Consider the following 60948-nt stretch of genomic DNA (forward strand, 5'->3'; position numbering starts at 1 on the left):
GTGCCTTCCGTCGGGGCGTCGGGGGCGTCGATTCGCTCGACGGCCGGCGAAGCGTGGCCTCCCGTCTGGCCTTGACGGCCCCGCCTCCTCCTCCGTTGGCGGGGGAGAGAACGGAGCGAGCCCGAATGTTGCTCTTCCACCACGCGGGGTAGACGTCGTCGATTCCGCCGCCGGCGGGCGGGTTGTCGGCCGCCATTGTCGTAGTCGCGCGGCGGTGGAAGAAGTGTCATGTCGTAGCTGCCGTCGAAGGACATGAACTCAAGAGTCCCGAAACGAAGCACCGTCCCGGGCCGGAGAGGTTGCTGGAGACTGCCCATCTGGAGCTTGACGGGGAGCTGTTCGTCAGCACGCAGCGTGCCCCTACCTGGCGCGCCAACTGTCGGCGTTTCGAGACAGGGGGGTCCCTAAGCCGTCGAGTGAGTGTGCTGCGTGCCCCAGCCCAGATGGGTCGAGCGCGTGGGCGAGCGCGAAGGGGGGAGAGGCGAGGCGGCCGGAGCCGAGCGTGAGAGAGGTGGAAGTCCCACGGCCTTCGTGTTCGTCCCGCGCCCAGGTCAGGTGCGCTTGCAGTAGGGGGGTTACAAGCGTCCACGCGGGTGAGGGAAGCGAGCGGCCCCAAGAGAGCGCCTGTCCCATCCTCGGTCCCGCGCGGCCAACCTTCTCTGAGAAGGCCCTGGTCCTTCCTTTTATAGTCGTAAGGAGAGGATCTAGGTGTACAATGGGATGTAGCAGAGTGCTACGTGTCTAGCGGAGGGAGAGCTAGCGTCCTAGGTACATGCCAATGTGGCAGCCGGAGAGATCTGGGCACCCTGCTGGTGTGATGTCGTGGCTGTTGGAGGTGCGGCGGAGCCTGATGGAGGGACAGCTGTTGGAGCGGTCGAGTCCCTGCTGACGTTGTCCTGCTTCCGTAAGAGAGCTAGGGGCCGCCGTCGTCATAGAGCTTGTGGAGCGCCATCATTGCCTCTCTGGCGGAGCCGGCCGGATGAGACGCCGGTCTTGTTCTCCGTGACCCGAGTCGATTCGGGGTAGGATGATGATGGCGCCTCCTGTTGACGTGGCGGTCTGTGCCCTAGGCAGGGCGACGTGGGGTTTCCTCCGAAGCCGAGGTTGAGTCTGCCTTCTGTTGCCGTGGCCGAGCCCGAGCCAAGGGGTCGGTCGAGGCGGAAGTCGTTCGGCCGAGGCCAGGGCGGAGTCCGAGCCCTGGGGTCGGGCGAGGCGGAGTTTCGTCGTCTTCCGGGTCTTAGCCCGAGTCCGAGCCCTGGGGTCGGGCGGAGCGGAGTTCGCCGTCTTCCGGGTCTTAGCCCGAGTCCGAGCCCTGGGGTCGGGCGGAGCGGAGTTCGCCGTCTTCCGGGTCTTAGCCCGAGTCCGAGCCCTGGGGTCGGGCGGGGCGGAGTTCGCCGTCTTCCGGGTCCTAGCCCGAGTCCGAGCCCTGGGGTCGGGCGGAGCGGAGTTCGCCGTGGCGCCTTTGTCGAGGCCTGACTGCCTGTCAGACTTACTCTGTCGAGTGGCGCTGCAGTCGGAGTGGCGCAGGCGGCGCTGTCCTTCTGTCAGACTGGCCAGTGGAGCGGTGGAGTGACGGCGGTCACCTCGGCTCTGCCGGAGGCGCGTGTCAGGATAGAGGTGTCAGGCCTCCTGTGCGTTAAATGCCCCTGCAATTTGGTCAGTCGGTGTGGTGATTTAGTCAAGGTTGCTTCTGAGCGAAGCCAAGGCCTTGGGCGAGCCGGTGATGTGTCCGCCATAAAAAGGGGGCCTCGGGCGAGACGGAAGTCTCTCGAGGTCGGCTGCCTTCGGCCGAGGCTAGGCTCGGGTGAAGCGTGATCGAGTCACTCGTGTGGACTGATCCCTGACTTAATCATGCCCATCAGGCCTTTGCAGCTTTATGCTGATGGGGGTTACCAGCTGAGAATTAGGCGTCTTGAGGGTACCCCTAATTATGGTCCCCGACACATATCTAAGCCGAAGGTTGGTGGATGCTGAAACAAGGAAGCAGTGTTACCTGTGGAAATAAGTTTGAATGCTGTCAGGTTTGCCAGACAAAATGATCTAACTGCTACTGATTATTATAATTCAATGATGGATAATATTGATGAGGTGACCGACAAGAGGATGATAGCTTTAGGAGCAATAGAAAAGGACAAGATCATGGTAGCCAGGGCCTACAACAAGAAGGTCAAAGCAAAATCATTCCAAGTAGGAGACTTGGTGTGGAAGACCATTCTACCTCTAAGGAATAAAGACCGAAAGTTTGGGAAATGGTCGCCAAGCTGGGAGGGTCCTTATAAAGTGAAACAGGTGATGTCTGGTAACGCTTATTTACTACAAACATTACAAGGCAAGGATTTACCTAAGGCTTTGAATGGGCGTTTCCTCAAACAGTACCATCCTAGTATGTGGCAAGATGCCTAAGAAAACCGATGTGATCACATCGAGTTAGTTGCTTTTGGTTCGCCCAGCTCCACCAAAAGGCAGGGGGGCATATGTTCGAACCGGTTTTGAGCCGGCGGACAGTCCGGCCCTGAGGCCGGACGGTCCGCGGTCCGGACGGTCCGCGCCTGTGGACCGGACGGTCCGCGCGTGCGCAGAACAGATTAGGGTTCCGAGTTTTGTGCTACGGTTGTTAGCTATATTCGCGGGATTAGCTCGGAATCAGTTGTGTAAAGGGTCCAGCCCCCCTCCTCTATAAATAGAGAGGTCTACGGCCGATTTGTGATCATCATCAATCGAATCAATACAACTTCTATTTCGCATTTTATCTTAGGAGTAGTTCTAGTCTAGTTTAGGTTTAGCTATCCAATCCCCAAATTCTTCGTCTCTCTTCGGCTCTACGTCGATTAGAGGAGTCTAGGTCGGCCAGCCCGAGCCTAGACACCACCTAGGATCTCTACTCCCCGACGGGGTCCCTCCCGGGAGCGAGATCCAGGCGCCGTCGGCGATCTTCCGCCGTCCCTGCGTACGCGCGGACCGTCCGGCCCCAGGGCGCGGACCGTCCGGCCGTCAGGCAGGAGCCCCAGTCGCGTACCAGGCCGCGGACAGTCCGCCCCTGTGCAGAGGGCACCGCCACGGTTCTTGTTGAGTGTTTGGCGCTCCGAAAAGACGTCAACACAAAGTATCGTTGAATTAACAAGTCATATACGCCCTTTGTTGAAGTACTCCCTCTTTACCCAAAAAAAACAAATCAGAACGTTTCTTCTTCGATCAAATCTATAAGAATACTAAAATTTATGATATCAAATAAGTATTGTTGAATTAACTATATGGTATATATTTATAGGGGTATCTGCAAACTACCCTCGTTTTGCAAGCTAATCTTTCTGAAACTGAAGCTGCCGCCTTCGCCTAATCTCCTATTCCGTTAACCACCACTGATTTAACAAATGTAAAAAGACGCCTTCATTCCATGCCCATGGCCATGCGTGCCTGCCAATGCCAGGTTCCCAAAGTGGCATGATTCTCCCCAGCACTTGCTATTTCTGCCAAAGGTTGCCAGCGCCGCTAGCTTTCATGATACAGTCCACTCTACTCCAGTGGCAATGAGATCTGGGCAGCAGGAGGCTGCCTTTCTCCTTCTCCATGGGAAGAATAGTCAGCACCTGGGTACAGTGCAGCAGCCATGTCATGAAAGCCGGCGTTCCGGTTTCCAAACGAGAAAAGGACACGCAAGTGCTGCCTGCCATCAGTACTAGCTGCCCTATCACTGTCAGGGATGCTGGTGTTGTTCCTTGGATGCAATGCAAAGCTTCGGCTGAACAACCTTTTTTTTTGCCCAATGTTTGTTTTTCTCGTCATCAGGAGCGTGGATTGTTCACCGGGGAAAGGCCGGGCGCGAAAAACACAGGTTGTTCAGCTCATCGCCACTTCTGCGAAAAAGAGTGGTCGTCTGTGCATGCGCAGTGCACAATCTCAGTGGATGAGTACTCGTCTGTATAAATATGTCTGTAAATCGGGTGGTGAATATTCTTTTTTTTTCTTTTCGTTCTTCCGAATTTTCCGAAAAAATATTTTAAAAAAGGAGATGGTGCTGATGGGAATATGGGATCTTCATCCTTTGACCCTAAATATGAGAAGTCTGAGAAAGTTAACCACGGTATATTCAGCAGTGAACAGACAGGCGGGAAGCAAATGGATGGACGATGGGTCTTCAGAAAAGCTATAAGAGCGTCAGCGTAGCATGCTGCTGCTGCTGCTGAAAGACGCAGACGCAGGCCTACACAGAAGAGCGTCAATGGAATACAGGTACAGGTAACAAGGAGTACCAGGGAAACGATTAGCTTTGTGTCAGATTCAGAGTGGAACGCCATGTGTCAGATTCGCAGCGCGGGACACGGGCGAAGCAGGTTGCACGTAGGTAGAACCGGATCGGGGTTACTGGGAAGTGGGAACTGTTGGGCCACCGTACAAGATGATGCGACACATGGCCTGCTAGTTTCCGAAATCAGTGCACAGCGCGACCTACCCAGTATGGGCTGGGCTCGCTCTCGCTAAATATAGCAGAGGGCTAAGTGTCAACCCTAGCTGAACTGGGCCGAGCTGGGCTCTAGAACAAAGCCCTTGCCATTGTTCTCTCTGGTACACCAACGAGCTACGTAATTGAAAGACTGTGTGCCCCTTAGTCAAGTACTTCCAAGTTCCAATTGATAGCTTTGCCTCTCTACGCAAACCACTTGTAGGGAACGTATTTAGCGCAAACAACTTGCTTAGAGCCATGATATAAAAAACTACTTAAAAGGTTTTAAAACTAGGATAAAACGATCTATAAACTTTTCAAATTTTGATACGCAAACTGGATCCAGAAAAATCCAAATAAAAATAAATTTCATGAGACGGTGAACTTTTTGAATGAACTGTCGTCGATGTAAGCACGCTATAGATGTGTTAAGGGTACAAAATGAGAACGGTTGGGTATGTGCTTTTTATTAGACCGTATTCAGCGGAGTGTAAAATAGAGGACACAAATACTGTTCGGTGCTGTTTACGGAGTGAAATTTAAAATAAAAGATACGATAGTAGGAAATGAGACAGAAGAACTGCTGTGGAGGACGTTTTATTACGCCTAGCTCAACTTGCACGCACAGATGAAACGAGAACCGAGAACGCATGCAAACATTGCAATGTCTGCAGCAGCAGCAGCCATTTTCAACATTGCCATCAAGATTTACCATTTAGACCTATGCGAGCTAAAACCATGACAAAGGCAAAAGCCAAAAAGGATAGCTTGGCGCTTTGATGATCATACAAGCTACCGACACAGGTAGTTTGTTCATGATGATCGTTAGACAACTAGGATAGAAGGACAACCATCTCACTGCACGCGGGGCCGCGGCCGTGCCAGCAGCCCGGCGCCATCGTCGCCGTCGGCGACGGTTCTGGAACGCGGCAGGTCGGTGCCTCTGTCTTGGAATGCGGGCAGGCTGTCGAGCTCGAACAGGTCGGAGCTGGACTCGGTGCTCTCCTTAGCCCTCTCCCGCTCATCCGCGACGCCGAGCGCGCGCAGCAGCTCCTCCACCCTCCTCTCCGCCTCCGCCGCGGACTCCTTGGCCCGCAGCCCCGTCGTCGCCGTCCCGACCGATCCAGCGCCGTGCCCGTGCCCGTCGCCCACTACCGTCGCCACGGGCGAGAACCGCACCGCCCGCCTCGCCGGGGCCAGAACCCCTCCCGCCGCCGCGGACTCCCTCCGGCTCCGCGAGGCGCGCGACGAGAGGATCGACCTCGCCGACGCCGGCTCCGGCGCCGCGGTGGCGGGCGTTGGCGTTGGCGTTGCCGTTGCACGCGGCGTGCGGTCGACCGGCCTCGCCGGCCTCCTGTTGCAGAGCAGGGCGTTGAGGAGGCACGCGAACGGCGCCGTCCTCTTGCTCTTCCTCCCGCGGCCCCTCTTCCTCTCCGCGTCCGCGACGCGGCGGTGCCCGGTCGACGACGGCTCGTGTTCGTGTGGGTGCGGCGGAAGGGGCGGAGGCAGGAGGAGGGAGCCGCTGGAGTTGGGCTGCGGGTCCGGCCGGACGCGGCACGGCCGCGGCGCCCTCTGCAGCCGCGGTGACCGGACCGAGGAGCGGGACGGGGACGGCGACGGCGACAGCTCGGGCGTCGGGCGACGTCGGCTCGGAAGCTGCGCCGGGGACGACGCCGGCGTGCGCGTCCGGCGCGCCTCTGTGGACGTGCGCGCCTCGGCGTCGGCCTCGAGGGAGTGGTAGATGGCGTCGAGGAGCGCGGCGGAGAAGGACGGCTGGTGGCCCCGGCTGGGCCGGGGCGGCGGGGCTCGGGCGCCGTCGTGCGGAGGCATGGTGGAACTGGCGACGACGTCGGGCGTGTGGACGTAGACTTGCCGGGAGGAGAGAGCGCGGCTGCGGCTGCGGCTGCCCGAGGAAGGGTGGACAGTTCGGTAGCGCGTTCGTGCGGGGGTGAACGATCGATCAAGGCAAGGGGTCTGGGGAAATGGCGCGCACGCACACGGGCACAGGCACAGGTGGAAGCGAAATGGAGGTGGGTGGGTGATTACTTTTCTCTGATTCTCTCTCCCCCAACGTCCAGGCCGAGGCCGGGGAGCTTTCTGCGCCGCTCATGTGCAGGGAAAGCTGAGTGGGGACGTACTGCGGCGGCCTCGTAGCCTCTGATAGTGTGTGTCTACGAGACAGAGATCGGTATGTGCTATAGGTATCAGGTAGCGAGGCGACAACGCTCCCATGACAGCGAGTGCAATGCAATCCATTTACCGATGACAGCAGACAGCGCTAACATTACTATGCAGTAGAACCACAAGGTTGAGAGCAGAGGCAGTAGTGTGGACTGAGAGAGAATGGCCGGGCCATCTCTTCGGATTCGGAGTACCAGTGCAATGAACAGATCACTTTGCTTTCGAGGCATCCGAATGATGCGGTGCCTTTTGTAACACTAGGGGTTCATGATTGTGCAGCCCAATAGCATAAAGAGCGCCGGTAGTGCTAGACGAAAGAGAGCCATTTTATTATGAGCGTGATTGCTAGCAACAACAGATCAGAAAAAGGGAAGAAAAAAAAGTGCAGTGCAGAGTTTACAAGAACCAAGTGAGGCAATCAGGCAAGTGAACCTAGGAAGTCCTAATCGCGATCATCACGCCGCCATGAGCAGTATAATGTCCCGGATTTGATAGCTACAGTACAGGCTTTGGCGCTCGATCTCGGTCACGAAGAGAGGATAGTGGGTGGAGGTTACCTGAGCTCTGGTCTGTACACATCAGCATCTTCGTACTGCAAGGACCAACAACACGTCTAGTGTTCGGACGATTGGAAGAGAGAGTAGTACGGTGTGCAGTGTGCACCCGTCGTCCGATCCGAGCGCGGCGTAAAGTGCCCCACCCAAACGCGACGCGACAAGACGCTGCCGCCTGACGGAGACGGTTGGTACTGTTGAGAACTACGTTACCACGGATCACCAGATCCGCTCCCTTCCCTCCCGTCAGCAGTAGAGGCGCAAGAAGCTGTAGAAGACCCGTCTCCCTTCCCATAAACACGACAGAGGAAACACACGAGACACTGGATATAGGGTTGGGCCTCTGGCCTCTTTCTGATCTCTGTATTATGAGGGGGTGTACAGGTTCCTTATATAGAGATGTGAGACCCCTCAGGGGCAAAGCAGGTATTTGCCCACATAACCCTAATTAGGGTTACTTAACACTCCCCCTTGGGCGAATACCGCGACCAACACATGCCTCGTTAAAACTCCGAAAAACCCAGTGGGAAAAATATGGAGAAAGAGTGCATGGTGATACAAATTGCATTTGCACTTTGTTGCCTCGTTAAAAACCTCATGTGAGAAACTTCAGCAAAACTCACCAAGGAAAAAGAGTACAACAACTGTCATCAGGACATATTTCGATCCTCTCGGATCTAGATTCTATCGAATCTTCTACAAGGGCTAACTTTAGAAATGTGCTCCCCCTGATCCTTGCAAAATTGTATCAATAAGGAAAAATATTTTCTTCTGGAAGTATATGCACATAAAGATTTAGCAAACGGATTGCATATCTTTGAAAGGACTATTTCAGGAACTTTACCTCTACTCACTTCTAGGACATACGAGGTAAGTGCACGTATCAATATAAATAAGCCACTTTGACTGATGGTGTTCGATCGACTGGATCTATATATTTGATAGAAAGTTCCATAAATGTTCACATATTGATCATCAAGCTCACGCCTTCAGGGCATAGAATATGACATTTCTTGTCTCACGGTTGTGATCAATATAAGCATTCGCTCCCCCTGACGATGACATCTGTCAAAGTCGTTATCCCTCATTATTCAAGCATATTCTTCAAGATATATGTCTCATTGTTCATCTGGAATAACGAGAATAGATGAGGTTGGGGTGCTATCATTTTCTATCTTACACCACAATTTATACATAGTTGTGCAAAGCAAGTAACATGTCCTTATATAGGACTTAGGGGATAATATAGTTGCAATAGTACATATTCTAAATATGACACATCGCTCGAGGCGTTCATCCATTGCAACATCTATGATGGTGTAACAAAAGTTCATCTAAGATCGTAATCCATCAGGGATTTTTCATCGATCAGATACATCGTTATAGTCTGTCTTTCTGGCACAATGGGGATATTTTGCCAGTAACACCTAAACCTTATAGGTTTCGGCCATCAGGGCTTTAGAGGATACCGTAATTCCACATCAAGTGGAAAATACCATGAGTAAAACTCGTGGAATGCACATGTGCTTATTCGGTGAACTTCAAGTTCTTTGGTACCTCATCTTATTCCTTTTCGGGTCTGTATGGGTCTTTATCCCTTTATAGGGATTATCAAACTTTGGTGTACAACACAGACTTTGTTTCTTCTGGATAGGTTCCATCTGGGAACGATAATCTCAACTAGGAGATATTCTCCCTACATAGGAGAGTGATCATTCATCAGGAATGTATTATTCGGTATGAGATTTATATGTTGCATATTTATAATTCAAGAATATGAGTCCTCCTTGGATCTCATGACGGATCTTCTGAATCTTATTAACTGCATAGTTTAATTCATGCCAGTTGCCAGATTATATCATATAGCGGAACAGTGTTTATTCAACACATATGTGGGATGGGTCTCTCACAAGACCACTTGAACCATCGCATTCACCACACATTATTTCAATAGTGCCCATAAATGTCCGAATTTCAAGCTCGCGACTTCCATTTTGCGATTATTGGTTCAGCCTCGATTGCATTTATCATTGACCCGATAAGAGAGCTTCAAGCACTCATGCCTAGGACTTTGTTTTGGATCCCTTTGCAATCTATAGAGGCAAGATAGGTGTCGACACATTTGTCTCCCACATTTAATAATGATCTCCATCATTTCCCAAAACGAAAGATTCATTGTTCCATATTCCCAGCACAATGATATTGCGCGCATTGCTAGGAACTTCATCATCAAGATGAACCTCTTCGTGAGGCAAATCATCAGCAGGGCGAGTTCATCGGAGGAGAGTTATTACAGACCACGTGAATCTGCAATCAGAACATATGCTTTGACTAAGGCCAATAAATCATATTCGCAGGCGTCCCCGAGAATAGATCAAATGCCAATAAGTCAAATGTGGATATGATATTAATCCCGGGTATATCCACATCTACATCAGGTAGAAGCATTCAAACCAATATGGTTACTCCTCAACGATTTCTGGCAAACTCCATATACATAGGAGTACACACCGAACGACATGTTCAGTTTGGCTTTTGTGCGTTTAATAGAATATTGAGGCATTACATTATATGGGCATTCCTCCCCCTAATGCCGAGATGTTCTAAAAGCATACAGATAAAATCCCCAACCACAATCATCCAGTTGTGGCCAATGTATGCTATTGTGGTGATTTATTTGGGAAATCTTACGCACATTACAGATAGGGGTTTTGTGCAGTGAGCTTTGGACTTAGATTAATGTAGTGGCATGAGTACTACATATTTATCCTTTATCGTGAAGGATTAGTCTCAACTTCCAGCAAGACACGCAACAACAAGTTGCTTCATGGTTACAATTCTGCAAACTTATTATTTTTATTACCAAATACAAGTCAATCATTAAGATTTAGACTGATATGCGCAACACTATGTTATCCAGAAGAGTCCTTCAGGGGCTCATGCATACCATTCATCGTTTGGAGCTAGTAGTTGACTTCAGACCAACAAGTAAAATGACCATCAGGGTCTAACGCTCACAAAGACATTCACTGGTTGCATTGTGCTTTGAGGCACATAGGAAAATGTGTGTTTATATTGGTAGTAAAGTGCACGAAATCAGGCCAATGCTGCCAAGCAGAGATTTTTATATGCAGAGATGTATAGTCCAGCTCGTTTTATTATTGCCCATTGTTTACCCAATTACTCATACCGATCTGAAATTGGGTATCAATTTATGCAACATTTTTATGTATTATAATTTTGAGAGAGAATTTATAACAATAGTTAATAATTTGTGATGCTGCCAGCAGGACAAACATTTCTCCTCGTATTATATACCAATTTGTTCTATAAAGCATTATTTCGATCTCTTCGTTGTTCGGCAAAAAGAGAAGCTTTGGAATAGAACAGACAAGGCCAAGAATTCATTTTATCTGGGAAAATCACCATATAACTAGCTTTTGATGAAGCAAATGATGATAACTGCTTGGCAAGAACGAAACAATACTGGTATCCGCCTAGGATCCATCTTCAACACTAGATAGTAGTGCTCTCATAAGAAGAAATCATCAGGAATAGAGAGGATACAATAGGTCTCCACAAGATCTTCATATTTCTATCACAAATTATCATCACTAGTAGTCTAGTGGTCAAGACATATGGCTCTTCTGGCTCCAAGGACCAAGGACATATTAATGTCTAATTTAGCTTCAAGCTTTGTGGTGATGTGGGATTTCATAGTTATTTGTCTACTCTTCTCACTTCTGATAGATCGGAGGTAGATAATGGTAAGCATGCCAAAGGGTGGAATTCAGTGTAGTTCGGCTACATAAACCCCAGGTATGTGTCCATTCAGGACCGACCTTTACCATTTAGCTTAAAGCTATACCATACCAATCAAAGAACTATACCAAGTCAATTCAGTGACTATAAGTATTTACAATTCTGAGAGATGTATGCAACACAAGCATAGAGGTCCTAGATAGGACGAGTAAAGTGGTTCGACGGGAACACATAATGGTTTTTCACACAAACATTGTGAAAAAATTCTCAGAATTACCTTTCGATGTACTCGCAACTTCGTGTTGCTAAGGTACTAGCCATTTATCTCAAAGTTCGCTTCATGCCGTTCAGCGACAAATAGCAATGTGCCAACATCTGGTCGAGCAATGTATGTCTGAGATTTATAACCTTTATTCATTTGGTAAGGTCTTTTGCTTACTAATAGAATCCCAATGTGTGATATCTTTTATGCCAAAATGGCTTTCATGCATTATATTATATATCTTCGGGTTACTTCGGGTAAAACTTTATGCACGAGGAGAGAGCAGAAAATTAACTTATCTGTGTTTAATTGTATTTCAATTTAATTTCCCAGATTTCCAAGCACTATAGAGCTTGATATAGTTGTTATGGCCACTTGGCGATATATAAATATGATGCCACACAACACAGTCAAATAAAATATAAAGCCAAATAAAATTGTTTACGAAGGTTGCGCATAATGTGACTTAAGGGGCTTGAACAACCCACCACAATCCACGCGAGTATAAGCTCTAGCGTATATGGCTTCAACGCGTGTGCGGCCATCAGGGCTACAACAACACAACAATCATTCGTAATAAGCGCAACAAACACAATTATGGCTCGGTAATCAGGGTACACGATAAGTCCACGCAACGTGCGCAACAGGCGCAATTATGACTTGATGATCACGGCATACGGACAGTGCCTACAGGGCATGCGAAATATACGTGACTCGGCGATGGAGGTCCAACTCAACAGGAGTGGTCCGATTAAGCGAGAGTGCAACATAGCAATCACATGACGCAACCAAGTTCGTACGATACAAATACTATGTCGTGTTGCCAGAGCGCAGCCAATGCTTAGCCAATGTCAAAACTCATCCGATTAATAATTTAGTCTGATCGACACATCTGTGTACCCACTATACAATTTAATCGCTCGATGTGAGTCCAAAATCTCAACGTATCATAAATATTTAGAGCGATACAAAAATACACAGCATAATCCTCATATGCATTTTAATAATTTTCTGCTAATTATCTACTACGGGAAATAAAACAGAAAATTAGTACTATAACTAATGCATAAGCATAAGCAGATCAGGTGCATGGAGTTATTTTCACATATTTAAACATGCATTTTTTCTACTAATTATTTACTGCGGGAAATAATTAACCATAATATAAAACATGCTTTATTCTATTTGTTATTGTAACAGGAAATAAATAGAATAAATAATATGAAGCATGCATATAAATTAAGGTTATTTGAAAGTTCATTAATTCAACCAGTATTTATGAGAGAGAGAAAATTAAAATAAATCACTGGTGATTAGGCTGCGACCGCATGCCAGGAAACGCAAGCCATGCATGTGTGAGCGTGACAAAGGAAAGGTCTCTTTTTTTGTTATTGGATGCTATTTTAACGCTAGCTGCATGGCTTATTGAGTCTAGTCAAAGCTCTCACCCCAATGCGCTTAGATCCGTTTAACTCGGCGGCAGGTCATGCATGGGAGTGGCGCTTGGCGAGCTGCGGGCTGGCTAAACGTTGTCGCCTGAGTTCAGTCAGACAAGCGCGTCGCTTCTCGTCTTCCTCTTTGCGCAGGTTACGGGCGCGCATAGGGAGGATTCGCTCTCCCGTCGATGCGGATTTACACGAGGCGCAGCACACACACAGGAAGGTTCACAGTTTTCGCTTATTCTTACCGCATGACTCGCAGCAAGAGAAATCGAAGAACCAACGAAAATCTTATACCTTGTTTCTTGATTCAGCGAACGGAAGCGAAGTCTGTCGCGTAGGACAGTTCGGCAAGGCCGGAGACCTGCCGGCTTGATGAATAGTTGATGCAGATCTGATCCCGCAGCAACGTCGAGGTAGAGCGTGCTGATAACGTGTTGAGAACTACGTTACCACGGATCACCAGATCCGCTCCCTTCCCTCCCGTCAGCAGTAGAGGCGCAAGAAGCTGTAGAAGACCCGTCTCCCTTCCCATAAACACGACAGAGGAAACACACGAGACACTGGATATAGGGTTGGGCCTCTGGCCTCTTTCTGATCTCTGTATTATGAGGGGGTGTACAGGTTCCTTATATAGAGATGTGAGACCCCTCAGGGGCAAAGCAGGTATTTGCCCACATAACCCTAATTAGGGTTACTTAACAGGTACGTCTCCAACTCCAATCCGCCGGTGCATGGACACACACCGCCGCCACCGCGCATGGGACCGCAGCTCCACCAGGGCCGGAGCAATGATCAAATTGTTGAGAAACTCTAATAAAGGGTTATGTGGGCAAATATCGAATATAGCCTTAAGGGCTATCGCGTCTCTATATATAGAATCTGTACCCCTCATATGGAATAGAGAATAAAAAGAGGCCAGAGGCCCAACCTTATATTCAGTGTCTCGTGTGTTTCCTCTGTCGTGCTTATGGGAAAGGAGACGGGTTCTCTATATCTTCTTGCGCCTCTACTGCTGACGGGAGGGAAGGGAGCGGATCTGGTGATCCGTGGTGACGTAGTTCTCAACACAAATGACCCGGTAGGCGGTAGGCTGCCGTTCTCGTCTCAGGCTCGTTCCTCGCCGGCCTGCACTTCTTCTATTTCCTCCACCGCCGGTTTGGCTGGGCCACAAAGGCCGAATCCACCTGGCGGAAGAGACTTCAGCACTTCCCGTGGTAGATGTTAGGTGCGAAAATCCAACTCCCGACTGGGCCGCTAGCCCAACTGCGAACCGACCCAACAATGCTATGCCTATGCTTTGTAAGGTTCTGCTGCAACAGAGAGCAAATTTCTTTTCTATATAACAAAGCCGGTTAGAAACGGTGCACAAGAGCCTATCCACGTCAGCTAAAAATTGGTGTTCATCCGATACTGCATCAACGGCTGAGGAAGCACCTCGTGGCAACGCAACTGAAACACAGGTGGGAAAAGACTGTCTCCCGCAGCGGCTGTTCAGCTTGCTTTCCTCACGCGGCCGGAGACTTCTAGGCTGCTTCCATATGCGTGCGAGTGCCAGCCGTTATGGAGCAAAAAAGCTCTGCCAGCCTTACCGTCCCTACGGCACGACGCCTCTAACGTCGGCGACCGCGACGACGATGACCCCGCGTATCCCCTCCTCGTGTGCTCCGTTCGCAATCGCTGCCTCCATCTCCTACAGGTGCGGCCATCCTGTCACCCCCAAAAATCTCAGATTCGTAGCTATTAGGGTTTCTACCTGTCGATCTGGAAATAAACCATCCATCCGAACGCGCTGCGGAGGTTGGTGGCACGGCGAGGCTGTGGCTATTCGTGTCCGGAGACGAGCAGCGTGAGACAACGCGGTTCCACCTCCTACCCCTCCCAATCGACGCAAGCCTCTACCGCAAACCTGTGAAGAAATGCGCGGACGACACCGAAGCCACGCCGCCGCGCTCATGCACCCGCACGACCGACGATGGCCGGTGAGGCGCCGCCGTCATCCTTACCATCTCGCCTGCGCATCCGCTCTTCTTCATCTCATCCGACCTCCACTCTTCTTCACAAATATGCATGGCGGTCTTCGCAGACCGTCCACGACGCCTCTGTGCTCATTCCTCTCTTTCGATTCTTCGATGCCCAGTTTACTTGCAAATGCAGCTGCTGACAAACACTCTCCCTAAGTTACTCTGTAGAGGATAACAAAAGGATGCTCTCCTCCTGGTTCCAGTAGCAGCAATGCAATAGAAGATTCAGTTTCTACTTTGCTTTGTTGATCCTCTCCAAAAGCCCAACCAAACTTAATTTGTCTACACACACGTCGTTACTTTTCTATTTTCCCATCAAACAATACCATACAGAATAAAACTTGATTTTTTTATTCCAAATATTGTAGGTTCTCTCAACGCTTGCACCCATCACAAATCTCTTTTCATGTCATGCGGCTTCTACCAGACCATGTTTGACTATCCAAAAAAAACACTTTGTTCTTCCACATTTATGTGATACATACACGACATTACTTTTCCTTTTTCCCGTCATTTCTTAACATATATACAACAAATTTTAATATGCATGTTTTTGCTGCTCCGAGCTGCCTTCTGTACATAATGACCACTGTGTTGAAATTTAATAGCTCAATAGAATGTCATTTGCTTTCTTTCTTCTTGCCTATCTTCGAATATCTATAACTTATTTACACAACAATTTCTAGATGCATCTGTTACAATAGAATCCTATGTCCTGCTATAGTTTTATTTACAATTAACAAAGATCATTACATATTTTTCCCCATATGTACAGCTTGATGCAATATCCGACGACAAAGAAAAAGGTCCAAAGACACAATTGAATTGCCGTCCAAAAGATCACATTCTGCAACATAATCTCCTACATGAATTATTTTATGCTTGCCATGATATCATCATTCCATTTTTCCTTCTTAATTACTGAGACCATATACCTGATCTTCTTTGTACTACATTTCAATGACATGTTTTTATCTTCATGTACAACATGTTATACAATGTTCTCTATTCTATTCAAGTGCATCCCAAACGTAATACCATATAAAAATTCAGATAAAGGAAATAGGTTAAATGTGATGGACACTTATACTAAACGTATCAATCTCTGCATTTTCCCTGTTTCTTTGTTTTTTGATTATTTGTTGCAACGATCTGGCATTATTTGTGAAAATATATATAAATAACTTGCTAATTTTTTAAAATATGTGCCCAAAATGATACAAATACAACTCACTCCATAAATGAAGGTACAAATAATAGTTCATTAACATTTTTTACAATTCGGCTGAAGGTTCAAGCAAGGACCCTTGCGCATCAGTGAAGAAACGAACAATAAAATCTTCCAAGAACTAAAGATTCCCTCGTATCACCGCCAGTCTTTTGAGTTGTGGGATATTTATTTTGTATTATCTATGTAATGATATGTATATATGTTTTTTAAACAATTTGTTTAAATATAACAAACTAACTCCAGATATTGCAACAGACATATTAACCCTTGGTATGTCTCACCTAACTTTATTTTAGATAAACCTATCTATTCTAGACTCTACTCATATGTTCTGTGTTTGGTGTGAGTATATTAATTACAATAAGTACAAATAGTTTGCTTACAATCAATATAACATATTTAATATTAAAATTACAAAACATTTGTGTTATGTTGTAAATAGATTATATTGAACAAACCTGTTCACTTATTGTAAACAGATTCATTTTGTCCCTGTATTACAATATTTAGCAAATTAAATAAACTAAAATTTTTACAGTTTGTTTAACCTGTAAACAGATTTAAATATCGTTTTTGCACCAGATTTGTTTCCTCATTAATTCAAAGGTCCATATACACTAAAATTATTTTTCCCTTAATTCAAAGAGACTTAGTTCTCTTGTGTTTTTTTGGGAAAACAAAGATGTCTAAAATTTTGCACTTTGTTGCCAGGACTGTTTTGTAGTCTTAGTGCTTTGTTGTAATCAGATTCATCTTGTCCTTATATTATAGCCGTTAGCAAAGTAATTCAAATAAAATTTTGCAGTTTGTTTGCAATCTGTAAACAGTTTTAACATCATTTTTTTGCTCTAAATATGTTCTCTCATTAGTTCAAAGGTCAATGTGCACTGAATATGTTTTACCTTAATTCAAGGAGATTATGTTCTTCTTTATTTTTGGGAAAACAAAGATTATCTCAGATTTGACCTTCATCCGTTTTCCATGCTTCTATATACAATTGTGCTTTGGAAAAATTTGGGAGCCCTTAAAACCAAACTAACCCACTTCGGCCAATGTTTTTTTTTCTTATTTTAGTTTTTAGGTGAAATGAACAAGCTTGTATGCTTTAACCATGCTATTTCATTGATGTTGGCTAACCACTCCATAAAGTCAGCTTAATGTCCTTTGCGTCCAAACTGAAAAATGTTTGCTTGCTAATTGGTGCCTTGGCGCTAGCTAGAAAAGTGGGGGATGCCTGTGATATACATTGCTCAATTTGATGATCCTGTTTCAAAATTCTTAAACCATTATGTATATCAACTTCCATTTAGCATTGATGCTACCCTCTCTTGGTAGTATATGAATACTAGCAGGATAAATGAACTGGAATTTTGCAGACAATGTTTTCCTTTTTTTGGTTTGTTTTAAGACGAGGTGAACACACATGTATGTATGTTGTAACCATGCGACAAGTTTCTAACAAAACATATCATTAATGTAGTCTAACTGCTCATATGTTAGCTTGTTGATGTCATTTGCGTCCAACAAAAAAGAAAAAAACTTGCTTCTTCGGAAAATATCTCATGAATGTAGGCTAAGCACTCCATAATATCAACTTTGCTGACCTTTCATATGCAAAAGAAAAAAACCCGCTTACTTGCTAATTGATGGCTTGGCGCTAGCTAGAAAGGTGGAATGCCTGTGATAGACATTGTTCAGTTTTCCGATTTTATTTCAGTATACTTAATGCATTATGTATATCAATATCCAATTTTGAAACTATCTTTTTGGATGGAATCTTTGTCTTCGTGTGTCCGCTTGGAAAAAAATAGGGACCTTTTTTGATCTCTTGCTTTAGCATCATAGGTAGTTCCAGAGAAGCAACTGCTTGCCTCCTCGGCTCCATGATGCAATGTAGGCCTCTCCTTCACATATTTCCATCCCACCAAGCTCGCTTGGTCAGATGAACATGTCAAGTGTTTTTTATGTAGTAGCTAATTGTCACTAACTTTTTGTAAAACCAGCGGAGCTTTAAAGAGTTACATATTCTTATCAAACATGTAACTCTCTACGAATTATGTTTCTTTCTTTACATATTCGTTTATTTTTCCTAAATCACATCTATTTCCTTTTTTGTTTATATAGTACATAGTTGACCAACCTTACAAAAGAGACTACTTACACAGACATCATATTTGTACTTCATTGTCTAATGATTGGTAATATTATTGAAATTTTACCTTTCATTTCACAGGCTTAAACAAGAACCAGTGCACATCAAAGATTCCACACGCCAAAAAGATCACCATAAATGATATATACAAAAAACATGAAACCAATTGAGATTTGGCCCTTGAATGCAGTGTCACATCTTTTCTTATTGGTCCTGCCATTTTACAACTAAACATAATTCTCTCGTATGTTCTTAACCCTCTAGCCATGTTCTGACCGCTAAAACCATTTGATGCACTGTAACTTATGATAGTTTTAGATGATGACCCACTTAGATATGGAACGAAGATTCTACATATGTTGTCGTTTGTAAACTAGATACAATGCATGCATATATATATATATATATATATATATATATATATATATATATATATATATATATATATATATATATATATATATATATATATATATCCAACCTTTAGATTTTGCTACCTACTCACTAAAAGTACCTGATCATTGCAACTTATATTTATATATTTTGGATGACGAACAACTTAGAAATGATATCAAGGTTATATATAATATCATATCTTGTGTTTGTTCCCGTAAAAAATAACCACCAATATCTTTACTACTCTATAAGCCTTTATTGTAGGCCTCCACACCCGTGCGCCGGTTCTGCCTCTCGATGCCCGTCTGCCCGCGCGCCCCACTCCCTCTTCCCTGGCGCGAGATGGATCCGCCGCGAATCGCCCACAAATCATGGCAGTACTTCTCTGGTTCACGCATCTGTCGGTCCACAAATCACGCATCCGTCATGGCAGCGACAGACAGACAAGATTTAACTTGCATCCATGGCAGCCGCCGCGCATCTGTCGGTCCACAAATCACGCATCCGTCGGTCCCAAATCACGCGCCAGGGAAGGTGCTTTCCAAATCATGCGCCAGAGAAGGCGCCTTCCCAAAACACACATCCATGGCAGCCGTCGCGCCCGCGCCAGGGAAGGTGCTTCCCAAATCACGCGTCAGGGAAGGTCCTTCCCAGATCACGCATTCATGGCAGCCGCGCCCGTAAACCGCGCCTCCCCCACGACGCTCTTCCATCCACAGCGTCGCCCCCTTCCATCCATGGCAGTCGCGCTCCCTCTGCGAGCCTATACGTGCGGGGATGTTGGGAGGCGCTACCACCAATCGAGCGGCATTAGCCCCGACCTGAAGCACACATGGCCGGAATCCAGAGGATATCGTGCCCCCGCCCCCATCCGGAGTCTGCCCCGCATCGTGCGATGCTCGTTGCTGAGCTCCCGATGACCGCCCGATGGTGTCGAACCCCGCACCGTCGTCGGCACCGCGCTACTCGGCGTACTCGCTACCGTCGACCCACCTCCCCGGAGAGGACATCCTCTTCTGCATCGACGCCGACCTCGAGGTCCACGCCAAGATGAAGTCCGCTGCCGTAGCATCCTCGGGATCCACGTCCACTGCGTCGCCGCAGTCCGTAGGAGCTGATGGTGCCCCGGCGGTGGGGACCCGGACTGTGGTCGCCCGAGAACCACCCACGTTGAGACTGACGCATCCCAAGCCAGATAAGGATGGATACCCTCACATCTTCGATTATTTCGCCGTCCAAACACATGATTTCCTGGTTCCCCTTTGGCTTCCTCCAGATCTTGCCTTCGCCCGCATCGACGTGTGTTGCAACGTAGGATAGTTGTGGCCATCATGGCACCCGCTGCAGAGGCTCTCTCTCTCTCTCGACAGCATCGCGCCGCTGCCGTGACCTACCATGGAGCTCTGCCTCGCCGCGCGCGCCGGGACGATGGCGGCCGCGTGCCGGAGGATGGCACCGACGATAGGCGTGCCGAAGAAGAGGCACGACGGTGGCACTGTGCGCGTACGTTGCGTGGTGACGACGCCCATGGGGGAGAAGACGGAGTACCGGGACGGCCCGCTGGAGCGTGCGTTCATGGGGCTGTTCGCGCGAAGATGGAGAAGTACGCGGCGAAGAAGTCGGCGGCGCAGGCGAAGGAGAAGAGGGCGGTGTGGGAGTGGGACTACGAGAGCTTCGTGGACGTGTCGTGGCGGGTGATGTTGGGGCGCGCGCGCGCAGCAGTAGGATGCGGTGCGCGAGGTGCTGTTGTCCATGCCGCGCCCCGGCGCGCCGGCACAGTTCCGGCGGCTGTTCCCGCCGACGCGGTGGGCCTGCGAGTTCAACACGGCGCTGACCGTGCCCTTCTTCCGATGGCTCGTGGGCCCCTCGGAGGTGGAGGTCGGCGGCCTCCGGCAGCGCAGCGAGGTGCGCATCGAGAAGTGCCGGTACCTGGAGAGCAGCGGCTGCGTGGGGATGTGCGTCAACATGTGCAAGGTCCCCACACAGGACTTCTTCACCAACGAGTTCGGGCTCCCCCTCACCATGGACCCAAGTGAGTGCTCTGCTTGGCTCTATTATTCAGGGGTGATGAACATGGATTGATTGGATTGATTGATCCATGGCCATCCGTGGATCTCAACCAAGTGCATATTTCGAAGACATGAGTTGCGAGATGATATACGGCTAGGTGCCTCCTCCGTTGGAAGAGGACCCGGCGTCGAAGCAAGCTTGCTACCCGAGCCTCTGTGAGTGGTGGTAGCTCGCTCCTAGATTCAGCAGCACAGACTGAAGCACTGCGCATTCTAAACCGGCCTTTTGCTTTGTTTTCTTCAGGTTCCATGTTGACGCTGTGTGCCCCGGCCTGTCCCAAGCTTCAATAGGTCCATACATGCATGCGCAGAGTTTGCCGGCCGGACTTGGGATGGAAGAATTATCATTTGTGTTTTTTATACAGAAATGTAGCTTGTAAACTATTAGTAAAGTTATATACAAGTTTTATTCTGAACCAGGACAGAGCACTCTGTAACAAATTCGGTGCATTTCCGTTCCTTTCGCTGATCAAATGCCTTTGTTCCCTATGGTTCTTGTAGAGCGGTTGTGTCGTCCGAGCATTGATCTGAACCAGCACAGTTTATCAGGGACGTAGCAGTGAGTTGGTGAGCTCTCTCGACTCATAGAAGCCCTACTTTTTTTTCCTGATTTTCTTCGAGCACAGGCTGAAATGTCAACTATTGGGCCAAAGGTTATAGAGAACTCAGATTTGATGGCTAAACATAAAAGCGACTTAGAAGGATTCAAGTTATATGTATACTAAAGTGGTGAGGACTCGCAAGAAGTTCAATCCACTGCCAGAAGGTTAGATTTGAGTCTCAATTATTTTCAAGGGAAGAGATCATGCTGATAATTCACTCCATGGGTACGTATCAAACAAGAAACTTCAAGGCAATTGTCAAAGATAATTAATTCTGTATTCCACTTTTTTTGTTGGTTACTGATACTTCCATTTGTTGTTTGTATTTTTTTTTCAGGTACGAGGTTTTCAAAAATCCGAGCATTAGTGATGTCCTGTGCACAACAACAGCAGAGGCTCTTGCAATGGGGAAATTCGTGATTTGCGCAGAACATCCATCAAATGAGTTTTTTCATGTCATTTCCGAACTGTTTGACATACAAGACTTCAGAGGAGTTTGTTGCGAGAGTGAAAGAGGCAATGGATAGAGAACCCTAACCGCTAACCCCTGAGCAAAGATACAACCTTTCGTGGAGGCAGCGACTGAGAGATTCATGGAGTACTCAGACCTTGACAAGGTTCTGAACAATGAGGCTGCTCAGCCTAAACAAGGTAGGAAAAGAAAGAATAAAAAAACCTCACAGCATAATTTGTCCGACATCATGGATGGCGGTCTAGCGTTGGCCCATCGATGCTTAACTGGCAATGAGGTTCTCAGGCTGGCAACCGAAGCCATTCCTGGTACCCGGGACTACTATAAGCAGCACTGTGTGGATATTAGTCTCTTGCCTCCTTAAGTAGCACCCTGTATATGGCTGGTGATATGGCTGGTGATGACTAATCGTAGGTATATATGTACATAATACACCATGTCGCTCTTATGTCGACTAATGTTTGGAGTATTGTAATTGTAGCACGCATGACGACCTTTGGCCATTGTTTTGTACTCTGTAATAAGGTTCTTTCTCCTTAAATTTGGAGTTTTATTGCAGAAATTTGTAGTACATGGATATCAAAAGTTCATAACTCCAGAAGACTGTCAGCACAATATTTATCTGCTTTTGCCACTGAATTAGAGAAACATAGTCTTAAAAAGTTAAGAGACTAATATCCACACAATGCTGCTTATAGTAGTCCCGGGTACCAAGATGGCGGTCTAGCATTGGCCGCGCCCGCAACATGGCGTCATTCATCCACACCCACCATCTGCGCGCTGCACCTCGTCGAGCTCCTCGTCTTCGAGGTCACCCCGGTGCTGACCTCCACGTTTCCCCGATCATCACCAACTACACCATCGAGATGTTGTCGTGCAGGGTACGTGGCTTGGCTGTCTGCCTCCCCGTTTCGTGTCCACATCTCTGATCCCCGCGCTCGGCGCTTTGTCTTGCGGTTCGAGCAGAACCTTCACGGCTTCACTCACCTGAGCTCTTGATAATTTTCAGTTCGAGGGATCAGAGGCACTTGAGCAGCAGAATGGACTCTTCTCAGGTACGTTCTTCTACCATTAGTGCATCGATCTGTGTCTGTGATGTGTTCTTCTACATCTGTTCATCCGAGTCGTCTACTGAGTTTTGGCAGCATTCATGAGTAGCCATATAACGTGGAGTGCCATAAAAGATGATAACAAAAAGATAAAATAAAAGTTAGTTTTTTTAATTTCAACATATCTTATCATAACATGTTCACTCCGTAGCAACGCACGGGCGTTTACCTAGTTATGTTATAACAGTATATATACTCATATTTTTATATATGCATTTTTGATACAATTGTAAAACAAACGCGCGGAGGGCGCGCGTCAAGACACTAGTATAATAAAAACAAGTATAATGAGGCCATCTCCACCAATAGCGTTTAAATAGACATGCAAAATGCTGTTTTGTAATGTGATGTATTGTTTACAGAGTAGAGTTTGAAATGAGATATAAGATAAAAGCTGCTGGAGATAGATTAATAAGGTATAATAGCAACTCCAATAGGCTAGTCAAATTAATTAGATTTGATAAAAAGAAAAAGAAAACCCCAGTTAAAAATGAATCCAACAGATTAAGAACATGTTTGGTTTGCTGTCTAACTTGCCACATTTTGTCTAACATTTCTGCTTAAGGTTAGAGCATCTCCGACAATGTGACCTATAAAAATGCCTTATAATTTAAAAATAAGTAAATTTTATAGAATTTAGGGCACCAACAAAACACTCTGCTTCAACAGTAAAGCCCCAAATCTAGATTATAGGGCAGCCCACTACGGTGTAGTATATTTGAGGCACTTGAGAGGGTGGCCTATAGTTTTTTGACAAAATTTGTTGAATTGAGGCACTGTTGGAGTGATTTTTTCTGTGTAAAGCCTTATATTTCAATTTGAGGCATTAGTTTGAAGCATTGTTGGAGATGCTCTTAGTTCTTTAATTCGGATAACTAACCTTAGACAAAGTATGACACAGTTAATTACTCCCTCCGTCCCAGGATATAAGGCGTAACTACTTTTTATTCTTGTCCCACAATATAAGGCGTGCTCTCTCTATACATACGTATATCGATGCGGTGGTATAGAGACAATTAAATGCATTTCTTGGTCTTTGAACCAGAGGTGGTTACGCCTTATATCCTGGGACGGAGGGAGTACGAACCAAATAGACCCTAGCTATCTACCTCCCCTTCTTTATCTGGATCGGTACCTTCTCTCCCTGGCTAGGCATCTTTGCCGAGGTAGTTTGGCTCGCAATCTCCCTCTGTTGCGCCCTCGCTCCCTCCCACCCCAGGGGACAGCTTCCGTTCCCGCGCTTCCTCCCGCTCCAGAATCGTCGCTGTCGCGACTTGGCTGCGGCTTCTAGCGCCCGCGCCCTCACTACCGTCCTGCTACCATGCCGCCTCCTGCTCATCGGCCACGAAGTTTTACCTCGGCGTCGCCTCCTGCTCGTCGGCCACGAAGTTTCCCTCGGCGTCGCTCACCATGCACAAAACCGCTGCAACCCCATTCATTGTCGAGTGAAGAAATTGACTACTGGAGTGCATCCGCAGACAACGTTCCTCTTTCTCAGCTTGTGGCAGCAAGGAAGGGTGAATCCGGAGACATCACATCCCAGGGAGGGAGATTTGCACCAATCCAGCGTTGAATCGATGCACAGGCGTGTGGTTCCTCCAACAAACTTCGAAGGCCCGATTCTAGAGGATTTGCCCTATGCTAAACGAATCAATGCGGAGTTGCGGACGAATGCTACACCGCTGAGATCCTAATCGAATCGATTCTAACTTTCCTGTTGAGTGTTAGGTTGCAGACTTGGAATCCGCACAACAAGCACCAGTGCATACATGTATTGGTGTAATAAACTTTGCGTCGAATTGACAGAACCTCGCATTAAACAAAATCCTTACGTATCACATTTACAAATTTTTTAAAAAAACGAAACGAAAAAAAATTACATGTACACTAAGTAAACACTATAAACGTATTAAATAAATGCACTGGTCATCATTTCTCGTTTTTGGCCACCGACCTGTTCATCCGCAAAATAAAAAAGTGAAAAGAAAATGAACGGTAGTTGAGTTAGTCGAAGATAAATTATATAATAATAATGTAGTGGGATATAGAGTGAACCGTTGTAGAAGATAGAAATATAGAGGGAGAGAGTATACTGACGTGACACATGAGTAGAATATAGATGATGAAATATAGAGTCAACTGTTGAACATAGTCTAAGTTGTATGTGCTTCTTATGTTCTCGACATCACCATAGCACATGTGACACAACTAGAGATAACAATGGTAAATACCCACCGAACATTACTACTCATATACATACCACCACAAAAAAAACCACATCGAGTCACCCTATATACATTGGTGGGTATGAATTAACCCACATACCCACCCATGTGAGTATGGGTCCCCTTCGGGTCACCCCGTACCTACAAAGATTAAATATATATCATAATCGTATATTATACAAATGCCAAGTATATCCATCTAAGGCCTTGTTCGGTTATTCCAATTCCATGTGGATTGGAGTGTATTGTGTTAGATTTTGACTTGCTATGGATTTAAACTGACTCAATATCACTCAATCCACATGGATTAAAGGTGGAACGAACAAGCCCTAAATATCATTCCAAATTTTTAGAATCATCTAACCATCCATTCAATAACATCAAAGATAATTGGATAAAGTAGCAACACTAGGATAGTACTACATAACATATTATATGTTTCAATATATGGTCATCAAATAGTCGTTAAACTTTCTATGACACTATAGTCCAAAAGATTGTTAAATAGTAAAAATGATAGATGATTGAAGTCTAAGTTTATGTTTTTGGGAGTATTTTATACCCATGGTTTAACAGGTATGTATGAGGACGAAACGTTCTAATAACCGTTTACCTATTGACTAAAATTTTTTGCCCAATAAAAACTCACACTTAAAATATTTAGCCTCTATAAATATCATATCGCGGCCATTGTCATCTTTGGACACAACTGCACCACGCCTGATTTTCGTGGGAGTGAGCTTGATCGGTCCGCATCCGCAAGGCTCACTCGGCAATCTTTACGTGCTCGATAAGTTTTGTGTTTTTCCATCCATCCATACATACATATCGTCGTCGTCATCCCCGCCCGCCCCTCGACACCCAGCCGTACGATCCGCATCCCGGATCCATCCCAGCCGCCCGCCGGCTCTGCCACCCCTCCCCGGCTGGATCCCCTTTCCCTTTTCGAAACCACCCTTCCTCCGTTCCTCGGCTCCTCCTTGCGGTGAGAAACACGGTGTCGCCCTCGAGGCTCGACCCCGACCTTTTCCTCCCCTCTTCTCTAGATCGCGACGAGGCGGACTCCCCACTCCTGCTGCCCGGAGCGAAGCGGACCGCGTCCCCGCCGCGTGGCCTGATCGATCCCTCAGCTCTGCCGGTCGGGCCAATGCTGCGTGCATCGAGCTGCCGCTGATCACGGTGAGTCGCTTCGCACCGATCCGCCTAATTGATGGCGTTTCGGGATGCTTCCCGCGCTTAGCTCCCGTGCGATTCCATGGCTCGCGGCTCAATTTGGTTTCTGCGCGGTCCGACTTGTCTAGTTCTGCTTGCTTGGTTAGTTCTTCGCGGTTGCGGCCCCCAGTTTGTGCGGTGTGGCGTTGGCGGAACCTTGTGGAGGCTAGTTGCTCCAGGACTTTGATGTGAGTGGATTACTGAATAATTTTATTTTTATGCTGGAACATTTGTACGCGCTACGCGGTGGCTTTCGTGTCAGGTGAAAAGGTTCGATTCTGCTTAACCGTGGCCTTCAATTACTATTCTGACGGCTTTAGCAGAGCAATTTAGTAGTACTAGTCATTAATGGTCCCAAATTAGTATGATCGTTCCGATTTCATGGGGTTTCGGTATTTTTCGGTGGGGATTTCGTTTCTGCTTCCATAACTCGGTCCCTTTATCTACTTTTATATAGTAATAGTATTGCTTTTTATATATATGGTATGTTGTAAATACATGGGGAATCCAGGATCAGTATACGAGTTCTTAGTTCTTACACTCGTTTAGAGTGGGCTCAATGGTTTATAGTGTGAATTAAACGGTCAGAATTACTAGTTTTGGTACGTAGCTGTAATCAGTGAAACATGGATAGGTTTAGTTTCGCAAATGACTGCTTTGGGCTTGATCCCTTCTGCAGTTCTGTTATTCTCAGTGTTGCCTAGTGACAATTTTCTTACATAGCACTAGCTCTCAGTTCATTTTAGCTTCTAGGAGCAACTGGTTCTGTGGCTTGTTGCTGAGAAACTCACTCAAAATATCTTGTGTACCATTTGTATCAGCACGATGCATGATTTACTAGTTCTGCCCAACCAATATATTCCTATCAAGAGCAAGAGATTTTGGCATGATGCAAGAAATCGCTTTTTACTACAAAGTTCATAGTCTAACACAAGATTGAGATCATGGAAACAAGGATTATGCAACAAACCTTGTTTCTTGGGTAGTAACATGTTGATCTCGCTTTGCATTCTCTTTTATAAACTATTCAACATTATGCTCTTGATTTCAGTGATTCATAAATGCATCTACACTGAAGTAGAATTGATGGCTTAATCAAGCTATCACTGATTTGTACTTTAATTATTAAAGTTTGAGTTTGACTGTGTTTGACCATTATCGATGCACAATGACCGAACACCTCCATAGAGTACATAGCTGTGTTTTGTTTCATCTTGCAATAATTTGTATGTAATCAAGTGCATCCTTTTGTTTGCCTCCTTTTTTATTCAGGATGTCAAAAAAAATCCATTTGTCTACCCAGTCCCAGAATTAGTCATCACATGTGTTAGAACATTGCGTACCTTTGTTTGTTCTGGGATTGATGAAATTGGTCACCGTATAATCCTATGAATTTGTAATTTTTAATTCACTTGCAGATTATAGGGTTTAATACTTGTATATTTTGATTGTCACAAATGTTGGATGAAGTTTGACTTATCTATGGAAATGGATGACTCACATGGCACCATGGTTAATAAAAGTGAAGAGAATGACTTTGAAAAGAAAGGCACTTCTGATCCTGTGGTTTATCAGCTAGTTCGGGTAAGTTCTTAGTTAATTTTATGATTTGTCGGCCACATGTTAATATAAAAACTTAGATGCTTACTCGAGTCTTTTGAGAAATGCTTTAAATATGTTCAGGTTGAAGGTGATGGAACACTTGTTCCTGCTACAGAGGATGATGTTTTGCAGTTTGAACATTTCCTTCACAACGAGAAGGTTGATCTTCCTCCTATTGAAGATGCAGACCATGTGGAAGAGTTTTTCAACAATGACTGCATGTTACTGAAGAAGCCTGACTTGGAAGGTGATGCTAACTTACTACTTTGTTACATATTTTATAGAACATGACTTTATGCTGTGTCATTGGAATACTGCCTGCTAGCCTAGAAATTCACAAGATTCCTTTTGTTTACTGTTCACTAAACTTGTGCAGATGGATCTTCCAAATTGGAGACTGTGGAAGCACACACACAAAAATTGGGTGCCAACTTAGAGGTATGTTGTTTGTCTCTTGTTCGGCGTAATTATCTTATCTGCCATAATATGTTTGTGCTACATTGCTACTAGATAGTGTTTTTTTGTAGAATTTTGAGTTCAATTTGCCCCGCTTGAATAATTTTTTCTATATATTATGTTAAATTTAACTGAAACTACTTTTGTACATATTCAAGTCAACTCAACTTTAAGAAGATCCACATAATTGCACAGGAAAACATATTACAGTCATTGGATGATTCCCTTAGTCCTCCCTCAGACTTTAGAATTCATAGTCAGCATTCAGATAAATTGCTTACAGAACAAGGGGCAAACGTCACTCGACAGGACAATGCTTCAACTGAGACTACAAAATCGACAGTGTTAAATGACTCTTGCTGTGCTGAAAAATATAAGGCTGATGCCTGCTCAAGATCTGTATGCGACACATCTACAGATCCATCTGTTTCGGGAGTTAATAGTTCCATGCCTGATTTTTCCATATTAAGAGGAGAAGTCTGTTTGGATGATCTTACTATTAGAGAACTTCAGGAGGCGTTTAGAGCCACGTTTGGCCGGCAGACTAATGTCAAAGACAAGATATGGCTCAAAAGACGGATTACAATGGGCTTGACTAATTCCTACGATGTTCCAAGTTCAGGTTGTGTAGTTAAAGACTACAAAATTGTTGGCAAGGATGCCAAAAATGATATGTCAGACATGGATGAAAGAGCTAAGACTGGGCTTAGAGCTACTTCTGTGGTTATATATCCAGGAAACGAAGGGGACTCTCCATCTAGCTCTTACTATCAGAGCGAGGACCAGGAAGATTCTTCCAAGAGGGTGCCGATCCATAATGATGAACCACAAGGAAATCTGCTAGGCGAGCAATGCACTGACAAGCGAACTAGAAAGCCAACAAAAAGATACATAGAGGAGCTATCAGACATTGAGACTCATGACTCAACTGTAAAAAATTCTTCACCAGCAAAAAGGCCTGCACATGATGAACTGTTAATGAACCCGCGAGTAGCACCTTTCAATGAGACTGGTTCTCTGGGCACAATCTATCCTACTAGAAAGGATACCTTTGGAGGATTTAGTGTACACGTTCCTTACGTTTCAAGGATGAGAAGGGGGCGCCCTAGGAAGGACTTCATTTCATTTGCGGTAACAATCTACGTACGAATCTTCTGTTTTAACAGTTTTGCCCAATTCGTTGATCCTTTATTATTATCATGAAACAAGACAAGTGTCAAATTATGTCCATTTCTTGTCTCTTTTACTGAGTGCCTTCAGCTTATGCTGCACCATTAGCCAGCTTTATTTCTCAGAGTGATAACCACTTGCACAAAAGTTTTTTGGTTTAAATCGTCTCAATAATTTCCAACATGCCCCATCAATCAGACATAAAAACATACTCTAACTTTCTTTTCAATATTCCAGCCCTAGTTCCAATCGGGTGTCTTTTATTCTTTCTTTTCATTCAAAACCTACCTCATTTTGATGACCCTTAAAACCCTTATAAAAGTTTAGCAATCATTGATCAATTCACCTTTTGTCTTTAAAGGGTGGGGCTCAACATGTTAGTTTTTTCCTGTATTCATTTTTTGATGTGGGGTGTAGGCATTTCATCTGCATATTTGGTATCAAAGGCTTGCTATGCCATGCTCCACACTAAAATGGATGTAGTAAATTGCAACATATATTTTTGAACATGTTTGGTTGTCCTGTATTTCCTTGCTAAACGTGTTCTCACTACCTTTTATAACAGGATAAGGGACCCTCGGTTGAACCTAAAGGGATTCAGCCATCAGTTGAGATGATATTAGTGAAGGATGGTGACAAGGGAAACCACCTGAGGAAAGTACCTGAGGTTCCACTAAAGGTACACCATATACCTTCTTCAGCTTTACAAACCGATGCAAGTAAAGGCAAGCTTTAGAAGCTAAGCAAGTAAATGGATTTAGGTCTTGAATACATTCTATCTCAAGAAAAAAAAAACTCGTCCGGGGAGGGAAAGACCGCCCTCCCGGTATTATATATATTTTTTTCGAATCACGCAGGAGAACTGCGTGTCATTTCATTAAGAGGAAAAAACCGAGTACAGCTCGAGGAAAGTATCCTCAAACACCATACAATACTCAGAAAATAAAAAAATAAACTAACAAGTAACAACAACATAACAACCCAGATACAAGTCTAGATGAGGGGTCACCTAGGGGATAAGATTACTCCTAAGAAGGAGCTCCTGAAGCCTCGAGGCCCCAGCCAAACACCACATATATCCGTTATTAGATACCTAGGACAGAACTGACTGCATATGTGGCTGGGTAGCATCGAACACACATGTGTTCCTGTGTTTCCATATCTCCCAAGAGACCAAGATGACCAGCGAATTAAAGCCTTTCCAAATAGCCTTAGGAAGCAAGGAACAAGCTTTGCCCCACCAAGCACATAAACGACTCAAAGAATTGGGTACCGGAATCACCTCCAAAAAAACTCGGCTGGGGAAGGAAAGACCGCCCTCCTGGTATTATATTAAGAAGGGACCGAAACATGGTCCCGGCCGAGAAAAGCCCCGAACACTGGCTCCTAGCCAACCTATCAGGAGTCCAACAACAGTTATTAGTGGCCAACCACATAAAGAACTTGCAATTAGAAGGTGCCCAGCTCTTCCAAATCCGCTTCCAGGGAGAGAATTTGATGGTCCCAAAGAACATAGTCGTATGCCGACTTGCAGCTATAGGTACCTGATGAAGTGAGCTTCCAAATATGTCTGTCTGGGACATCAGTTTGCAGTACCAAGTACCAACCCATCCACCAGATCCCAGATCAGCAAGTACTCCAGGTCTCCAGGATGACTTGAACTGACAACACCCCTTTGATATCATCTATCCACTTGCGATTGTTCAGTGCCTGGGCTACTGTTCGTCGTTGAGCAATCCTTTTTGGAACCACACTGATCAGATTGGGGGCCCATTCAGCCACAGTTCTGCCCTGCAACCAGCGATCTACCCAGAAACGTGTAGAATTACCATCCCCAATATTACTAACCACCGCAGCATCAAATAAGGCACGGGCCCTTCTTGGCACATGAACCGGTAGACCTGCCCACGGTTTAGAAGCATCCGTTTTCTGCATCCAAAGCCAACGAATGCGCAGTGCCCACCCATAGCACTCCAAATTGTGAACCCCCAGACCCCTGTACTGAATTGGTTGCTGCACTCTTGCCCAAGAAACAAGGCAGTTCCCACCTCGAGCTTGTTCCTGTCCCTTCCAAAGAAACCCTGTCCTTAATTTATCAGTCAATTTAAGTACCCCTTTGGGTAGGTCTAAGGCTGTCATAATATGGACCACAGTAGCAGTCAACACAGTTCTGACAACCACCAGACGCCCAACCCGATTCATAAGCGAAGCTTTCCATCCAGGAAGTTTCTGTGTCACTTTATCCACCAGAGGCAACAGAACAGACTTTGTGGGCTTGCCGATGGTGAGAGGGAGACCAAGATACGTGATTGGAAAATATGAGACAACACAAGAGAGTAACTCAGTAACCGAGCAACATCACTATCCGAACATTGAATTGGTGTTGCTGCACTTTTGGATAGATTGCACCTGAGACCAGCAGCATGCCCAAAACAGTCTAGAAGATCCCTTGCCATATACAAATCCCTGCTAGAAGGTTTAACAAACAGTACCACATCATCAGCATACAGAGAGACCCGCTGCAAATTATGTGAACCATGGATAGGTTGAAGATAATTCCCTTGACTGGCAGCTGATACAAGGGAATTAAAAAATCCATCACAAGAATGAATAGCATTGGCGACAGCGGATCTCCCTGCCTAAGGCTGCGTAGGTGTGATATAGGAGGTCCTGGTTGTCCATTCATCAAAATCTGCGTAGATGTCGTGGAGAGCAGCAAACTAATAATGAGCATCCATTTTCGCTCAAAACCAAGATGTTGCCTAACCTCTAATAAGAAAGACCACGACACAGAGTCAAAAGCTCTAGACATATCAAGCTTGAGGAGAACATGGGGTTCCTTGCTCTTGTGTAATGTTCTTGCCAGCTGCTGCACCAACAGGAAGTTATCGTGTATACTCCGACCCTTGATAAAAGCAGTTTGATTTCCTGAGATCATCCCTGGCAACAAAGGGGCCAAGCGGTTGGCTAATACCTTAGTGCTCAGCTTAGCGAAGCTGTGAATCAAGCTGATTGGCCGATAATCTTTAACGGTAGTAGCATCCTGTTTCTTGGGCAGCATAGTGATGAAAGCTGAGTTCAACAATCTAAACTTGAATACATGGCCTCTATGAATGGCAGCCATGGCAAGGAGCACATCCTCTTTAATAATCCCCCAACATCATTTGTAGAAACGCCTCATAAAGCCATCAGGCCCGGGGGCCTTGTCCAAGGGCATTGCCTTAATAGTTGCCCAAACCTCTTCCTCCGAAAATGGCCCATCAAGAGGAGAAAGGTGCTGCTGTTGTTGATGATGAAAAACAGGGAGATCAAAAGTATAATCTCTCTCTTCAGCAGACCCCAGATGGTTGCTAGAAAATCGAACACCAACTTTTGTTTCTCGTCTTTGATAAAATCTAGACATTCCTCCCCCTGTAGCATAGTAATAAAAAAAAATTCTTCTTGTAACGGGCCTGCTGATGGAAGGAAGGTTGTATTAGCATCTCCTTCTTTAAGATATCGGACCCTAGAGCGCATTCTAGCAATGGTGTGCTCAAGAGAGGCCAATCCTAAACAGTGCAGACTCAACTTCTTTCTCAGCCATTCTTCCCCTTGCGACAGGCTACGCCAATCCCTTGCAATTTCAAGTCTGTGCAGAATCTCTTCGGCCATCCCAAGCTGTGTCCTGACATTCCCAACCCTCTTGTGACTCCATTTCTGCAATCCCTTGCTGAGCCGCTGCAATTTAAGAAACAGAGTCCACCTCACAGGAAGACAACACCGGCGCGGCGGCGCCTCCCAGCTTAGTTTCACTGCATCAATAAAGCCGGGCAGCTTTGGCCAAAACTTCTCAAAGTGAAAACGTCATTTACCTCGATCGCATACTCTAAGACCAAGAATCGGCGGGCAGTGGTGCGAAATCCCAGAGGCTGCACTTTTCAGCATAGCCTCAGGAAAAACGTCTTCCCATTCTGAACAATAGAATACCCTGTCCAGACGCACCAGAGTTGGGATGTCCCTCTCATTGGACCAAGTAAACTTGCACCCCACCAGCGGTAATTCCTTGATCTCACAATCATTGATTAGGAGACGAAACCTCCTCATCATAGGTCTGTTGAGGTTATCATTGTTCTTGTCTTCAGCCTGGTATATAAGATTAAAGTCTCCAGCCAAGAGCCAAGGACCAGGGCACAGGGTCCTCACATCCCTGAGCTCTTGAATGAACAACAGCTTGTCTTCATCATGTTGCGGACCATGGACCCCCGTAAACCTCCAACTTCTACCTTCTTCCATAAAATGAACAGAAACCGAGAACGAGTCTATCCGAGAGGAAATGGCTTGAACAACCGAACTCTTCCAAGCAACTAAAATACCCCCCCCCCCCCAGGTACTAGAAGCGGGCAAAACAATAAATTTATCAAACTCAGAACCAAAGACAGAAGAAAAAAAAGAATTGGTTCATAGTTTCCACTTTAGTTTCCTGAAGGCATACAATATCAGCATTAGAGGATAGAATAACCTCTCTAACTGAACTACGCCGAGCCTTATTATTGAGACCTCTAGCATTCCAGACCAGCAGAGTCGAAGGATTCATTGGACACAATTAAGGACGACCACTGAAGCACCGCAAAAAATCACCCAACAAGAACTGTTGGGTGGGCTTCACTGCCCTCACCAATTGTCCAACCAAAAATGGCTGCCAACGCCACCTAGTGATCATCAGACAAGACCACCTGGAATAGTTTGTTGTAGCTATCTTGAGCTGTCTGATCTATAGACTCATTCTCACTAGCCAAACCCAAACTCTGAATAACCCTCCTCTACGCCTCAGAGACAATCGGACCCGACGAACAAGGCCTCGCACCTACCACCATCCTGCTACGACGAGGAACAGAACAAGGAGCCTTGGAACGCCGTTTGAGAATCCTATCAACAGGTTTAGTAACTTAGTCAAATAAATTGCGCCCACGCAAGGTTCCATACGTCCTTGCAGGGGCATCATCCTGAATAGCAGGGGTCCGGCAGATCCCAGCGTCAGATATACCAGCAACAAGGGAGGGTCATCAGACTGCATAGAGCAATCGAGAGGTCCATTCAAATCACCAGCACCCACCTCCGCTGACACACCATCATAAGGAGCAGCCGCCAAATCAGGAACCGGGGGAGCAGGAACCATAACATCAGTAGACACCGACAGAACAGAGCCCGAAGAGGTGGGATCATAATTCCATCAGTCAAAGAGGAGGGTGAAGAGACTGTCGCCATCCCAACATTTATTGCTGGCACCGAAAGTGTTATTAAGGCGAGGCGAGGCGCTGGAGCACTGCCTGGACGCCTCGTGGCCTAGGTGAGCAAGGCGCCCATAATTCTTCAAGCGTCTAGACCCCTGGGCACCGAGACTTCATCATCCACGGGCATAGGATCAAGAATTGAAGGTACGTGTCCCATGACAGGTCCCTCAATTAAATTCAGTGCAATGGTCGTAGGCCTAGCTGGTGAGGGAATATCAAGGATGGCGGGAATCGAAATGTTCCCATTCAAAAAAAGATGAGGGCCCAGCGGGGGCAGACGATTCCGGCCTCGAGAGAGATGAAGCATTCGGGAGAGCCGAGGCATCAACCACTCCTCCATCGACAGGGCCAGCGTCCACGTGTGGCCCCAGGCACGCGTGCACCGAGGCCCGAGAATACGAGGGAAGAGGATCCTTCCGTCGAAAGCACTGTCTACGATGGTCTTGATCATGGTCTCCATCCGAGCCACATTGGGGTGGTTGCGACGGGTGACCATCATCCGAAGAGATCCCATGGCGACTAATAGTAATTGAGATGGGATAGATAAGCGTCCGAGGGCACAACCAATCATCGTCTTCAGCTGTTGTTGGCTCTTCAGCATGGAGATCCAAGCAGGAATGTTCGTCGGATCCAAACACCAGACCCTCAACCTGAACGTGAACAAATCCACCCCGTCCCTGGAATCAGGATGCACTCCTTGAATTAAACAATAATCACTCAGGAGAAATTCCGTTGTCTTGGTCGCCCAGATATGACCCGGGATTCCACGTAATTCAATATCCAAGAGCAGAGGCAAAGCGCCACCACCACAAGCGAGGGCTTGATGAGACCACCGACGAATATGCATACGGAGAGGAGGTGCAAAGAATGGTTGACCTCCATTAAAGATTCTTCGATCCAAATCTTCATTGGGTAAGCAGGCAATGAAAATGCTTGGTGCAGCACGTCGGAGGTCAAGCACATCAGATTGAAGGCCAAACCTCAAGGCCAGTGCATCACGGACCTCCGCGGCGCAACACAAGCCCTCCTGCCCAAGGACTAATATGAGCAGGGCATTTCGTAGATTGTCTTCAACTTGAATGGTCCTTCGGGTACGCCCAATCTTCACAGGCCTACCTTGCACCACCGGTACAACGGACAGAGCCACCAGAGAAGGCGAAGAGGGAGCGCCGATGGAAACTGCATGGTTATCCTGTCCACGACGAGTACGCTTCTTCACGCGGCCGCCAGTGGCCACACCCTCACCTTTCGATGACCCATCCATGGCGCAAACAGAAGGCGCCCCAGGGAGGGAGGACCGGATGACATGCCACCACACCAGAGTTTGTTGTGACTTGGACGGAGTCGTCCGCCGGCACGGGCACACATGAACATGGTGCCCGGGCTATCGGCAAAGGAAACATCGCACAGGGAGACGACACACAGCAACACGATGGGATGGGGACAAGCAATTGAAGCACTTCCCACTTAAGTCGAAAGGAAACGACCTAGGGGAAGGAACCAAAGGGCGGGAGCGTTGATGACGAGCACGACGACCCACCACCTTCATCCACCCGCCATCATCATTTTAACAGGGAACTGGCCGGAGACCATCGCATGTTTATATGAGCGCCAAGGCGGATATGGATTAAGCTCGCCCTCGTCACTCCAGCGTTGAGCTTTAGAACGACCGGAAGGCGGAGCGACCGAGGAGGGGGAGGGGGTGGTCCCTGGCACGGGTAAGCAGAAGGTTGTGGCCGCCGGACTTGGAGCAAGTTTCGGCGTGAGGTTGTTGGGAAAGAGGTGCGAGGGGGAGGGGAGGCTTAGGTGCGGAGCCATCCATCCAGTATATTATATTAAGAAGAGGTTGAAACATGGTCCGGATCGAGAAAACCCCCGAGCCCTGGCCCCCATCACTAAAGGGCTGAGTCAATTGCCCACACTGCAACGGCCCAGTCGAAGGGTGGCACATAGGATATCGATCTCCGAGAGCGGGCGGGCCACAGGGAGGAGATTTTTTTAACAAGCCCGAAATTCGCCCCTGAGGGGGATCGAACCTGGGACCTGGAGCTGCTACTCGGAAAGCCTTAACCATTACGCTAGAGGCCCTTTGGAACATTCTATCTCAACAAACCGGCTGTTGCAGTTTTGCATGTACCGTCCATGTATTAACTCGTTTTCCCTTCTTTCTCGACCATGTTCCATGCATGTATTAACTCGTTTTTCTTACTCGACCCACTGCCAGGTTAGTTCTGAGAACGAGCATGCAGAAGCAGTTGATAGCAAAGGGGTTCGGAACCTACAAGCAAAGGTCTGCAGTGCTGTTTCCAAGCCTAAAATAAAGCATGGTTTAACGCGGAAGCATCATCGAGCATGGACATTGAGTGAGGTCGTGAAGCTGGTGGATGGTGTGGCTCGGTATGGAGCTGGCAAGTGGTCTGAGATTAGAAAACTGTCCTTCGCCTCGTATTCCTACCGCACTTCAGTGGATCTCAAGGTGCGTTTGCTTCTGCAGCTGAATCTTCCTGCGGTTTCGTTTCCCAGTCAAACGTTGAAACGTGCTGTTTATCAGGATAAATGGCGTAATCTGATCAGAGCAACCCAGACACAGCTTCCGGCGCAAAAAGATGTAAGCACATGCCTCGCTTCAAGGCACACGAGCATCGTTTTTTTATTTATCTATTCCTATCATTAATCCTGCATTTATCTGCTTCCTGATGTTTTTGGGCAGGGTGCCTGTCCACGGAAGACTAACCCTTCTATCATACCAATACCACCATCCATTTTGTTGCGAGTGAAGGAGCTACATGAGCTGCAGTCGCAAGGGGGTGGCTTCACAGCCCCAGTCAAGTTCTCTGGGCAGGACGGCAAGGTTCTACAGGGAAAAGGCTCGGGTTTTTTGTGATCCGTGTAATGCAGATATACGTGTACGCTTCTGGACGATGTGGTATATATGAGTAAATATTATTTGAAGTAGGTGTAACCACGTTATCCATCACAATGTTCTCTACACGCTGGAACATGTGTAACTCAGGACGTCCAGAAAATATTGTTATACTTAGATAAGGGCAGACGTCTGTCGCCATGTTTTCCAAACGTGTCAGGCGTACACAATTTAAAAAGCAAATGCAAATCTAGACAGGAAGAGGAAAGTTAGAGTAAACGGAGTATTTGCGGTGCATTACAGGAAAGTTGTTGCAGCAATAATGAACTAAACTAGTATTTGCGATGCATTACAGAATGGAATCCGCAATTCCCTTGTAAATAGAGGCAAACAGCTTTCTCGTTTCGGCTTGTGCTTTATAAATTGCTTTGGCTCAAAAGACGACGTTTTCTCCAGCACTGGTTGATTCATGTGCACTGTTGGAGCAAATAGGAATGTCCAATCACATCAAACTAAAAAAATAATATTAACCACAAAGTAGGTTGAGTGTTGAACTATGCATAAGCTCTATAGGATATTTGCAGTGTCTGATTTAGTACTAAAACTAGATGTGATTTACAATCGTCATGCGGAATGGTAGTACTTTTTTCCCATTTTGCTGCAAGACAGACTTAGCCCCATGCTGCCGATAAAGCATAATTTACCACTAGCTTCCCATCAATTCCAAAGTTCTGCAGTGTAATGTAAGAAGATGGTTAGCCGCCTTCTTTGACTGTATGCCATACAAACTGAATGAATCCGGACGTAGCAAATGTAATCCAGGCCAGCACTTTAGGTGGCCATACCCTTTAAAAAAAGGGTGGCCATTATTTCCATATGAAACTTGCTCTATAGTCTACAACTCATTTTAAGGAATTAAGTCTCTTTTTTTAAAATGACTAAATATATACAAAGAAGTACTAATATTTATAGCGTATATTAGGTATCACTAGATTGATCATGGAATATACTTCCATAATAAAATTGCTCAGCAATGAAAATATTGATACTATTTTCTATATATCTAGTCAGATTTTTTTAAACAAAAGAATTGCCTTCTTGGGAAGCAAAGATGTGCAATTGTTTTGGGATGGAGGGAGGGAGTATAAGAAACCAAGAAATCATATTAAGGCCCTGTTTGGGAACACAGTTTTTTCAAAATGCAGTTTTTCAAATACTAAAGTATACTTTAGTCATGACATTACTACAGTTTATAATGCTTCAGTTTTCGAATACAACAGTATCCAATACATCAAGATGTTTGGAAAAAACTTTGGTTGAGACCAATCAGCCAGAGCGGGACCCAGCTGGCGCTCTCTTTACAGAAAAAAAACTTTGGCTGAGACCAAAGTTTCCAAAACTGCAAAACAAGTGCAGTATTTACAATACTACATTTTAGTATACAGAGATTTCAGATGAGTTGCCAAACACCTCAAAGTATATAATACCACAGTATTGCTCAATACTACAGTATTGCTTCAATACTGCAGAAAAACTTTGTTCCCAAACACCCCCTAAGTAGATGTAATAGACATCAATCTAACAGGCAGGAATGGTAGAATAAACAATGTCAGGGCTCACCTTTCTAGATGAAAACCTATGAGAATCATTAAATCATGAGTGAACAGATTGCAAGCGGGAGATGCTCTATGATTTTTTTTTGGATGAAACCTTGCTTCATCAGACAAAGGCCCCGATTTTTTTATCCCCAGATTTTGTGTATAGAAGTGAAGAAAATAAATGGAAACAAATTACTGAAAGAAACTCAAGTTTTGATGCTGCAAGTTGTAACAAAGTGGTACAGATAGATACGGAGATAACCTTTCAAAAAAAATGTATGGATATCCTTTCCTCAGGTAAAGAGCTTGGAAGTACATATAAGTTAGAATCTTACATTATACAAGTCTATTACCAGTTCATCTGGGTTTGGCGAAAATGCACTGTTGATATAGACAAACTGTTGGCAACACAGACAACAACTCAGTAAAATTCCAATGTCACAGATTAAATTCTCAGAACCAACAATTATGTTGCTACCAGTGTATCCTGATGCAGTTGTCGACGAAGAAACTCTATGACCTTCAGAAACTTATCTCGTCCTGAAATCTGGTACAAGATACATGAGTAACAACTTTATCAGGTTCATGGTGTGAAAGTAATGAGAACATCACTTAAGACAATTTTAGGGACAGACTGCAGTACTAGCTGATAAACTAAATCATCGTGCCAAGGTTCCATTAGGCCAGTTTCAATCAGAGTTTCGTGAGAATTTTATGTGCACTGAATAAGCTGAAACAGCAAAATACAAATGGAGAGAGAGAAAAAAGAAAGTTTCGTGAGGATGAAACTTGTTTAGGGCATGTACAATGAGTGTCTTAAGTTGTGTCTTAGAGTGTGTCTAGGGGGGTGAATGTAAAAAAACTCAAGACATGTATCTTGACGAAGACACAGTGTCTTAGCTCTATGTTCGAGACAGGAGGCTAGCTGATTGGTCACTTTAATTTATTGAATGCTCTGATTGGTACAATGAATATGAATATGGTAAGACACACGTTTTAGACACGACCACTGTATTATGTTGTGTTTTAGCTGTGTCTTATACTTGGAGTACCGTGCAGCCGTATCTGGGTTGTACATGCCCTTACACTGTTTCACTGTTTCCAACACCTATAAATCTTGGAAACAGGGACATGAAACATTGAAACCCTTACTTAGACTGGCCTTAGAGACATGCAAAAATTGTATCCACAATTCTACAGGACTAAACAGACAAAGATAACTATCTCACTTTTTTCAGAAAAGAGAAAAATAAATATACTGCCAATAAGAAACATTTAAACAATTGCATAGAAGTCTGACTCTCTTAGTACTACACGACATGACATTTATTCACTATCAGCACAAGAATCGACAAGTCAAGTGCATCAAATATTTTCAGCAATCGGCAACTATATCCGAAGTCCAAATTTAAGCATCCGTTTGGAAGAAAAGCCCCCAATTATTAAGTCGTTTCACGAAACCCTATCTTTTGAGCTATACTAGGAGTAAGCGGATCTTAAACTGCAAGCGGAACAAATAATCAGGTCACGGGAGCACGGAGCTCGTACCTTGAATTTGGATTGCTTCAGGATCGGCGCATCGCCCGTTGACCGCACGTGCACCACGACTGCAATATCGTAGCACGCAGCATAGAGGTCAGCACACGAAAGAGGACAAGGGGAGAAAAAGGATAACAGCTTACAAGGCATAGAACAACTTGCGGAAATTAGTGAGGACCTTTCTGATCTGCCTCCGCGGCCATCGGGGATCCCTCCGACGACAACAAGTTACCACGAGCCCGTGGTTTCAACGGCGGCAGAGCTCTGGGATCGCAATAGATCGAAAAGTTTACCTAGACCCTGTTTACGGCAGCTTAAATTGCTCAAGCTTCAATTCGAAGCTGGTTTCCTTGGTAAGATAGCTTTCCTAAGAAACAAAGGAAATCGTACTGTTTGGCACACCTCGAGGAGGGCACGGCCGTCGACCCTCGGGGAGGGGACGGCTGCCGCGGGAGGAGGGGGGACGACCGCTGGCGCGGAGAAGGAGCCCGGCGGCGGGCAGCGGAGTCACGCGCTCAGATCGCCGGGGGTCGCACGGGGGAAATCGCCAAGCAGTGTCGGAGCCGGTGCCTCGAGCGAGCCGACGGGCGAGGACCGAGCGAATCAGCGGGATTTTACCCGTCTCCTGCGATTCTGCGCAGGCCGAGAGGAAGACGGACTCCGAAGCGCGGCGTTCGGGCCCCCTTCAACCATGTGAATCTGTGACGGTTACTCGACTCCTAGGTTTGGAGATTTGGGCCATAAACGGCCTCCGCTGATTGGGGCTCTAGAGTCTAGAGTAATAGCGGGTGCGTGAGATTCAGCCCGTCTAGGCCCATATGGGATTGGAATCGAAGACGAAGAGAAAGTCCACTCCACCTCATGAACTACTGTAGTGGTTTGATTGTACTTCTCGAATTTTAAAACCTGATAAATAAACCTATAGCCTTTTAAAATGTTCAAATTACCTACATGTATTAGTTTGGAGTGATTTTGAATACAACTTTATCTGTTTTTTATATAAAATGGTAAAAATATGATCAGGTTTTTAAACAACACAAATATACCTAAGATTTCTAGGGGGGAGGGCAATAGATGCATTGAGATATTGTACTTTCAAATAAAAATATTTAAATCTCATGTCAACGTCATCAGAAACTTTGAATAATAAAATAATAGGTTTGCCACTGGAAAATGCAAAAAGGAAATCTTATAAAATTATCAAAATACTTATCATCAATATACAAATAAAATTTTAAAACTATGTGTCGCACACATATAAGATGCACCAGTAATGCAATATAACTAATGTTGAATGCATTCATGTTATACGTTCGCGTTGGTTATAAATGCAACTCCAGCAGCACAAGCCCTCAAATCAGAGCCTCTACTTTTTTATTTGAGGGTTTCTTCAGTTTTCTAGGGTCTATTTTTTTGTTATAACATGTGTCCTTAATTTTTTCTAGTGTGCACTAAAAATCAGGACCCACTCTTCATTCTTGTAGCTCTGCCAACAATTGAGCTTTATCAAAATTATCTAGAGACCAAATATAAAGCCCCACCATCACTCGCACCTTGTTGTGAAGAGTCAAAACCCTCATCGTCATACCAAATGCAAAAATCCATCACATATGTCGCGAGACATTTGCCTTAGTGCAAGCTCTTCTTTGCTACCCTCGTTTATGTCCCTATCACGACAAGCCAGGGTCACTGCATGCCACTGCTGGGAGCTCTTTCCAATGGTCTCCAACTCCTCTCTTGTATAACCATGTCTGCGTCCTTCCACGAGTGTGAGAGAAAGAGAATGGCCTCAACCATATTTTGAGGGCTTGTTTAGATAGAAGAGGATTAGATAGAATTGAGGGAGCAATTAATTAATTTTGCACTCGATCTCCTCCAATCCACTTCAATTGAGAGTTGTGGGCAAATGCCCCTCCACATCCGAATAAGGTCTATGTGGCATTAAATTCAAGGCTTCTAATAGAAATCATGCTAAAGCTCCTTTTCCATCTTCAATTTTGATTTTGGAGATTTAAATCAGAACCCTGTTGGAGTTGCTCTAAAATATCAAGTTTTAGAATTTAAGGATAAAATAAGGGTAGTGCAATAGTTTACGATGTAGAACCGATTGTTTCCATGCATAGTGCAGGTGTTATAAGGCTATCTTCGGCAGCTCTTCTATCATATTTCCAATCTCACCTCTTGTTATAAACTAGACTCTGCAAAAAAAGTATAAAACAATGTTTTACACGACCATATACACGATCAGCTGGACAGAATCTAACTTCATAGCGTTGCAACTCCACGGTACACTATCGGTGATCGGTAGTTTGTATTGAGGGAGAAGATAAAATTAGGTCAGATTGCGTGCGTCGAATCGAGCATTTTATGTTTTATTTCTTGGTCATGTGGATCGATTGGTAACGGAAAATTTTAATATTAACAAAAACTTGTGCCTATGTATTATATCGGATCTGTCACGATGATGCGAGCGTGGTTACACGAGAACTGTTGCTATGGGCTCTGACATCGCAACCAACAAAAACCATCATTGTACATCCACTATCAGCATCTCCATGGGCGTTCAATTTGGATTGCTTCACGATCAACGCACCACCCGTGGACCGCACGTGCACGACCCCATGATCTAGTAGCGGGCATCATATAGGTAAGTCGTCAGCGCACGAAAGGAGGGCGAGCGTATAGCGAGTGTATGTGCACGCTGCAACTCCAACATAGAGGCGGTGTTTTGTTTGAAGAATCAAGCAATTTTAGACGAGGTTGTATATCATGAATCCATTTTATAAATTTGGTGAAATTAACTCATTTCTCATATTATTATTAATTATTAGCTTATGAGGAATGTAATGATAATAAATGAACTTATTCCGTTTCATAAACCAAACAAAAAATAAGAAATGAAAAGATGATAAACTACTCTCGTTCCTCAGACCAAACACGCTAATAGTAGAACAGGAGTGAGTCTTGAGGGTCAACATAAATCCGCGCAGACTGTATGCGGCAAACAGGGAATTTCATGTGTGCGGCAAACAGAGAATTCCATGTTTGATTAGTATGGAATATGAACGGACGACTAGCAAAAAGTGATAATAAGTCGTGTGCATCGCCGCCGACGAGGCCTAACGACATTCGCATTTCAGCAGCGTTATTACGAGAGAACTGTGATGATCAGCTGACCTTGGCAGCGTTCAGCGGAGCTCGTAGATCTGGCGCGACCGTGTTGGTATCTGACATGGGAAAATGCTGTCAGCGAGCTAGCTCTGACATCCGCAAAGCACGAAAAAAACAGGTCACGGTGCATCCCTGCAGCACGCACTTCGCTGCTACCCTATGGATCCCTTGAGGAGAAGAACAAGAACACCACTGCGTACAGCGACCACATAGATGGGCGATGGCGATGGCGATGGCGTTCTTAATAAACTTAGGTCTCCTTTGGACAAGAATCTCTCTACGCAAAACACCGACGACCGACTTCGCCCCGGTTTGTTGAGCAGCGCTGGTACGTTGCTGCAGGACCGGTTATCCCGAGGCGCCTGTCAGGCGAGGCATGCCCTTGTCAGCAGACCACTGGGCCGCGAATAACATGTCTAGTACCGTCACGGCGTGCGCGTGACAGTAGTTTATACGCATGCCTGCCATCCCTCTGCGAGAATATCGGATTCCTAGGTTGCCCACGTGCGTCGCACCGGTGTCACCGTCAGTGTCCTGCATGCAGTCTACGAGTATTATATTATATACTCCGTAAGTACTAGTGATTGTCCATCAAGAAGTACGGTAAAACCTGCACGGTCGAGGTAAGTGCTGCCTGCAACCGGACAGACATGCTTTCGGTCGCCTAGCTTTTACTAGCTGAGAGCCTGAGACTTATTATCGTGTCGTCCCCCCTTCAAAAACAGGTGAACCATCAGAGACACAATTCATCATCACTCCCACAAGCTACGTGGCACGAGAACCCGGGTGCGCGCAGGCGCCACATGCACACACGCAACGCAATCGCACAGGTAAGGTCAGCGCAGCTACCCCGTAATGGCCGTATTGTCGGGTGAAGCATGGTGATTAATTACTGCGGTTTAGTATTCGCTGCAGGCTCTGAGCACAAACCATCACAGACAAACCATCACAGACAGGCAGAGGAATCCGACAGCGGGAAAAGGCAAATCCAGACCAGAGCTGAGATCAGGAAAGGCCCTCACTTCTAGCACTAAGCGTCGTCTCACAGGTACAGCAAAGGAAGCAAGCAATTACAGGAAACGTAACACTCCCAAGGAGGTTTATTTTACTTCTCTTCCCAACTTCTTCAAACCGTGCCGACCGGCCCTGAGCAAAACGGCACAGGAAAGAACCACTCGTGTTCCAGCTCCAGTATTTTTTTTTCATGTGGCCTCGCCACCTCGAGGTCGCAGCAACCACAAAACATTTCTTGCTGGCAATCACTCATCTGCAAACAGCACAAAGAACGAAAAACCATGGTCGGAACAAAGACATGAAGCTAAAGAGACGTAGTACTCGTTACGGTAACAGCCTTTGGGTTCACGAACAAGACGTACAGTGCGCGCCGCCATCACGTACGGTAGCGGGAGGTGACGGGGAGGTCGGCAGCGGCCGCCATCGGGATAGACATGGAGAGCTGCGTCGTCTCGCCGTCGAGCCCCCCCATCCACGACCCCGCCTTATTGCTCCCCTTCTCGTGCGGCCACTCGTCGATGAAATGCCGGAGCGGCTTCTGCGCGGCGGCGTCATGTGCCCCCGACGGCCGCTCCGCCAGCCGCAGGTCGGCGCCAAGAACGAAGCAGTGCTGCTGCTGCCGCCGCGTTTCCTCCTCCTCCTCGTCTTCCTTGGCCTGACCGACGCCGTACGGCGACGCCGCGCCGTGGCCGTACCCGGCGGCGGGGACGAGCAGCGGCGTGGTGCACGGCTGCTTCGTCGCCTCCATCGTCCCGAGCTGCTTGAACTGCCACTGCCCCGCGGCCTGCTGCTGCCGGTCCCTCTCGCCCGCGCCGTCGGAGAAGAAGGCGCGCTCGCCGACCTCCTTGCCGTAGGCGTAGTCCCTCTGGTCCGCGTAGTAGTAGGGCGGCGGCGGCGGCGGCGGCGGGTGCGGGTGGGTGGTCTCGAGGTGGAGGAGGTGGAAGGGGCTCATCGTCACCTGCGTCTGCGTGTGATGGTACGCGGCGCCGTAGGGCGCGTGGTACGGCACGGCGGGGGCCGGGCTGTGGTAGGACGGCGCCTGGGACGAGGAGGTGGCGGCGGCGGCGGCGCTTGTGGCGGAGGAGGCCGGCGCCGGCGTGGCCAAGGACATTTCCACAGGCTTTCTTGAACGGTTCTTGCCCCGGTGCATGTGCTTCTCGCAGTACTTGGAGTCCGGGTACGCCTCCTTGGAGCAGCGCCACTTCTTGCCGTCCGTGCGCCGGCACCGCCCGGGCTCCGGGTCCTCGTCGGCGGGCTTCCTGCTGAAGCCCATCCCGAAGCAGCCCCCCCACCCCACTGCATGCAAAGGCAACCAACAACGCGGACGTGAACCAGAATATACAGGAAATAAAGACACATGGCGGCCGCATAGATTAGAGAGACAGTAGTCGCGTACGCGAGGGTTGCGGCGGGAAGGCGGCGAGCGACGGCGACGTGGCGAGGGCGGAGTCGAGGATGCGGCGGAGCGGTGGCATGAGGTAGGACGGGATGGGCTTGCCGGACGCCAGGCACTTGTAGATGAGCGCCTGGTGCTCCAGCTCCTGCCACTGCGACGCCGTGAACGGGTACCGCCCCGCGGTGGCCGCTCGACCGCTCATCATCATCATCCCGACGAGCTAGCTAGGTTACGGTTACCTACCTGCGAACGACCTACAAGGCTATAGACAGACACCCACGCGGCGCTGCGGCGTGGCTGTGTGCTCCGTCAGCGAGGTCAGCTGGTCGAGAGGAGAGGACAGGAGTGAGTGAAGCACTTAGGTGAGCTTCATGGGGAAGGGAGTTTTATTTGTAGTGGCAGGCTTGGATCGCGCAAGCTGGCCATGGTGGGGCACCGGCGCGCGCGCGTGTGTTGTTGAGCGGAAAAAAATTTGGTGCAGCACTGCTGCAAACCAGAGTGTTTGCAGCCTCTCACAAAAGGAGGATAGACCCCACTCGCAGCAACAATAATACAACTAAAATGTTATTTGCTGGACCTGCAGGTGGGGTCTATCTTCCTTTTTGTGAGGGGCTGCAAACCACTCTAATTTGCAGCAGTGCTGTACCAAATTTTTTTTCTGTTGAGCCGCAAGAGATTTGGGGCATTCGATCGACGGTCACCGGTGCTCCGATCCGATCCAACCGACGTTGTTTTGTTGCGTTCCTACAAGGCAGCACGATAAGATAAGCAACACCAACACCAGCCCCCGCCCCCCTCGTCAGCAAAGCGCGCTCCGTGGCGCGAATCTGGCAGCTTACGCTTAACCCGTCACGTACTGTACTATATTGTTCCGTACCACCACACGGTGTCATCATCGGAGTCTGGCAGGAGCAGACGGGTGCGGTACGTGTGTGAGCGAAGCAAGGAGGGCAGTAGGGATGGATCCGGATATTTATTCGGATGTCAATTTTTTGGTCTTCTTTCTTCGATTGTGAATAAATAACATATAGAATTTGCTATGTAAATTTATATTCTTGTTTTTAGCATTGAGGCTATTAATCTTCACAAAAAATAAACATTAAATTCGTTCTAGATATTTTTAAATAATTGATATAAAATTCGGATGTCTATCCGAATACGGATTCGGATGTTTTTTCACCTTTTTTGTTGTAGGGAGAAAATAATGTACATAAAAAAGTATACAAAAATTTATTTAAATACTTCATAATATTCTTCATAACATTGCCAAAAATTAGCTTTAAATTATATGTATATCTATGCTAAAATATTAGATTTGTGATACAAATCGGATGTTTTAGGAACATCCCTAGAGGGCAGGGCCAGGGCAGGCGCGACCGGTCAGTGTATTGGACGGTTGCTGCGAGGAGAGAGGCCATTCATCAGTCAAGACGCAGAGTCCGCGCTGCAGAATCTGCTGTGTGCGCAGCGGCCGCACGCCTGCAGCCCGCTCAGACGGCGAAAGTCCGGCGTCCGGGGCGGCTGACGAGTGACGAGAGCCGAACGGGCCCGCTCAGTCGCGCCGCACCCGTGCCCGTCCACGGGATGATGGGACCACGGCCCTTTACGATCCGATCCACCTCCGTCCAGCGAAGGCGAGGCGAAGAAGCTAGGGAGACGGCGTACTTCTGCCGCGTCGCGTGAGGCAGGTGGGCCGTCGGGACTCGGAAGGGAAAAAAATTTGGTGCATCCGAGATGCAAATCAGAATATTTACAAGCCTACCAGAAAAAAGATATAGTCCACCTGCAGATCCACCAGATAATATTTTAGTTGTTGTTGCTACTGCTGTAGGTGGGGTCTATCTTTCTTTTGTGAGGAGCTGTAAACATTCTAATTTGTATTTGGGCTGCACCAAAATTTTTTCCCTCAAGAGCGGAGCATGTGCATGGACGTGGTAATGGATACGATCTAAATATTATTTATATTATTTTCACGATAAGTTAAGATATTTAATTAATGTTAGTTTAAAAATAATAGAAAAAAAATCTGATTTTAATTTAATTTGATTCATAAATTTTATAGCGTACAATCTAAATCCTATTACCATCCCTACGTGTAAAATAATATAGCGCCCAACGATCAAGCGGCGGCCAGAGAGACGGCGTGCTTCTGCCGCGTCGCGTGAGGCAGGTGGGCCGTCCGGAGCGGAGCGCCTGCATGGACGTGTACATAGGCTGGTAATGGATACGATCTAAATATTATTTTTACAATAAGTTAAAAATCTTTAATTAATGTTAATTTAAAAATAATAGAAATAAAGTCTGATTTAAATTTGATTTGTTCCATAAATTTTATAGTGTAAAATCTAAATACTATTACCATACCTACGTGTAAAACACTTTTTTGTTTGTATCTTAAACTCTACTGTTTATCAGAGTTAAGTTTGAAATAAAAAATAAGATACAAAAGAATGGTGCAGAATACATGTAGGACTACCAAGTGCTAGGTTTTAAGAGGGCGTTTAGGATGACTCTAGGTTTCAGCTATATAATGTGAAGTTGTAGTTTATAATATTAATTTAAATAGTTTTAGAAATATTTTTAATCTAAATAATAAATAAAATAATTTAAATATCTTCTATAGACTTATAGCTCTAACGCCACTATTTTTTAGAGCACCTAATGACCTATTCTATCAACTCCATTAAATATCTTTGAGCTAAAGCTGTCTTAAACAGGGTCTAAATAAGACCCGCTAGTAGGCCTGTAACAGTCGTAGGTTTGTATATGACTGTTACGTTCGGCCCAACAGCAGATACAGAAATGTTTGCGTTTCTCGTAACGCTACAAGTATTCCAAAAATGGGAATACGTGTGTCAAAGCAGCAGGTGCAGTGAGTAAACAGGGAGAGCGGCAAGACTAGTCTATCGGGGCAAATGCTGTTTGGCGTGTCAGACGTGCGCTGCCGCTGGACCGTGGACGTATCGTGCCACTGTTGCGGGTGCCATGCCAATGCCACCACCAGTTGCAGGTGGTGCGGCGGCCCTACCACTTTATTTATTGACTGCAACTCTGCAGGTGGCCGGCCGTGGCAGTGAAGCGAGGGAAGTCGGAGTAGCTGGGAGACACCTCACACCGAGACGGACGAGCAGACTCTGACACTCCGCGCAGATGGCCTGCAGCTGCAGCCACCCACCGTTTCTCTCTCTTTTAAAAACCTCCCACGCACACGCACCCCACCACCGGAATACCTACTCAAACTCCGTCTCCACTGGTGGCCTTCGACTTCGAGTCTTCAAAATCTGTCCCTAGACGAGCGTGCATCGATAAGCTCACCTAAATTCTGGTTATCTTTTTTTTTCTATCTTGTCTCCTCATAAAGTACGTACCACAATTACAATTATGTTTTTTATAATAGTTTACATAATTTCTTACTGACATCGATGTTTTCAACAAAATCTTAGGAGTGTATCTATTTGGGGAGAGGAAGCGAACGTGTGCCTGTACATGGAAACCAGAAATTTTGTACTGTTGCTCACCAGCCAGTACTCTACTGCGGCTCTCCTCCCCTGCAGGCTGCAGCCCGACGTGCGAGGACCAGTCGTGCCGTGGACCCGTGGTCGAATGCCTGTTTGTTTGCAGCGAAAAACATTCAGAGCCTACTGTATGCCAACAGTTGGCAGCAAAACATGTATTATTAAAATATATTTTGGTAATAAATTTATTTAGAGATATAACTATTATTGATGTTATCTATTAAGCTAATTAAATTTAAGAAATTTTGTACTGTAGCGTTAGCAATTTAGAAGCAGGGTGCGTTGGCATTGCCATGAAGCCTCTCTGCAGGCTGCAGCCTTGGAGTAGATGCGTGCAGCACCCGGACCCATCCCCTGATCTCTCTGCTCTGACGCCTGCAGGCATGGTTGCTCTGCCTCTTCTGCCTTTTTGTTGCTGCTGTCTGCGACCGTGACTGTGACCGACAGGCGGGCAGCCTATACGGAAATACAGACATACAGGCGGCCAGCCTATCGGGAAATATCGAGGATGTTTGTTTTCTAGTTACTAATTTTTATTTTATCTATTAAATTTTATTTTAATTCTTAAATTATTAAATACGAAACCTAAGATTATATTTCAGTTTGATATTTAGCAATTTAGGTACTAACTTTGTACTGAGATTCAATCTCAAAATTTGTTTCTAACTTTCTACTGAGATTCAATCTCAAAATACGAGTTGTGCTAGTTAGACTAACCAACTAACTAATATAGAAACCCTTTAGTTAGGCTTCACATCCTGCAAAGCCGTACCTGACAGGTCAAAGTTAGGAAAGCGGGCAATGCTCGGCTTCTCGCTGACACCGACTACCAGCAACTGTGGGTCAGTTTTGGGGATCAGATAACTAGATAAGCTAACCAGTGTGCCCGGCGAGACCGTGAGAGCGATCAATGGCCACCAGTCCATCACGACTCAGACAGCAGTACAGCACATACAGGAAACACTGTCAGCCATCGCATAATGATGATGTGCCTTGAACCATCGCCAAAGAAAAACTGAAGCCATTTTCTTAAAAAAAATCTGGACCCGATAATATATTTATTATATTACTTTTTTTTATATCTGACGTTGATTACTGTAAAAGTTAACTATCTAGTGTCAAATAAAAAAAATAGAGGTAGTAATATTTATGACACTACAATTATGTATTGCTGTCAGATGTTTGTTTGTTGGTTACCATTTACGAACTGATCAGAAGCTGGCCCTTGAAGCTGTACAGTAGAGTTTTTTTCCCCCTCTCTGCTCTTGATTTGGCTGTCCAATGTCAAATGGACATGCACCTCAGCCTTGAGTGCCATGTTTGGAGCGTCTGAATTAGGCATCTAGAATTCTAGATTTGTAGGTCTAAACTTTAGTTGGATCGCATTGGATGTTTGATACCAATTAGATGGGCTAAATATTATCTAATCATAAAATTAATTGTATAAACCGAGACTATTTTCGTGAGACAAATATATTAAGCATAGTTCAAGTGCTTACGAATAAAAACCCCTAATTAATTACTTAAAAATATTATTTAACAAATCCAAGTGACGACAGGTGGCTGACGAGGTCGCTCCTTTATGGCTGATTTGGTGACCAGGGATTATGGGAGGATTGGAGAGCATTGAGTAAAAAATAACTTATTTTTCACTCAATACCTTCCAATTCTCCCGTGATCCTCTTGTCATCAAATCAACTCTTATGGCTAGTTTGTGAACCTTATTTTTCTAAGAGATTTTTATTTTCCAAAAGAAAATTAGTTCATTTTCTTTTAGAAGAATAAAAGTCCCTTAGAAAATTGGAGTTCTCAAACTAGCCCTAAGGTTTAAGGCCTAGGGGTCAAGGGTAGGGCGGGCAGGTAAAGGCACGCACGCATTGAGACTTGCAGGGCACTCTTTCGGACCTTGCAGTAATAATGACAAGTCCTTTATATATCTGCTGCTTTGACCATGTCTATGCCGACGAAATCTACATCGAGGCTGGCTCAGTACTACTGAACTTTGACCCTTTTTTGTTTTCAAATACTAGTACAGCTGGTAAGGAAGAAAGCACCGTGAGCGTGTGTGGTTGCCGTTGGCCAGGGCTCAGCACAGAGACAGGCTACCTTAGTACCTTTGTTCTTGGAAGCACACGTTCTTTTCCCCCAGATGAAACTTGGAAGCGCATGTTCTGCTGCCAGCTGCCACCGTGTGATATGATTCATCAGGCATGCGCGAGTGCATCATGCATGCTGCCAAAAAGGGCCACTACTAGTAGTTGCCCATCCGAAGAAAACCATCTTCCTGCCGTCAATGCCAAAAAAAAAAAAGACCAGCCAGCCGGCCGGCCGGCATGAACCAGATCCACCATGAGTACCTGTCGTCCGAACCCTGCACTTCCCTCTCACTGTGACCTAGGTTTCCCTTCACCCGGGCGCTGCTTGCTGCGTCTGCGTCTACGAAATGGAAACGAGCAACGGAAGGAAGTGGGAAAAAAGCCGCATCACAATCCTAGGCAGGCCACGCAGAAGCACACATCACTCGCTGGTAACTCCACCCACTCACTCACAGTCACAGACAGAGCACATGTTTTGTCCCCTCCCATCACGCAGCGACGCGAGCAGGGAAGGAGTCTCTGTGCGCGTGTCAGGGGAGAGTGAAGGCTGGCTGGATGGAGGCCCCCTTTGCCTGTTGCCTGCTTGCCTGCCTCACTGGCGGGTCACGGCGTTTCCTCTGGTTCTCTCCCTTCCATGATGATGAGTCAAAGAAGCGGCCAGTCAGATCAGATCAGAACCAGATGGGGCGACGCAGGCCTTTCCATCTGGTTGTTTCGCAGACCAGATGCATGGCATACGTTCAGTGATGACTGACTGCACGCCTGCGCCTCCCATGTCGCCGTTCGTACGTGTGCTCCCCTCTCCAGCTCTCACCTCCAGCCTTCAGCCTCCCAGCCGGCCAGCAGCAGCAGCGATCGCCTCGCTGACGCTTGCAGCAGGCCAGCAGAGCAGCCACCCCTCTCGCCTCCCTGCCTGCGTGTGCGACAGGCACGGAGCAGACATCAGGACCGGTCACTAGCTGCCGCTGCCGCTGCCGCCTCCGCCTGAGCGCGCGCGCATGCATGCATACATACGTATGCATGGCATGCACTGGCACTGCACTCTGCACGCTTCCGGGCTCCGGCCGGTCTGGTCAGGTCAGCCGTCCGCCAGTGGGCATGCCGCTTGTCATGCACGGATGCTTGGACGGACGCTGGCATGCAGCGCGTCAGAGACGCAGACGCTCCCATTCCCCGTCCGCTTTTGCTGCCGCGGCCAGTACTGCGGCGCCAGAGCCTGTGGCCAGTTGTAAATGGAGATGCCACGGTTGGTGGTGCGGGTCTAGTGGGGAGAGTTTTTGAACCCACTAGAGCTAGAGCAAGATTTTAGCCTATGTATATAAACATGAAAAAAAAATCCTGTTATACCATCACATTTTATACTTATTTTTTGTGTGCCACAGAGTACATATAGATATATTTTTATTGTGTATATAAATTGTATTGTTCACATACTATTGTATAGCACATTACAGAAGCGTGGAAGCATGCGGTGCCATCGACAGTTTTGTATACATAGACAATAGCTAACTAATTGTGTTTCATCATTTGGGCCATCGACAGTAAAGAAGAGGGGCGAAGTGACTGCGGTCACTTCGGCCTGCCTGACTGAGGCGCGTGTGTCAGGATACGGCGTCAGGCATCCCCTGCATTTAATGCGCCTGTGAAGCGGTCGGTTGGTGAGGCGGTCTAACCAAGGTTGCTTCACAACGAAGCCTGCCCGAGCCGGGCCTCGGGAGAGCCGAGGGGGCGCCCGCTGCCTGAGGAGGCCCTCGGGCGAGGCATGAACTCGTCTGGGACTACTGTTCCAACCCGAGGCTGGGCTCAGGTGAGATCGCGTCCCTCGGGTAGACGAAGTCTTGACATGAACCGCACCCGTCAGTTGGTCTGAGGGTGTTTACCGGCCATGATTAGGAGCGTTGGGGGTACCCCTAATTAGGGTACCCGACAGTAGCCCCCGAGCCTCGAAGGGAGTGTTGGTACTCGCTTGGAGGCTTTTGCCGCGTTTTCGGTGAGGGGACCGGTCTTTCTCGGTTTTTGCCTTATTCTGGGGGGTGCGCGTGAGCGCACCTGCCGGGTGTAGCCCCCGAGGCCTCGGAGGAGTGGTTTGACTCCTCTGAGGTCTGAATGCTTTTCTTGGTGCTTCGGCTGGTCTGATTGTTCCCTCATGCGACCGGGCCATGGCCCGGGTGCGTGGTCAGGTTCCAAGTTATCAAGCTGGTTTGTTGATGCTGTCAACAGTTTTGGCCGTAGCCGAGTGCGAGAGCAGCCCCCGAGCCTCTACACGGAGCGAGAGAACGATCAAGGACTTTTCCGACTTTTATCATACGCCCCTATGTCGCCTTTCCGCAAGTAGGAGGGGGGGAAAGCACCATGTTGCCCTCGGAGGGCGCCGAACATGGTGTTTCCAGCGAGCTGCTGACGGGTGATCCGAGTGGACGCCCGTGCCCCATTCGTTAGGGGTCGGCTGGTGGCCCAGAGGCGCGCTCCAAAAGTACCTGCGGGTGATTCGCCGGACCCAGACCCCTTCGACAGGGTCCGTGGGCTCGATGCCTCCCTCTGGTGGGATTCTGTTACAAATCGTTCCTAGCGATCTCGGAAATGTCCTAGGGTACCTCGGGAGCATAGCCCGAGCCTCGGTTATGTATCGAACGTACCCAGAGTCATCCCTCACTCTGCATGCTCTGGGGCGACTGTCGAACCCTTCCGAGGGGCCAGCCTACGAACCCCTGATCAGTAGTGGGCACGGAGCCCGAGCGCTCTGGGGCGGCTGTCGAAACCCTTCCGAGGGGCCAGCCTTTGACCCCTGATCAGTAATGGGCTTGAGGTCCGAGTGCTCTGGGGCGGTTGTCGAAACCCTCCCGAGGGGCCAGCCTTCGAACCCCTGATCAGTAGGAGGGCTCTGAGAGCACCTAGAGGGGGGGGGAATAGGTGATCCTGTAAAACTTAAGCTTATAGCCACAAAAACTTGTTAAGTGTTAGCACAATAAATGCCAAGTGGCTAGAAAGGAGTCTCAACAAAACACAATACCACAAGAGATCAATCACAGAGATGACACAGTGGTTTATCCCGTGGTTCGGCCAAGACCAACGCTTGCCTACTCCACGTTGTGGCGTCCCAACGGACGAGGGTTGCAATCAACCCCTCTCAAGCGGTCCAAAGACCCACTTGAATACCACGGTGTTTTGCTTGCTTTTTCTCAATCCCGTTCGCGAGGAATCTCCACAACTTGGAGCCTCTCGCCCTTACAATTGAAGTTCACAAAGAACACAGAGTAAAGGGGGAATTAGCAACGCACACAAGTGAAAGGGAAATGTGCCCTTGGGCCATTTCTAAGTATTTTGGTGATTGAGTGTCAACACAAGTGCTTCAATGTGAATCAATGCCCATGGATGAACAAGTGCAAATCTACAACAAAGGTATGTTTCTAAGTCTTAGTACATTGGTTTTGTGTACTAATATATTTGTCTAAGTGTTAGAAACAGATAGAAGAAGAGAAGAGAAGACTTGGCTATGTACAGCCAAGGGGCTGTTTCGGTCTGGGGCACCGGACTGTCCGGTGGTGCACCGGACAGTGTCCGGTGGTGCACCGGACAATGTCCGGTGCGCCAGGCTCCCTCGGCCGAAGAGCCCGCTCTCGGGAATTTGCTGACGGCGTACGGCTAAAATTCACCGGACTGTCCGGTGTGCACCGGACTGTCCGGTGAGCCAACGGTCGGCCAGGGCCAACGGTCGGCCGTGCGATCAGCGCGAGACACGTGGCCGAGCCAACGATCGGAAGGGGGCACCGGACTGTCCGGTGTGCACCGGACATGTCCGGTGCGCCAACGGCTCCCGCATCTGCAACGGTCGGCTTCGCCATTTAAGGAAAGGAATCGGGCACCGGACACTGTCCGGTGTGCACCGGACTGTCCGGTGCGCCCGACGATAGAAGGCAAAGATGGCCTTCCAGATTTGTTCTCAACGGCTCCTAGCTGCCTTGGGGCTATAAAAGGGACCCCTAGGCGCATGGAGGAGTACACGAAGCAACTCTTGAGCATTCTTGATCATCCACACTAAGTCTTTGCGCATTCGTTTGTGATTCTAAGTGATTCGAGCTCCGTTCTTGTGAGAAACTGTGAGATAGTCTTTGAGCTCGAATCTTGGCCGTGTGTGTGCGCGTTTCGCTGTGGATTTGTGTGTGTTGCTTCCCTCCCTTACTCCGTGCTTCTTTGTGAATCTTAAGTGTAAGGGCGAGAGACTCCAATTTGTGGAGATTCCTCGCAAGTGGGATAAAGATAAGCAAGGCAAAAACACCGTGGTATTCAAGTGGGTCTTTGGACCGCTTGAGAGGGGTTGATTGCAACCCTCGTCCGTTGGGACGCCACAACGTGGAGTAGGCAAGTTTTGTACTTGGCCGAACCACGGAATAAATCACCGTGTCTCCTCTGTGTTGAATTCTCTGTGATTGTCGTATTGTGCAAGATCTTCTCTTTAGCCACTTGGCAATTATTGTGCTAACCCCTAACAAGTTTTTGTGGCTATAAGTTAAGTTTTTACAGGATCACCTATTCACCCCCCCTCTAGGTGCTCTCAATTGGCATCAGAGCCGTTCTCTTCATAAAGGGACTTACCGCCCGAAGAGATGGATCCTAAGGGGAAGGGAATCGTGATCAACGACAAAGAAAAGGGATCCTTCGTCAACGAGCCGAAGGACGACAAGTCTACCGACTCCGGCTCGGGGCATAGACGGAAGGAAGGGAAGAAGAAGAAGACAAGGCGCATCAAGGAGATCATCTACTACGACGATAGTGATGAGTCTACTTCTTCCCAAAAGGATGATGACAACGACTACAAAAAGACGGTCAATTCGAACTTTTCATTTGATTATTCTCGTATTCAACATAGTTCGAATTCGCATTTGCTTTCTATTCCTCTTGGCAAACCTCCACACTTCGATGGGGAGGACTACGGATTTTGGAGTCACAAAATGCGTAGTCACTTATTCTCTCTCCATCCAAGCATATGGGAGATTGTGGAGATTGGAATGAAATTTGATAGCTCGGATAGCCCTATGCTTATAAATGAACAAATTCATAGAAATGCACAAGCTACTACTGTTCTCTTAGCATCTTTGTGTAGGGAAGAGTACAATAAGGTGAGCGGCTTGGACAATGCCAAGCAGATATGGGACACCCTCAAGATCTCTCACGAGGGGAACGACATCACCATGCTCACCAAGATGGAGTTGGTGGAGGGCGAGCTTGGACGATTCGCCATGATAAGGGGAGAGGAGCCAACTCAAACTTACAACCGGCTCAAGACCCTTATCAACAAAATAAGGAGCTACGGAAGCACGCGTTGGACGGATCACGACGTCGTCCGCCTACTGCTCAGGTCATTTACAGTTCTTGATCCTCATCTCGTGAACAATATTCGTGAGAATCCCAGGTACACGAAGATGACGCCCGAGGAGGTACTTGGAAAATTCGTGAGCGGGCGGATGATGATCAAGGAGGCAAGATACGTCGACGACGCGTTGAACGGTCCACTCCACGAGCCTCAACCCATTGCTCTAAAGGCAACAAGGAGCAAGGAGTCGCTACCCAGCAAGGTGGCACAAATTGAGGCTGCCGGTCTTAATGATGAAGAGATGGCCCTCATCATTAAAAGATTCAAGACGGCGCTAAAAGGTCGAAAGGGACAGCCAAGCAAGGCCAAGACCAAGGGAAAGCGATCATGCTTCAAATGCGGTAAGCTTGGTCATTTTATTGCTAACTGTCCCGAAAATGAAAGTGACCAGGAGCAAGGGAAAAATGGGAAGAGAGAGAACAAGAAGGTTTACAAGAAGGCCAAAGGCGAAGCACACCTTGGAAAGGAGTGGGATTCGGATTGCTCTTCGTCCGACTCCGACGACGAAGGACTCGCCGCCACTGCCTTCAACAAATCGGCTCTCTTCCCCAACGAGCATCACACTTGCCTCATGGCAAGGGAAAAGAAGGTAATCACTCGTAATGCTAATGCTTATGATTCTTCTAGTGATGATGAATCTAGTGAGGATGAGATTGATTACTCTAGTTTATTCAAGGAACTGGATAGAACTAAGATAGCTAAGATTAATGAGTTGATTGATGCCTTAAATGAAAAGGATAGAATCTTAGAGAAACAAGAAGACCTTTTATATGAAGAACATGATAAAGTTGTTAGTGCACAAAATTCACTTGCTCTAGAAGTTAAAAGAAATGGAATACTTTCTTGTGAACTTTCTACTTGTAATGAAACCATTTCTTCTTTAAAAGGTGAAATTAATGTTTTAACTGCTAAACTAGAAGTAGCAAGTAACTCTTGTGTTGAACATACTACAATTTGCACTAGGTGTAAGGACTTTGATGTTAATGCTTGTAGTGAACACTTAGTTTCAATTTCAAAACTAAATGATGAAGTGGCTAGTCTTAATGCTCAGCTTAAGACTAGCAAGAGTGAAGTTGATAAAATAAAATTTGCAAGGGATGCCTACACGGTTGGTAGACACCCCTCAATTAAGGATGGTCTTGGCTTCAAGAGAGAGGCCAAGAACTTAACAAGCCATAAGGCTCCCATCTTCGTCAAGGAGAAAGGGAAGGCCCCTATGGCTAGTAGTGCTAAAAGGAACCATGCTTTCTTGTATCATGATAAGAGACATGCTAGAAATGCTTATAATGATTCTGATTCACATGTTTATGATTCTCATGCCATGTTTGCTTCCAGTTCTTCCTATAAGCATGATAGAGATATGTGTAGGAGAAATGTTGTGCATATGCCTAGGAGAAATTTTGCTCATGTTCCTAGAAAAGTTGTGAACAAACCTTCTACCATTTATTATGCTTGCAATGCTCCCTTTGCTATTTGTAGAAAGGGTAAGAAGGTAATTGCTAGGAAGTTAGGGGCAAAATGCAAGGGAGACAAAACTTGCATTTGGGTCCCTAAGGAAATTTGCACTAACCTTGTAGGACCCAACATGAGTTGGGTACCTAAGTCCCAAGCCTAAAATTGCCTTGCAGGTTTATGCATCCGGGGGTTCAAGCTGGATTATCGACAGCGGATGCACAAACCATATGACGGGGGAGAAGAAGATGTTCACTTCCTACGTCAAGAATAAGGATTCCCAGGATTCAATTATATTCGGTGATGGGAATCAAGGCAAGGTAAAAGGGTTAGGTAAAATTGCAATTTCTAATGAGCGTTCTATATCTAATGTATTTTTAGTAGAGAGTCTTGGATATAATTTGCTATCTGTTAGTCAATTATGTCATATGGGGTATAACTGTCTATTTACAAATGTAGATGTGTCTGTCTTTAGAAGAAGTGATGGTTCACTAGCTTTTAAGGGTGTATTAGACGGCAAACTTTATTTAGTTGATTTTGCAAAAGAAGAGGCCGGTCTAGATGCATGCTTAATAGCTAAGACTTGCATGGGCTGGCTGTGGCATCGCCGCTTAGCACATGTGGGGATGAAGAACCTTCACAAGCTTCTAAAGGGAGAACACGTGATAGGTTTGACTAACGTGCATTTCGAAAAAGATAGACCTTGTGCAGCTTGTCAAGCAGGTAAACAAGTGGGAGGAGCGCATCACGGCAAGAACGTGATGACCACTTCAAGACCTCTGGAGCTGCTGCATATGGACCTCTTCGGACCTGTCGCCTATCTGAGCATAGGAGGAAGTAAGTATGGTTTAGTTATTGTTGATGACTTTTCCCGCTTCACTTGGGTATTCTTTTTGCAGGATAAGTCTGAAACCCAAGGGACCCTCAAGCGCTTCCTCAGGAGAGCTCAAAATGAGTTTGAGCTCAAGGTGAAGAAGATAAGGAGCGACAATGGGTCCGAGTTCAAGAACCTTCAAGTGGAGGAGTTCCTTGAGGAGGAAGGGATCAAGCACGAGTTCTCCGCTCCCTACACACCACAGCAAAATGGTGTGGTAGAGAGGAAGAACAGGACGCTAATCGATATGGCGAGGACAATGCTTGGAGAATTCAAGACCCCCGAGTGCTTCTGGTCGGAAGCCGTGAACACGGCTTGCCACGCCATCAACAGGGTCTACCATCATCGCCTCCTCAAGAAGACTTCGTATGAGCTACTAACCGGTAACAAACCCAATGTATCTTACTTTCGTGTATTTGGGAGCAAGTGCTACATTCTAGTGAAGAAAGGTAGAAATTCTAAGTTTGCTCCCAAAGCTGTAGAAGGGTTTTTGTTAGGTTATGACTCAAATACAAAGGCGTATAGAGTCTTCAACAAATCATCGGGTTTGGTTGAAGTCTCGAGCGACGTTGTATTTGATGAGACTAATGGCTCTCCAAGAGAGCAAGTTGTTGATTGTGATGATGTAGATGAAGAAGATGTTCCGACGGCCGCTATACGAACCATGGCGATTGGAGAAGTACGGCCACTGGAACAAGATGAACGAGATCAACCTTCTTCCTCAACTATGGTGCATCCCCCAACCGAAGATGACGAACAGGTACCTCAAGTGGAGGCGATTGATCAAGGGGGAGCACAAGATGATCAAGTGATGGAGGAAGAAGCGCAACCGGCACCTCCAACCCAAGTTCGAGCGATGATTCAAAGGGATCATCCCGTCGACCAAATTCTGGGTGACATTAGCAAAGGAGTAACTACTCGATCTCGATTAGCTAATTTTTGTGAGCATTACTCCTTTGTCTCTTCTATTGAGCCTTTCAGGGTAGAGGAGGCCTTGCTAGATCCGGACTGGGTGTTGGCCATGCAGGAGGAACTCAACAATTTCAAGCGCAATGAAGTTTGGACACTGGTGCCTCGTCCGAAGCAAAATGTTGTGGGAACCAAGTGGGTGTTCCGCAACAAACAGGACGAGCACGGGGTGGTGACGAGGAACAAGGCTCGACTTGTGGCAAAAGGTTATGCCCAAGTCGCAGGTTTGGACTTTGAGGAGACTTTCGCTCCTGTGGCTAGGCTAGAGTCCATTCGTATCTTGCTAGCATATGCCGCTCACCATTCTTTCAGGTTGTACCAAATGGATGTGAAGAGCGCTTTCCTCAACGGGCCAATCAAGGAGGAGGTGTACGTGGAGCAACCCCCTGGCTTCGAGGATGAACGGTACCCCGACCATGTGTGTAAGCTCTCTAAGGCGCTCTATGGACTTAAGCAAGCCC

General features: G+C 46.7%; 3 protein-coding genes and 1 pseudogene across 16 annotated transcripts; 2 read left to right on the top strand and 2 right to left on the bottom strand.

The window, feature by feature from the left end:
• The first annotated feature begins 18497 nt into the window (after positions 1-18497).
• On the top strand, positions 18498-22183 carry LOC103627810 (beta-carotene isomerase D27, chloroplastic-like; annotated as a pseudogene).
• A 77-nt stretch (positions 22184-22260) lies between these two features.
• LOC100383302 (uncharacterized) lies at positions 22261-37771 on the top strand. Of its 13 annotated transcripts, none has more exons than XM_008645836.4 (10): positions 22261-22466; positions 22595-22640; positions 27602-27715; positions 27815-27980; positions 28110-28171; positions 28385-29332; positions 29925-30038; positions 36854-37105; positions 37181-37237; positions 37340-37771. In XM_008645836.4, exons 2-10 carry the CDS (start codon positions 22626-22628, stop codon positions 37511-37513), a joined length of 1902 nt encoding a protein of 633 aa, XP_008644058.1. In that variant the 5' UTR covers positions 22261-22466; positions 22595-22625; the 3' UTR covers positions 37514-37771. The 13 variants fall into 13 exon arrangements, with proteins under 13 accessions (XP_008644058.1, XP_008644054.1, XP_020409098.1 ...); XM_035958746.1 differs by lacking the exons at positions 22261-22466; positions 22595-22640 and adding exons at positions 25746-26098; positions 26221-26319; XM_008645831.4 differs by lacking the exons at positions 22261-22466; positions 22595-22640 and adding exons at positions 25746-26098; positions 26239-26319 and having other exon boundaries at positions 27550-27715.
• On the bottom strand, positions 37744-41326 carry LOC100240693 (uncharacterized). Of its 2 annotated transcripts, none has more exons than XM_008683113.3 (6): positions 41032-41326; positions 40808-40929; positions 40639-40697; positions 39569-39637; positions 39426-39488; positions 37744-37968 (listed from the first exon to the last, which is right to left on the bottom strand). In XM_008683113.3, the coding sequence occupies exons 2-6, from the start codon at positions 40830-40832 to the stop codon at positions 37960-37962; spliced, it is 225 nt and encodes a 74-aa protein (XP_008681335.1). In that variant the 5' UTR covers positions 40833-40929; positions 41032-41326; the 3' UTR covers positions 37744-37959. The 2 variants fall into 2 exon arrangements, with proteins under 2 accessions (XP_008681335.1, NP_001346515.1); NM_001359586.1 differs by lacking the exon at positions 37744-37968 and adding an exon at positions 38035-38223 and having other exon boundaries at positions 41032-41201.
• Positions 41327-44694: 3368 nt separating this feature from the next.
• On the bottom strand, positions 44695-46551 carry LOC103627811 (growth-regulating factor 1-like). The gene is made up of 3 exons (NM_001365292.1): positions 46211-46551; positions 45177-46110; positions 44695-45067 (listed from the first exon to the last, which is right to left on the bottom strand). The coding sequence occupies exons 1-2, from the start codon at positions 46419-46421 to the stop codon at positions 45191-45193; spliced, it is 1131 nt and encodes a 376-aa protein (NP_001352221.1). The 5' UTR covers positions 46422-46551; the 3' UTR covers positions 44695-45067; positions 45177-45190.
• Between the last annotated feature and the right edge of the window lie 14397 nt (positions 46552-60948).

The sequence above is a fragment of the Zea mays genome, chromosome 5 (assembly GCF_902167145.1).
Source record: "Zea mays cultivar B73 chromosome 5, Zm-B73-REFERENCE-NAM-5.0, whole genome shotgun sequence".
In the NCBI taxonomy this organism is placed as follows: domain Eukaryota; kingdom Viridiplantae; phylum Streptophyta; class Magnoliopsida; order Poales; family Poaceae; genus Zea; species Zea mays.

Coding starts and splice junctions, on each gene's coding strand:
- LOC100240693 (NM_001359586.1), bottom strand. CDS start 40,832: ATGGCCGCGGAGGCAGATCAGAAAG. Junction 40,698..40,807: donor CGCGGAGGCAGATCAGAAAG/GTCCTCACTAAT, acceptor ACGATATTGCAG/TCGTGGTGCACGTGCGGTCA. Junction 39,489..39,568: donor AACTGCATCAGGATACACTG/GTAGCAACATAA, acceptor TGTTGCCAACAG/TTTGTCTATATCAACAGTGC.
- LOC100383302 (XM_008645836.4), top strand. Junction 28,172..28,384: donor AATTGGGTGCCAACTTAGAG/GTATGTTGTTTG, acceptor ATAATTGCACAG/GAAAACATATTACAGTCATT. Junction 30,039..36,853: donor TACCTGAGGTTCCACTAAAG/GTACACCATATA, acceptor ACCCACTGCCAG/GTTAGTTCTGAGAACGAGCA.
- LOC103627811 (NM_001365292.1), bottom strand. CDS start 46,421: ATGATGATGATGAGCGGTCGAGCGGCCACCGCGGGGCGGTACCCGTTC. Junction 46,111..46,210: donor CTTCCCGCCGCAACCCTCGC/GTACGCGACTAC, acceptor CTTTGCATGCAG/TGGGGTGGGGGGGCTGCTTC.